This window comes from Aythya ferina (assembly GCF_964211825.1).
Source record: "Aythya ferina genome assembly, chromosome: 1".
In the NCBI taxonomy this organism is placed as follows: Eukaryota; Metazoa; Chordata; class Aves; order Anseriformes; family Anatidae; genus Aythya; species Aythya ferina.
Window position 1 is genome coordinate 71227969 of NC_140296.1, and position 72089 is coordinate 71300057.

At 43.2% G+C, this 72089-nt stretch overlaps 1 protein-coding gene and 1 long non-coding RNA gene across 4 annotated transcripts; both read left to right on the forward strand.

Moving 5' to 3' along the window:
- The first annotated feature begins 12130 nt into the window (after positions 1–12130).
- Positions 12131–17007, forward strand: LOC311429831. 2 transcript variants are annotated; one of them, XR_014688386.1, is made up of 3 exons: positions 12131–12221; positions 12758–12834; positions 15402–17007. It is a non-coding gene; the product is annotated as an uncharacterized lncRNA (long non-coding RNA). The 2 variants fall into 2 exon arrangements; XR_014688387.1 differs by having other exon boundaries at positions 12199–12335.
- A 16930-nt stretch (positions 17008–33937) lies between these two features.
- On the forward strand, positions 33938–43109 carry SHOX (SHOX homeobox). 2 transcript variants are annotated; one of them, XM_084506899.1, is made up of 5 exons: positions 33938–34398; positions 37158–37366; positions 41586–41643; positions 41733–41824; positions 42721–43109. In XM_084506899.1, exons 1-5 carry the CDS (start codon positions 34125–34127, stop codon positions 42964–42966), a joined length of 879 nt encoding a protein of 292 aa, XP_084363025.1. In that variant the 5' UTR covers positions 33938–34124; the 3' UTR covers positions 42967–43109. The 2 variants fall into 2 exon arrangements, with proteins under 2 accessions (XP_084363025.1, XP_084363024.1); XM_084506898.1 differs by having other exon boundaries at positions 41733–41821.
- Positions 43110–72089: the final 28980 nt, after the last annotated feature.

The window sequence follows — 72089 nt, forward strand, 5'->3', positions numbered from 1 at the left end:
TTTATTTTCCTGAAGCCTCCTCTTGTTCCAGTCCTCATTTCCTATTTAAAAAGAGGCAGAGCAGCAGTTTTTAATGTCTAAAGGGACTTGCCCCATGAGTAAGCACGGCTTGTCAGTCTTTGGATTGCAAAATCACCCCTTCTGTCCTTGGGAGCTGGCTATGCTGTGCAGTTTCTGGAAAGAAATGACTAAACAAAACTGGAAAGCTGAAACATTATTATGATCGTCTTATCAAGCACTGAAAAACAAACAAACAAACAAAAACAACAACAACAACAACAACAACAACAAAAACACATCATGTTGAGACAGAGAAGGAGCCACTCTGCAGACCACCCTGCAATTGCCAGACCCAGGAAATTGCTAACCATCCCAAGAATCAAAGAGAGGAGTCTAACCCTAATAAAGAACACAAATCACCAACATCCCAATTGCAGGATAAAACAAGAGATGGACAAGATATGCAGAAACTATTTCTGGACCACATAAAATATACAGATTCAACAAATGATGCATTAAAAATGACAGCACAAATATAAGCTGACTTCCTTCCAATGCTTCCCTTACCACACTGTCTCTCCCTGTAATACTTTCCTTCACTCTACTGATATAATAAATGTATGAAAAAAAAAAAAAAATAACAAAACAGAGAGGGCAAAATGAATCTGGGATTCAACTCTGCTTAGCAGGAAAGTCAGTGGTGACCAGCAAAGCCAAGCAATTCTGAGAGGCACAAAGATGATGGTATGGGAAATGCTTAGCAGATAAGTAGCAGAAAGAAAACAAATATAACTAGAGTGAGCTTAGAGTATAGACTGACTGTTGTGTAGGTGAACAGACAGGGAAGAAAACTTTCTGCACACTAACAAAGGTCTCACTTGAACTTGCTGAGCTCCATATGTGCCTACCAAAGAAAGCGGTTAGTCCCAGTTTGAGCTGTAAGGCTGAAAAGTCAGTGGGAAGGGATGGCCTTGTGGCCACTCTTCTCTCTGAGGGCTGCAATGAGCAGCCTGGTGTCCACCTGTCTCAACTGAGCCCTGGTTGCCCCCAAAACCTTCAATCTCCCCTGGTCCAGCACAATAGATAGAGTTGGTAATCCCAAATGGCATTAGTTCTTAATGGTCAGGCCATTAAGTCTTGTCTTTATACTTTTAGGAAAATGGGGGGTGCAAAACCCAACTTTTTCTTTTTTATTTTTTCCCCCAAAGAACCAGATTTCAAAAAAAAATCTGGGCTGGATGCGTTGGAGGAGAGTGTGCTTGTGGAGGGGTAGCCCTCTCTGATGACTGTGCTGTGCATTAGAGATCCAGGGCTTTGTGGTGTCCTACCAGTTGGCAACAGCTCCAGAGATCATGGATGGACTAAAGATGCACCCAAAAGAGGTACCTGGAGGTGAGCTGCCAGATAGCATTGGGAGAGCTTCAGGGAAATATTTCTCTCTCTTGTGGAGATGGGGGGGAAAGTTGAGTTAACTAGCCTCAGAAGAAGTAATTGCAGTAGGTAGAAACTAGTTTTCTGAGGTACAGGTTGCTTAGACTGCACTGAAAGGTCTTAAACTAAACAAGAACAGTGGTAAAGGAGATAGCAGAAAAATCAAGATACCCAGAACAATATTAACCAAGGTGCCAGGGATGTGAAAAAAGTCTCCACTTGCCTTCAAGGGCCACAGGGAGCCCAGTAATAAGAGAAAGGATATGAATTTGCTAACTGATGAGCACACACACACTTGGTATTATAAGACTCCGGAAGAAAAACTGGCATGACTGGACTGTTAAAGTCAGCAGCTCAAAATTTCTTTTTAAAGACAGATGAAATTAGGATAAAAGGACAGGGCATCCTATGACCAAAATGGCATTTGCTGTCTCAGAATCATTGTCAGGTGATCTTCAGTGCTTATGGGCTTGTGTTCCAACACACAGAGCAGAAGATGGAGGCTTACTGATGTCTATGGCTGTCCCCAAAATCCCTCTAGAGTACAGGATGACTGGCTGCTTAAATGCCAGTCTCACAGGTGTAGAAAAATGAAAAGTCTTTTGTAATGGAGCATTCCAGTCTGAATGGCATGTGCTAGAATTTTCGTGCTGCCAGTACTAAAATATCTTTGGAATTTTACTGAATTACAGATGACAATTTTCTAGCTGAGAAAGGGTGGCAGTTGACATGGGACATTTCTAGACTGGATGTCATCCTGGCAGAGAGATAGAAACTGATCTCAGAACCAGAAATCAGCAGTTGTTTAGACTCAAATCAACTACATTGGTTCATGCAAAGCACATAAAATTCATATCAGTAAAATATATATATATATATATATTTAGAGTTTCTAAGAGTCCAGTTTTACAAAACTGGAGTAATGAAGACATATTTCAGCTTGGAAGACTGGAAGTGGTAAAATATGAAATATTTATTTAATTATTTTATATTAACAATAATAATTAATAATTTATGTTATTTAAAAATACTTTATAAATTATCCAAGATCTAAAAAGCTAAAGTCAAGAAAGAGGGTTTAAAAACAGTCAGGTGCATATGAAAAAAAAAGAAAGCATGCATAACAATTAGAACCCTGTACATAATATATGGAATAAAGAAATATGGATAGCAGTGTGCATAAATTATGAAATGTGAAAAGTTGCTGAGGGAAGAAAAAAGATACAAAGGGAAAGCTATAGCCAGAAGAATTTAAGACAGTGGGAGGAATGTTTGGGCATCTAAAGAGCAAAAGGAATCCCAATAAAAGTGTTGCTTTACTAGTTAGTCATGGCAGAACTGTCAATAAGAAGCTGGAATATCCAATAAACCTTTCTGCACTGGGGCTGGAGGAAGAGAGAAGGAGAAAACAGAAAGTGTATTAAAGTCATGCAATAATGATAAAATATATCCACCTTCCACAGTAACTATATACGGTCTTAAATTACAGATACTAAGTAGGACCCTTTCAAATCATCATGTTGGTGAGTTTCAGTCTGCGATCTGAGAAGCCTGGTGGATCATTAATAATGAGTTTCAGTAAATCCTGGGGAATGAGAAGACTTCTTAAAAAAGCAGATGCACCCATATTTAGGAAAAGCAGAAAAGATACCTCAAGTAACCAAAGCCAACTGATAACATTCCCTGACAAAGTAGCAAAATAGCAGATGTGGGACCAGATTAATAACAATTTAAAGGAAGGAAATACCACTAATAATGATTTGTAGAAAAGAATCTTGTTGAACTAGCTTAGAATAAATTTTAATGTGATTACAACTTTTGTTGATAGAAGTAGTATTTGCAATGCAATAAAATTGTGACATTATTGCATATGGGGCCACACATCTTGAATAACAAAGCAGAATGTTATAAAATCAATGTCACGTTAAAAAGACTGAGAATGTGTTCAATGGTCTGTTCAAATCTGATTATAGACAGGGAGTCTCCATCAAGATAGTCCAACAGTGATTTTTTTCCCTGTTTTCCATTTTAGCAATAACTTAAGGGGTCAGGATGGAGTTCCTCACAGCGGAGACAACAGTTTCTCACTGAAACAGAGAGAAAACATGGGACCTGGTTAAATAAGTATTTTAGGGTGGCTGAATACAAAATGAACCAGTCTGGGAACAACACATGTAGGTTGCATTTCCATGGATTCTCTGCTTGTGGAAGGAGAAAGTTAGGGAAACAAATCTAGTAGTCAAGATGAAAATCACCTGAGCATAACCTTCTAGCATGTCACTATGGCTAGAATTCAGTCTCTGCCTGTATAAAAAAAAAAAAGAAAAAAGAAGAGGCTGTGAGAGTATTTCCATAGCTGTCAGTACTGGCACTGTGGTCTCTGGTGTCACATGTTCAGATCTGGTACCCAAACTTCAGGAAAGATGCAAAAAAAATTGCAGTGAGTTCAGAGAGGAGCTCTGAGAATAATTAAAGTATAACTAAGAGTAAAAGATTTAAGTAATGGCTAAGAAAGAAGGTTAACAGAGACTTGATCATAGCCTGTGAGTATCTCCACAAGGAAAAGATTTAGGTAATACAGAGCTTTTCAGTCTGCCAGACAAAGGTACAGTGACTAATAAGACCAGTGGCTGGAAAGTGCACTCAGGCAAATTCAGACCAAAAAAGAAGGTGCATGTTCTTAACAGCAAGGATAATTAATCATTTGGAATGATTTACACGGGGTTGTGCTGGATTCTCCATTACTGGAATATTTTCAGTCAAAATGAAACACTCTTTTAAAAGAGCTATTCTGCTGAAAGCACAGCTTTTAATCTTAAGGCATGAATTAATATAAGAAAGTTGTAGAGTTGTACGGAAAGCAATGAAACTAGTGAGACAATCACAACAATCTCATTTGGCTTTAAAATTGATCAGTTTAAGAATCTACATCAGTAAGGGGTATATATGTTTCTTTGCATAACACTTGGAGGTTTTTTTTTTTTTTTTTTTTTTTTTTTTTTTTTTTTTTTTGTGATGGAATCTGATTTCTTACATATTCACAGGATTCTAGGTGTCAGAGCTTTAAGAGCCATAGTGCGACAAAGGCAAATGGTTGTATTTTCTTAAGCAGAAAAAGTTGAGATCAGTCACAGGATGAGATTCAGTTTTAAAAACACAGCTATCCAGAGCTGAAGCACTTGTTATAACCTTTCATTATAAGATTTCATTAGTTTAAGCCCCTTAGGAATGAATATTCCTCATTGGCTTGATAAAAATTCATTGCAACAAAGTTAATAAAATATCTCTTCACTTGACAAATACAGCAGGGAGTATTTTTTTTTTTTAATCTGTTACAAAATAATCCCCCCAAACCCTTGTGTGCATTGTAAAAGAGTTAACTTTAAATAGCCAGAAGTGGTGACTCGTCTTTTGGTCATCCTGTGTGCCAAAGGTGACCCATTAGACTTCAGAAGAAGGGAAAAATATAGGAAAAAGGTTGTTGATAAGTGAAATGACAAGAGAAACAGAACTCTGTGCCTCTGATTCTCTGAATCTATGATTTAATTTCCTAAAAATCTTTTTGTTTTCAGCAGCACTTGTTAGTCAAAGTATCTCCTAATTTCAGTGCTGTCAAAAAAGGCCAGATGTCACCACCAAACCCAGAATTTTCCTTAAGTTAAACTTGTCCTCTCTTGTTGCACCCAAGTGCCTTTACCATCAGTTGGATGTAATGCCATGTTCCAGCTCAGGGATTGTTCCCTCTGTGCTCCGACAGACATTTAGGGACCTGTGTGGCTGAGACCTTTGTGGAAGAGACCATTTACCTACACACTCATATTTACATTTTCAGATCCTATAGATTTGCAGGCACACTGGGTCATCCAATGTACCACTAATGCCAGGCTGAATGTGTGGTTGTGCACCCAGGGATGAGTTATGTGTGCACCAAGTCTACCTAAGCACATGTGTTTCCCAACACAAACCCCTTACATCTTGCCTTGCACGTGGGACATTGAGGCACAGTGAACAGAGGATTTATGACACACAGGTCTGCAAAAGACTTTCCCTCAGATGTGCCTGAATTTATTCCATTCTTCGTTGGCAAGCATTCTTTACTGCTGGGGCTGTCCTGACCTTGTAGCTTGCACACAGAGGATGTTCCCAGCAAGTTTCAGACTGAGCTGAAAATTTCTCCCTTGTAAAAAGAAGTGTCTGGCTAAAGAATACTGAAAAATATCATCTGTGGGATTATGTAGAAACTGCCTTTTTCTAAAGATCTGAGAGGGTAATTTTCCTTCATTCTGTACTGCACTGTAGTGCATCATGAGTTCTTTATGCATTTTTTTGTTAATACAAAAATGATTGTGTAATTAACTTTACAACATCTGGGAGTAAAAAAAAAAAAAAAAAGACTATATCAAAAAAAACTTGCAAATGGGAAATAACCAGGAACATGAGATCATGAGATCATCTTTATATCACTGCAGACTTTTATTAATGTTTGACTCAAAGGGATCATTTTCTCTAGATTCTTTGGAATCCAATTCTTCATTTTCATCAACATTCTGGCAATATATTAAGCATTTTCATGCACTTAGTTCTAAAGTTGACTGTTTTCTCCCTCCTCTTTCCCCCCCTTCCCCCCTTTTTTATCTGTGACTTGTTCTTAAATTAAAAGAACAGAGTTCTTCCTTTTACCTCTGTACAGAGAATTTCAGATGTGACCCTTAGATGCATTAACTTGCTTGGCATAACTCTCTGGTGGTGCAGAGCTGGGCAGCTGGTTCCCTCCCATATCTTCTCCTGCTTGGGTGGAAAGGAGAACAGGAAAATGCATTTTGGGATAGGGTGGGGCATACCTGTGCTTGCCTAACACTCAGCTGTCACACAGCTTCTTACAGTTTGAAACCATCTGGTATAAATTAGAGCTGTCCTTCCTTAGATGCAGGGAGGAAATCTATGTCAAAAGGTCCAGATTTTGTGTTATTTAAAATTATATGATCTGATGGTTGATGGAGGTCATCACAAGAAGAGGAGAGGAACAGATCATGTCCCATAGTAACATGAAGTTTTGATTTGTGTCAGTCTGGGATGGCCACTTAACTCTTGAGTGATGAAATCATGGTAAAGGTATGAAGCTCTTCTCAACAAGAGTTTATACCATATGAGGACATGTTTTGCCCATGTCACAATCTCAGAAATGGCATTAATCTATTTCGCTAAGGAGGTGTTGAAACAGTCTTTTTGTACATTCTGTATCTCTGCAGATAGAGCCCTGCAGTCCTGCTCAGCAAGGTTTTTCAATGTATTAAAATCTGCTTTGCCACAGAATCAAATGCATTTGTTAGCCATGAAGTGTTCAGAGCTTTTCAACTGAAACACATAGCACAAGCTTTGGAGGGCAGACGAGGCAGTCATTCAATAGCAAGGGCTACGCTTGTCCAGAAATCCTCTGCTGACTCTTAAAGTCTCCTTGGTTTTGCATTTTTCAGCCCCAGACTCTCAGCAACAAGCCAGCAGCCTCTGTGACCACCTCTGGAAGCTCCTGGACCTCTTGGGCATTGTACATCCTGTTACCATCCTTGCTCCCCTTGACAGGGGCAAGGCCAAGAGAGAGCCATCAGGGAGCTGCAATGGGAATAGGTGCACCTTGGTGTAGCCTCTGACAGAGCCCAATGGAATCCCCACTTCAGGACTCTGCTGCTGTTTTTGCACACTGATATTTATATTTTTTCTTTCTGCAAGATAGAAGGCAACTGTCTATAACAAAAGCCGTGGCTACTGCTCTATCCTGTTGTAGTAACCAAAGGGTGCAGGTTTTTCTGTTTCCTGAGTCCATCCCTGCAGAGACAGCACTAAAGATGAATAGACTCCAAGATACTGCTACAAGACCAAAAACTAGGAGCTTTTTCTACTTAACTGCAATGTTCTTTGAGTGACAAAGGTGTGGTGGGCCAACTTGTACACCTGGAGTGACTGTGATGGACAGGTAGTATCTCTTCAGGAGAAGACAAAGAAGATGAGGGAGCAAGGGCTTGTTTGTGCAAAGCAACAGCTTGGGTATAACTAGCTTCTCAGTGGGGTGGATGATTGGCTGGTGGAGAGCTTGGAGGTCAGAGAAAAGACCTGTAAAGGCAACATCATGGTGGGGGTGTGTTAGAGGCATCCCATCATGGTGAGTAAGTGGAATAAGCCTTCTTCAAAGCCTCTGATTCACAGACCCTGGTTCTCATGGAGGAGTTTAACCTTCCTTGATAGCTGCTGGAAGATCAGCGTGGTGGGACATGAGCAGTCTAGGAGGTTTCTAGAGGGTGTCAGGAATAACATATTGAAACATGTACTGGCTGGGCCAACCAACGGTGACCCACTGCTGCATCTGCTCTTCACTGATATGGAAGAATAGGTTGAAGATGTGGAAATCTGCAACAGCCCTGACTATGGTAACTATGAAATGGTGGGGTGTAAGATCCTGAATGCAGTGAGGAAGGAGAGCAGCAGAGGGCAGACCCAGGTCTTTGGAAGAGTGTATTTGAGCTCATTTAGGAAACTAGTAAGTGGGATGCCAGGGGAGGCAGCTCTGAAGGGCAAAGTTGCTCAGGAAAGCTGGCAGACCTTTAAGGACTTGCATGCCCCAAATGCAAGAACAGCCCATTCCAGTACTCATGAAGGCAAGCAGATGTATCAGGAGAGTGCTTTGGCTGAGCAGAGAGTTCATGATGGAGCTCCAATGCAAAAAGGCATCATGCAGTGATGCAGTGGAAGCAGGGACATGCTGCATCAACATTTAGGAATATTACCCAGGCATGTCAGGATGGTGTCAGGGAAGCTGAAGCATGCCTAGACCTGACACTTCCAGGTGAATAGTAATAGGATAATAGGAAGGGCTTCTACAGCTCCATCCATTTTCCTTGTTGAACAAGGAAAATATTGGTCGTTGTTGAGCGGTGGATTAGTGACAGTGGACACACACAAGACTGAGCTAGGTGTCTTCTTTGCCTCTTTACTAAATGTGACCCTTGTGCTACTCTCTATGCTAATAATCTAGGTTACTATGAAGTAAGCTATCACATTCATGAATTGTGTTATTGTTAAAATATTTATGTTTACCATTTTTAACAGGTCTTGTGTACTCATAAAGGCATTATCTGGAAACAGGAGGAAAAGAAATGGAAAAATAATATTGCTAGTTTTATTTTTACTCCAGTTCTTATTCTCTTAACTTAGATAATAATAGGAGTAGACTGAAGTTTAAGCTGTATTTCTGCATTGGCAGAAAAAAAGAACAAACATGCATGGGCTTCCTGGTGATGGCTGAAACTCTCCCGCTTGTGGAGATCAATTTTCCACTGAAATGTTTTATCGAGGGCAGAACCCTTTACACAACAACACCTCATTGTTTCTCTACCAAGATCCAACCCTGCAGCCATAAGCAACTGCAAGCCCACTGAATTCCTTCCACAGAGTTCAACAGGCTTCGAAGTAGACCCTGGAGCTTTAAATAATTACAGTTGGCTTTCCTGAAAAGTTAGATGCTCCTCTTCCCCTCTCTGAGCCTCCCACTTCTCCTACGCGGATGCTGGAGGGTCCCAGTTCAAGCACTGTGGGCCAGTCCTGAGAGCAGGCGTGCTCTGGGATAATATGAGGCACTCCTGCCCTGGCTGCAGTGAGGCGTCTACCTAGCACTGCACATCTGTGCACACCTTGTGGGCTTTGTGGGGGGACTTCAGTGGGTGACCTTGAGTACACTGTCCCCACTCTGTGCACAGGAGTTTTGCAGGGGGAGAATGGGAGCCCCCCAGGTTCAAGAATTCAGGAGGAAGCACATTAGGGAATTGAAGCAGATTTTACAAAGGAGAAGGGGAAATATTTGACAGATAGGAAAAGGCAAAAGTGCTCCTTCAGGTGCAAGGTATGGGATGAGAGGCAATGCAAAAATGAGTGGGACAAAGTGTGAGAGGCCATGAGCCTTGCAAGCTGCTTGCTCTGATGTCCCAGGGATGCGTCTTGCTTTTAAATCTCCTTCCATTTCCTGAGCTGCGAGGAGTGAGGTCACTTTCTTAGAAAATTTCCTAGGACTAGAGCCCAGCACATGAAAGTCCTGTTAAAATATACAAGCTTGCTGCACTAAGCCCATAATTTTAACAGATCGGTTGGTTTAACAAGACCTATTTCAGAGTGCAGACCTATGTTCTGAAATATGTTTTGGATTAGTGTGGTGGAAATGCGTTGGTTTTATAGGTCAATTCTCTACTGTAAATTGCTTCTCACTTGTAATGGATTTTTATCCTCTACCAGGTTTAGTCTTTTAACAGGAATTCATTGGATGGACACACAAGTCATTCTGTCTCAAAATAAAAGCTGCTTCACGATGCTAACAATAATAGAGGACTTTATGCTAAGGGCTGGATCCTCAGCATCAGTAGAGGGGTTGTTCACACTTGCCCATGCCCCTTTCTTCCCTGTGTAGCTGTATTAGGACCTCATATATCCCCTGGAAGATGTGCATGCTTCCTTGTGCCAAGGGGCTCTCCACCTTGCCGGTCAGAGCAGCTCTGGTTGCAGGAAATGGGTGAAACAAGGTTGAGGGAACTTCATCCTAAATACTTAGCTGTGGGCCAACATGGTCCTTGCTTTTTTTTTTTTTTTTTTTTTTTTCCAGACTGCAGATGGATGGGAATCACATCACCTAGCTCAAGTAGCCTGCATGTGAGATGCTGCCTCGTGGCAGCATCAGGGACCCCAGCAGGTGACTGATCTTCCCCACTTGCCTTATGCTCCTGCCTTGCGGTATGGGGTGGCTTGTTCTCAGGAGAAGCTTTATCTTTCTCTGTGGGCTACAAAATGTAGCTTGATCTGGACCAACCATAAATAGTCTAACGTTAGCTGAAACAAACCCCATCCTCTGCTGTTGGCCTCTCACTCCCTTTTTTTGGTCTGGGACTGTGGCATCTGTCATACAAAGGGTGGAGTTTTTTGACTGTGGTAGAATTGCAACTGGGAATTCATTGAGGAACAATAACGTATGGACAAGTGGTTCACAGACTGTTCCTTTACCTCTTCAAAACTCTAGCAACATGTAGGATTTGATATGGGAGCATTTTATGCAGACACCTTTCAATTATGTCTTTATCTCTTTACACTGTGCTTACTGTATATCACTAATGTTTTCCTGCAGGTACAGCTTCTCCAAGTGAGTGGAATGTTTTTGTGGACTAGTGAAATTGTTCCAAAAGCCCAGATGCAGGGGACTGAAACTATTTACTCAATTAAGACAAAGGAAACAACCTCTCCACCCCCAAAATATAAAGTGCTAGTTTCTACCGCTTTGGAAGCAAAACATTTCAGTTTCTCATTAGGAAATGACATTTGGAATGTTGGCTAGTATTTATTAAGAAAGAAAGAAAAAGAAAAAAAGAAAAAAAAAACAGCTTCAGAATGAGGAAAAAAGTTTTAATTGCAGGTTAGACAGAGCATTCTGCACTGATACAAAATAAGCTTTCTGTTTTGGTTAGAATAATTTTTTTTTTCTTTCTTTCCTATTTTTTTTTTTTCAGATTTGGCCACCACAGAACCAAAAAATAAAAATAAAAATAAATCTGTTGTGCCCTGAGCTCAAGTTTATGTTGTGAATGCTAATGGCCACAGGAAGAATAGCTCAATGTAAATAAGTTACGTTTTCAAAATTAATGAGGTCTGCTAATTGAGTTTATCCAGGTAATAAAACCCATCTAATAAAATGTACCCATCAAATATAATTCTTCCAGTTCTATAAAAAATATATGTTTCTTTGCCTGTATATCATCTGTGTGGAGATAATGAATACCTTGTGACATTGGGGTCATAGGTCAAATCCCAGACCTTATTACAAATCTAGGGAAAATTACCTTTTCGCTGACCTATAGTACGACCTAATAGTCTAGGAGGAGTTAAAGGCCAATTGTTCATTCAGCATTGCCAAATAATATATATATAAGTGTATATATATATTTAATAACACTGATGCAATGAAAACTTACTGCTGTAGATATGGATTTACAGCACGTCCACAGGGATTTCTCATGCAGATCTCAAGATGTCAAAAAACAACATAACAGCAACACTCTGAAGTGCATGTTTGAAATGAATGATGACAGACCTTGGCGTGTGGGGTAGGGTTTTATTGTTCCTCCAGTGATTTGCAATAGACCCGAGAAGTGCATCTTTAACAGCTCAAGACGACAAGCCTCTCTCACACATTTAAGGATGTGGGTTAATTGCAGCTACTTTTGCTGGCTGCAGGGGGAGGAGGCGCTCAGGGGTGCCACTCCATGCAGCAATGCCACAAGCCCTTCCAGTAGATCCCAGCTCTCCCTTGCCGCAGCTTCCAGGTGGTGCTGGAGCTGGGACTGGGCTGAAAGACTGAGCTAAGGAGACAGCCCAGGGTCTTCAAAAACCCTTGGAAAGGGTTTTTGTGTTCTATATGTGTTCTTTACACTGCTTTACAGGAAGGCCCCTCAAACAGCTGTGGTGGAAAGTAGGAAGGAGCATGGTGCCCTGTGTGGTATGCAGGACCAAGCTATGCCCTAAGAGGTTTTTCAGCTCTCTGGCCAAAAAGTTTGGCTTTTACGTGAAGAAGAGCGAGAAAGCTGTCTTTTCTGTGGCTGAAAATACTGTCCAGTATCAATTATTATGAGGCCTTTTGTAACAGCCTCATACAGTCAGGATGGGGGAGTTTTAAATAGTCACAGCTGTTCTCCACATTCATTTGCTCCCTTCTTTAAAGGCTCAGCCCCATTCCCAGCATGTAGGTCATTCACACGTCTTTCTCGGTGAGCTTTTCTCCTGATTCCTTTCCAACCAGCCACACAGTCACTTCTCCCGTACTTCCCTGCATGGTCATGTTGAGCAGCATCCTGCATGCTTGAGCCAGCCTTGATTTGCAGGTCTGCTGCCCGGTAATGACTGACAAACAGGCCACAGATTACTTCCATTTTATGACTTGAGTTTAGGGAAATTGAGCATCCTAATTAAGCACAGATGTAAGGTTAAAGTGTAGAACAATCTGGACTGGTTTTCATTTGAGTCCCTTTCTGATTCATTTGGTTCCATAAGAGAGTCACAATTAGAAAAAAATATTTTGTCAATGTTGAAAGACATGTGATGTAGAACTGATTGGATTAAATCTGAGTTCATGTGAATTTTGGCAAATTCAATTAGGAGAGGCCCTTGCAAGTACTCTGTGGAAAACCTCCAATGGCTTTGCAAACTGTATTTGGATTTTCCAGTCCATAACGCTGCATGTGTTGACAGCGCGCCATCCCGGCATAATGTGCGAGCATTACAAACAAGTTTCTTTGCTTTGCAGGAACTGTAAGGTCAGACATGGAGTGAGACTGCAAACCCAGCCGCCTGTGAGGCTTCCCAGACCATGCAAAATGCCAGGTGAGCATGCTTTGGGGGGCAATGTGAGGACAGATTGTGTTGGGCTGCATTGAATGGGGCTGGTTTCTGGTGCAACAGAAGTCCGAGGCTGAGTGGGAGAATTTTCTGAAGCAGGGAGTCCTTCTTGTGCCATCATTTGTTTCACAGCTAGTGCAGAGGGACCCTAATTTCTGTCTGCAGTCTCTGCTTGCAACCACCATGACCAAGTTTTTGCATGTGGTACTAAAATGTCTCATGAAATGTGTTTCTGTGTCTGAAAACTGTGGGTCTGATCCTGCTGCTTTTTGACAGTTATCTGTTTGCTCCTCACTTTGGTTTGTAGCCCTTGTGTGGGGAAAATACTTGCAGAAGTTCCTGTGTCAAGCCATATCTACTCCAGGGGAGAATTGGCTGAATTTTGTCCAAACCCAACTTTGCTCCCCCCAGCCTCTCCTCCCCATGCAGACACATACGTATCCCTGCTAGAGGTAATGAGCCTGAAACAGTTTTATTTTCTGACTTTGTTCAAGATAAAATACAGCTCCTGGCTTTCCCCACAATAGGTAGAAATGTGCATCAACTTTAATACCAGTAACATATGTCGTAGGCTTATATTATTTTTAATAACCCTTTGTTCTGTCTTTGTTGGCAAAACATGATCACCAGGGCTCCTTTAGCTTGATAACTGCTCTGAACAAACCAACAGGCAAGCAGGCACAGCCTTGTTTGTGAAAAGCAGTTATTTTCCTTTCCTTAGAAATGCAATGTTTTGTTATTGATGCAAAATGGATTTGCTTCTCCCTGCTCTCTCTTCTTGTCATGAGCTGGATAGCATGGCAAAAAACAGAAACAATAATAAAAAAAAACATCAACAAAACAATAAAAACAGCACGTAAAAATGGACCCCTGCAACACAGTCAAAATAGAAAGCAGGGAGAAAGCTTGGTGAGAGAACCATGAATTTTGTTGGCCGTTTCCCATCTCTTCCCATAGTGGGGGATTGTCCCATGTGTCTGACAGGGGTAAAGTCCCTTTTTAATGCAGCTTTCTGAGAAGCCCCTAGCTGTGTCAGCTTTGCCTAAGAGCTTGAAGTGTTTTCAGAAGCTTTAGAAATACTTGCTGCTTTATGATGCAATTTACAGAGCCCCTTCTTCTTTCTTTTTCCTGTGTAAAATATGGAAAGAACAAAGTCACTTCACGAGTGTCCTGAAAACAAAGAAAGCAAAGCACACACACATACACATACCGAAATGAGAACCCCCTGAAACCAGCAGCCAAGGATATCTGAGCCCTGACGTAGCAGCCATGTGGGCTAGAGCAGCTGTGGCTGCAGATCCAGCTTCCCCGCGATGTGCACAAGATTCAGACAAGCCCAAATCCATGGTTGAGGCTCCTGAGCAGGCTGGGTGTATTCACAGTGTTACCTCCCATCTCCTGCAGTTCTAGCAGCTGGCAGTGAGGACAAACTTGTGCCTTGTCCCCACTCAGAGTCCCCCAAATCAAAGCTGATTCTGTTTATGTCTTGTCAAAATGTTAGAGTGTGATTCTGCCAGCAGCAAGAGCTGTTTATGTTGACCCTTTCCAGTACAGGTCTCTTCTTCTGCGTGTATACCGGTGTTGGCTCGTGGCACTGCAGTTCACGAGAAAGTGTGGTAGTTCAGTATACTGATGCATCTCAGACTCCTGCTCTTTAATGGCAGCTCTCCCTCACAGCACAATTTTCCCTCTTGGAGGAAATTCTGGGCTCCACTGAGTCAGTGGGAATTTTGCCTTTTCCTTTCATCCAGCCAAGATTTCCTCCATCATCTTCAGATAGCATCGTGAATTTGCTCCCCCTTTCATCATCTCTGCCTGTTCTGGAACTTGCTTCCTGTGCTCCTTAAGTCCTATTGTCGAGCTGTTCCAATGCCCTTCCCCTTAAATGCCATACTGTGGTCAAAAGTCCTTGTAGGAAAGCCCAGGGAAATTTTCTCTGGATAACCTTAAAATAATACATGCAATCTTCTGCAATCTGGTATACCACAAGGCAGAAGAGGAAATTATACTTGGGCCTTTTGTACCATTAGAAGTGACATAGGGATTAATCCTTCAGACTTAGGTGGAATCTGATCTGTCTCTTCCACCTCTCTACGTTTTGGATGCATAATTATGTCTCTGTGGGGAGACCAGGGATAGATTCTGTATGACACAATTATTCTTCCCCTTGTCTGGCCATCACAAACAATGAGGCCAACTTTCTTGATACTTCTTTGGAAGTGTGCATGCAAATCCCATTAGCAAATTAAACGCTACAAGGAAAATCATCTTGAAGCCTAGCTGTAGTTGTTGAGGAGCCAAGCTGGGTCATATTGCAAACTTGAAAAGAAAATGACTAAGCTAGTGATCTCTGTTTTGGAAATAAAGTTTTGTGAATATGTGAATTATTCAATTATGTCTTACTGAACTGTGGGTCGTTAAGTTATTTTGTTTTGAGGTACTTTTACAAACCCTCTGTAGACAAACCAGTTCATATTGGTATAGTCTTAAAATGTTATTGTTAAAATGATGCGTGAAATGTTACCCATTTTTTTTTTCTTCTTTTCTTATAGTGCTGTTGTGGGATTCTATAGAATTAGCAAATGTGAAGCCACTGCTTACCTCTCCCATAGTTTGAGGAGATAGATTTTGGAGTTACTTGCCCAAAATGACAGCAATGCTATATCTTCCACAAATCAGTTTCTGCATCAGACATCTGAGTTTTATGAACCTAATATTTATTAAGTCAATGGACATTGCTTCTGAAGCAAGGCTGAGACATTCAGGTGTACTGACAACATCCGCTTCTCAAAACCAACTTAAGTACTTGACCTTAAAGCTTAGCACCATCTGTGGACCACTGATGGGCAGGAGGAACCCCTGAAGCACAGCTCGGTTCAGCAGCATGGGGGGAACATACCTAGGTCAACAACCTTCCCTCCCCCTTTCCCTCCACCCCTGTGAGCTGTTACATAGTCCTGTCTAAATATCTTGTATCTGGCTCTGGTGTCCTTCACTGCAGAATGTTGTTTCTAGAAAATGTGCCTCTCAGAGACACCGAGATGGATATCCATCCAACTTGCATGGGTTTTGCATGGCTATGAGGTCTGCAATCAAAATTTGTCCAGGAGGACATGATTTTAATCCTGTTTGGAAATGACAGAGGAAACAAAATAACCACTGTTATTACCATAAACACACAAAACCTCTGCCACAGCTGGCATGCCAACAGACTTCAACACATTCAGTGTTGAATCCTTGTACATTAGGCTTGTTCACTTATTTATGCCCAAAATCAAGCTTCTAGCCATGTATCTCCCTGCTTGTAGTATGTATGACTTGGTGCAATTCTGATATATTAATTTCAGACTCGTTAAGAAAAACTCCAAGCATCGTATTACTCTGTGCATTGCATATGTACATGGTAGCAGCTGATGAAATATTCCAGGAAGGAAGGGGAAATCTGCAGCCTTGTTAACTAACATTTTTGAAATGAGAGGGAGAAAAAATCTCAGCTGGAAGCATGGATCTGTCTATTTACCACCATAAAACGGATCCTTCCCAGCGCCTTTGCAGACATGCAAAGAAGCAGGGCAAAAGCTCTCCTAAAAATAGCTTGGATTAACTAGTTTGGAGATCTACCAACCTTGTTAATTCCAGGGAACTGGTGAGAAATTTTCCATATAAATTGGAAAATATCTGAAAGGAATGAAAACGTTGCCAAAATGTTAGCAAATTCTTCATGCCCAGCCTCTGTTTTCCTGTAGTTCTCCTTGGGCCTGACTCACTTCCTCCTGGAATCACTGGACATCCTTCTCCTGAGTTTGTTGGAAGCTTATCTGGTCATGTACATTTTACTTTGAATTTCTGAGAAATTTATGTACAATGCTGTGAGTTGATGTAGAAGTAAACATTTATTGTATAGAGAATAAATACTGAAAAGCAATGTTATTTTATGGAAAAATCATTCTGCTGGAGACACTATACACACAATCTAATACAACTCTTAGGAACACATGAGAGAAATGTGGGGTTCCTTCACTTTGGGGTGAATTTCACATGTAAGACCTCAGCTACACTGACATCATACTATGAAGCAACCTATTGTAAACATTTTGCATTGAAAACAAAAGGTAGAACTTCATTGAAATAATCATAAAACTACTTTTCCTATACTAACTACAGCTGTGGGGCATGTTTCTATGGAAACAGTTTTCCTTATGTGCTTCTCTATAGCTAAAGGTCTCAAATGGACCTTCTGTCTACTCATTGCCTGTATAAACTGCAGATTCTGTACAATAATCTCTAACACAGATCAGCTGAATCTCCTGATATGTGTCAGAAAACATTATCAGGAGGCAAACACCAGTTATTGCAGGTTCCCATAAATTTATAGATAATCAGGTCCTTAGTGGCAAGCTGGCATCTTCAGTGTAAGGACTGTATTGAGGAGTTCTGATTAGAGGTCATTGTCCTACCCAAAGATGTAACACAGCCAGGAATTCTGTGGCTTCACCTTTGCTGTACAAAGATTTATGTTGCTTTGATTTGAATAATTTATGCTGCATACCGCATTCTAGATACCAGAAGCTGAAAACAATTTGTTCTTTGTTGACATAAGTAAAACACTCACAAAATAGGTGATTAAATGAACCACGCACTTTTAATATTTTTTATTGTAAACCATCCTTGTAGGAAGAGAAGGCGTAAGTAAAGCTGATATTTGTTCGGTGATACCTGACAGCATGAGCTTGTTGGTAGATAAAGCCATGTAGATTGTGAAATAGCTTCTATTTAAAAATACAGGATACATTTTTTTAGGTATGCTCAGGTTATAAACTACTAATCTGTACAGTGTAAGCTATCTCTTTATATTTTTCACATTCAGAGATACTTCAGTGTGAAGGTATATAGATGCAGTTGTTTTTATGTGCATATGTATACATACATGTAGTATTCTCTGTAAGAATAATGCAGATGCAGTTGGGGTGTAGAAACTGTGATACCTACATGACTGGATATTATTGACTTCAGCGGAAGGCAATAAGTACATCCACATTTATTACAACAACCAAAAGAGTTTCTTTTCAAACTGCGGGATGTTATCATTGATAGAACATGGGCCATGGTCATGCATTTGGTTGCCAGAATACAAATGTGATATAACTACTCCTAATCAATTTTGAAGGCAGCAGGGGGTAACTTTAGAGTTCTTTGTATTGCACAGGAGGGTAAGACCCATCTTACCCTGCTTTGGAGTTAAGCCTGATGCCAGAAGAGTTGATTAGGATTACTCTGGAGTCAGCAGAGAAGGACCTCAGAAAGGGAACTCTCTCTCTGAGGCATGCAACATGGGAGGAGATAGGTGGGATAAATGAAACAGGACAAATTCCCTCATAGGGGAGACAGCTTCTGTGTGCAGCATAGAAGAGGCAGCCCACACTACCAGCTTTAACTGGGCACCCGACTCTTAGATAAGTATATTTAGCTGACATGCATACAGTCATGCAGCTACTTCTCATTACCTGATACCTCCAATGTCACATTTTAAGATGTGATTAATTTATGCATTTAATTTTAAATCAACTTCACTTTTCATCAGATACATTCTCAGTTTACACTCCACTCAGTTCAGACAAAATAAACTAGCAAGTCTGATATTTTACTTTAAAATTTCCTCTTTCTGGTTCCATTCTGTGCCACAGTGTTTTTGGACACTGATGGGAGACTTTTACAGTGTTTATTTTACACATAGTAAAAAGCAGACAAGTCTGTATCCTATCCGAGTAAGTGTGGTTGGGTTAACCTGCATGGCTGGGCATGCTGCATTTGGGTAAGGGGTGGCAGAAGGAAGTGAGAAAGAATGAAATCAGGGTGAGCCCCAGCCTACTTCTTGCCACTTTCTGGGAACATTTGGGGATTGAAAACAATGTCCTGTTAATATCTCCTGTGCAGCCCCCACATGTGGTTCCTGTTGCCATCATCCAATATTATCAGCCATGGACTGGGAGGAGAAATTCATGTTATAAAAATGGTTATGGATTTCCTGAACTCACTGCTATTATGACTGTTTATACTAGACCAAAGTGTGCCCAAAATAACCAGGGGTTGCTGTAAGCATTTTGGGATCAGTCTGTGGCCTCTTAAAGGATTTTGAATGTGCTGTAATTCCATTTATTCTCATAGAATTTCACTAGATTTTTACCTGGGTCCTCAAACCATTTTTTTTCCCCACCTTTCTCCTGTAAAATTAATTCCATTGCTTTTGCTATTGTTTGGGTAGGTAGGGTTACCAGATGAACATTCTGAAGTGTGTGGAGATCTGAAAGAGCACATTCAGATCAGGGAAACGCTGCAGAGCATATCAAGGGTGGTGGACCACATCGGACCAAATAAAGGAAAAGCTGTTGAGATAGGGGATCCTGTTCAAGAGGATTTTTGTCAGGAAGACAGAAGAAACTTAAATAGATAGACAATAAAAAAAAATAAAAATCCTCTTGCCTTCTCAGTTTATCTTTTCTGGTTCAGTACCAGATACTTTTCAGCCATTATACACCAGCCATCTAAGAATACCTCAGCCTGTTGAAACATCTCAGAACCGTGTTACAGGTGGGATGTATTGAAACGCTAAGTACTTGTTCATTATTTTTTATTAGGGATTACTGGCTGGTGAGATACAAGTACAGACAGATTACAGACAATCATTACAAATACATGTCACATCAATACACAATACAATCAATACACAGTACACATTGTTAGGTCTCACTTGTTTCACCGTCAGGCTTAAGAGTCCAATACTCTTATCTCCAGACCTGTGCAAGAGGTGTATTAAGGAGATATGGCCTAACACTGAAGCATTTGCTATCCTGCAGGGTGCTTTTTTATTGACTTTTTTTTTCCTCATTATTGTTAACATATCCTTATATAGGCATGCCTATTGAAGCTGTAGCTAAGCTCCATGCACCTGCTTGGGCTTACGTCCCTTCTCCCAGCAGTCAAAGTAAATTTCTGCTAGGGTTAAATGCAAAGAAAATGAATAAGCTAGGAAAACTGCATTAAAAAGAAGGCTCTTTGGAGCTGAGCAGTGAGAGACAGAACCATATCTGTTCCATAGCCCTCTTTGTCCTTGACAGAAGCCGATTTTGCAGGACATACTTCTCAATCTGAGCACTGGCATGTGGGGTCACTGAGCACTGCATGCAAACTCTCTTTCCCTTAACCCACGTGATGGGAAGCCTGTTCACCTCTTGAGCTGTGTCTCCTCTGGTTCCCATTCTCTTTAACATTGGTGTTTTACCAGCATTGCAGATCTGCCTTTTCCACATGAAGAGGCATTTTGCTGATATTGTTTGTTTCCATCATTTATAAGTGCTCCTTTCTGCTATCGCTTTAACACCAACCACGTCAGCATGCATTTAAGCCATCAACACCTGTATCTCAACTCACCCTTTGAATTATGGAAGAGTTGTAAGGGCTGCCTAACAGAATGGCATCTTTATTAATCAGCCTTTTAATTTCACAGTATATTGCTGCTAGAAGTGAAGAGAAGCCTGATTTGGATTTGGCTAAACCTATTCTAACTGCAATGTTTACAAAGGAAAGCACCACACAAAAATATAAGTATTGGGCAAGAAATAATCATATTTACAGTTAAGGACTGTTTTTTCTATTCCAAGCACATCCAGCCCTTTCCTTTCTCTTTGTAGTGACATGCAGTTTTTAGGTGGTTGCTCTCACTGCAGCTGTTTGTTTTCTGTGGGATGGAGGAACCTGAACAAATTTCCTTTTAAAACCTCTGTCCCAGATTTTGGTCTATTTGTTCTCTTCTCTGCCAATTAAGGTAGTCTGTTGTTGCAGCCTTGTAGCACCAACATAGCAGAGCTCAGGGTGAGACCTTATAGAACAGAGAGGTGATTTTACCTCAGAGCAGTTTTGCTGGCTCACGCTTTCACACCTGCATACTCCCATGCTCCACGTCACGCATCCACGTGGCCCAACTAGCAATCCTGTGGCAACAAACAGGGCAAGAAATGCTACCTAGACACTCCTCTTCACATCTCTTGGGGTTTTAGATTGATGATCATGTTCTGGTTTTGGATGTACCCCCTTTTAGGCATTGTCAGTGGTTACCCTCTTTTCTCTTTCCTTCTTTTCCCACCACTGTTGTCATTAGGATTTATTCTCCCACCTTTGTCACTTTCTGGGTGTTTTGAGGCTTTGGTCCCATTCTGGTCCCTGCTGTCTTCATCTGTCTTATGGCTGGAGGGGATGGAGAGGACCTGGTTACCGGGGGTACCTAATTCAGGTACGGACATCAGGCAGCTGATAGCTGTAGGCTTTCTGTATGAAGGTATTCTCCATTAGGGGGAGAATCAGGAAAAGACCATAAATTAGACACAGAATTTACTGCTTGAGGCACCTGTCTCAGCCACTGGGTGAGGTTGTGAGGCAGTGATTCTAGCCTCAGGAGGGAAGGATGGGAGCTTGGTGTTAAACTCATCTGGCATGGATGTCTGTCCAGGCTCTCAGCGTGGACTCCTGAACATAAATGGGGAGAATGGCATATGAACCCACCTGAAAATGTCAAGACTTTGAAAACATCTAGTAAGGCAGGCAGGCAAATACTAAGTATTTCAGATGTGGCAATGCACCTAAATTCACTTTCCATAGACAAGTGTTGGGCAGCTCCACCATGACCATCTCACCCAGGCCTGCTGTATACTCTTGGCTCTGGTCTGGGGGTGGTGGTGGTGCTGGTGGCTTTTACATTTTGCACCAGGGATTTATGGCCCCGTGCATGCATCAGAAGCATGGTATATTCTGAGCTGTGATTTTTAGGATGGTAGGATAATTCAGGTAGGAAAGGACTGTAGGTCACCTAGTCCAACTCTAAGCAGAGTCAGGTCTGCAACTGAGCTATCTACTTTTACAGATGCATATGCTTTCCAAGACTCATTTTGTTTCTTTTGAAGAACATGATTATGGAGACTATATGTATTTTCCTAGTGAATATTGATTCTTCCCTCTGTACAATACACTTGCTTAACACTTAATCGATGTGAATTAAGGAGTCCATATAAGTTATTATTAATAAAATTATAATTTAAGCAAACGGAGAGAGCATTACTGATGTATAAATAGCTTTGTTTGGCAAACGAATTTCAGAGGTTTTGATGATCATTTTGGAAAGTCATTCTTTGTCATTCTTTACATTGAAAAAAGGCTTCCAGTAGCAGAGCTAAGTCTGACATCTTCCTTTCAACTTGGCAAGTAGGGGAACCATTAGGTCACCTGGCTTGCAGCACTCATCTAACTTGGAGGCAGAAAAAACTGGTGACTGTTGAGCCTTGTTACTGATGGATTGTCTAATAAAAAATAAAACTGAAGCAATGTTAAGAAACGTCTGTTCAACCACCACTGCCAAAAGTCTTTCTTAAACTACAGTTTAGGATTAGCAAATATACTAATGCAACTTTTCTCCCAGTGGACCTGTTTTATTTTAAAATCACTTTAGAAGTAATAGAAATTCAAAGTGTGCACAATTTACATTTGACATTTCATCCAATCTATCTATTATATAAGGATGATGTATCTGCCTATGAAGGAACTTGAAGCACAGGAAGGTTGCCTGGTAATGCACAAATAGACCACAAAGGAAGCTTTCTTTTCTCTCTCTCACATTATGATTCTCTGAAGAACAGTATCATTTTTATATCTCCTCCCTCAAGCAGCATGAAGTCTGTGTCCACAGAGCCTGAATATTTGCCACGGGCACGGGAAAACAAAACAACAAACGGAAAGAAACAAACAAACAACAAAAAAAAAAAACACCCAAAGCATAGTTTGAAAAATCTTAGAAAGTAAGAGACAAAAACACAGCCATGCTTAGTGGCTGTTACTAGTAAGTTATTTTTAAAATTAATTGCATCTGTGTGCTTCTGGAAAAACAATCACATGAGCTATTACGTAAAAATTTAAATACGGAAAATTATTCAGAACCCTCCAATGCATTTCACTCGCATATTCGTAAAAAAAATAGGGATTAGTCAGTCCTGAGCATTTACGTGTGCGTGTAACCGTCCAAACCATGACTGCAGCAGTGCTTGGTGCTGCTCCCTGCATGGGGTGCTACGTTTCTGTGCAAGGCAAAGCCAGCCAAGGCACAGCAACCGAGGTGAGGATTTGCTCTTTTTCTGCGAGTGGGAGGAGGAGGTAACCTCTGGCAGAGGCATGGCAATAAACAGCTGGTGATGGTGACTCCTTAAACTGTTCCAGCTAGGTCTGCCAGGTTTAATCTGATCATACCCCTCTTCTGCTGTAATGGAAAAAACCCCAACAATTTGTAATTGCTTAAACCTCCTCTCTCAAGTGCACTCTCCAATTTAGGGTGCCTCACCTCTTGGTGATTTATGAGATATATGGAACATGAGAATGGTGCTTAACTTGCAAGTGTTGAAGACAACAGGACTTGACAACACACACCACAGCTTGAAATCCGGACATGTCTCAAATTAAAGAGGGACCACCGGTGTGTGAAATGACCAGCCACTTCTCAAGCCTGGGCTCTGTTCTCCCCAGCTGCCTGGGGGCAGGATCTATGCATCTCCTTGGTGTAGGTGTGGGGTCCATGTCCCTCTCCTTCCATGTGTCATCCTGCAGAGAATCACAACACTGCTTGGTGCTTCAGCCTGATGAAGAGACATTGTTTGGCTGGTGAGCACAGTGGGTGAGTTGGGTTAGTATGCTGGATTTGCCCCCAGTTGTTTGGTGAGAGGCAGGGAGCTCCCAGAGATGCTGTGAGATAGTGCCCTGCCTGTGGCTCACAGGAACGAGATGTGGTGAGCACTGAGGTCAAAGGAATGAAAAGGAAAGGACCTGTTAAAATTATCATCTGTGTTATGGAAAATGCCTATGGGTCCCAGGGAACATGACACTGCCAAGTGCACAGACACAACAGAAATGAAAGCAATGCCCTAAACAGTAAATAAGGCAAGTAAATGAAGAGAAGCCACAATGCTCTGCTATAACTCCCTTTTTGCAGGTGGGAAACTGAGGCAGGGAAAGATTAAAAAGCAACTTGCTTAACACCACACGGGTAATGCATGGCAAAGCCCCATACCCCCTCATGCTCACTAACCCCAGGTATTCCTGCATCCCAGCAGCACAACCACCCAGATCCCTTTTGTACCCCACTCCTTTACTCCTGCTTTTCCCTGGTGTTTTTCATCCTCACCATGGTCTTTGTGTTACAGCAATACTGGCCTCCTGTTTTCTTTTTTTCTTCACTGATGCTTGTGCATTGCATGATATGTTAGGCTCGATGTCGCACCGTAGATCAAAGCATTTCCTCTCTCAAAGACAAATGGTGGCACTCTGGGTGGGAGAGGCTGACCCCTCTCCTGCCCTGGTGTCCCCTCCTGGGCACCTCACCAAGTCACGGGAAGGATGGACGTAGCTAAGAGAAAGGCCGCGACGACCTCTGCTAATGCTAACAAGTCTCTCTCCCTGTGAACACAGCGAGGATTCATTAGCACAGGGGGGAACCAAAAATATATAGGATGAAGAAAATTAGGCAAATTAAGGATGCACTCAGTTTCGCCTCCTCTCACATGGGTCCCCAGAGGAGCGCAGTCAGTTTAAGCACTTGAAAAAGCCGCAGGGTCTGGAGGCAATGTGTTTAACTGCACCGGGAGCACCTGGCCCCTTGTCTTCTGCTCATTGCCAGGAGGGTTCGTGCAGGGCTTTTCCCCCACAGCCCAACACCAGCTCCCAGCATGTTTTTCCAGGCCTGCAGCCCCCATCCCCAGGCTCACCTCCACGGGTGGGCGGCCAGCCCTCCATGAACCTCAGTGGTGTGGCTGTGGCAGGCTGCTTCCCACCTTCCTGAGCCTGGAAAGGCACTGAGGGACTCCTTGGCCTTTCCTACACCTCCAGTCTTTCTTTACCGTCCCACCACGGCCATCAGCTGGCACCCTCCGTACCTAGGAACCTGCCTGCCACAGCCAGGCTAATGGTGGAGAGCTGATAATCTTCTAATTAATAACATGGAGTTAGTGAATAGCTCATGCTTTACAAATAAGTCAGCAGACAGAGGTCTCAAGACCCCGATGCATCTAAAGGAAGCTCAAGAGAAAATAATTGACATCTGTGGGGGCTACAAGGTCTGTTGGCTAGCCTTGCAGCTCTCCACAGCTGCTCACACGTACTCAGGGGAGCTACGGGGAGGCTGCAGGCGGCCAATTTTTAAACAAAACCAGAAATCTCCACAACGTCACGGGTGGGTGAATGCTTGCACGCGTGGGTGCATGGCGAGGAGTTCAAGTGGGAGTGGATCCACAAGGAACGTGTGGCTTCGTTTGAGTGTACCACAGCATAAGTTCTGCTTATTTAGTGACCTTGAGGACTCGATTTACTTCTTTAAGGAAACATAAATGAATAAGCACTCTTCTCCCTGATAGTGACTCCCACCCCCTGCCCCAAAAGGAGTAGCATGACTGTGCCGTTAAGCCTTTTCCTTCCCACAGCTTTTCCTCGCTCAGCATTAAACAATGAGCTGGTGCAGCAGAGGGACCTGCTGCCAATGTCAGCCCTGGGCCTCCGCTCCCTTGGGCCTGACAGCAGGGAACCCAGCTCTTTCTGAAGGCCTTCTCCTTGATGCCAAGTGGCTGAGCCCTCGCAAGCAAACCCAGGACAAACCACTGGTGGGGCATTTCTTGCTGCAGAGGTGGTGGAGGGGAATGGAAAGGAGAAAAGATGAGCATCAGTTGGGAAAATAAGCCCCAGAGCCCCTCAAAGTAGTATTAGGAGGGAAAATACTACACTTTGTTCCTTCTGGTGCCAGCAGCCCCACCAGTGTCACCCACCCAGCACCCCCATGGGGCTGGAGGGTGGTCTCACTTCTCCCCAGGTGCCCCAGGCATCACAGGTGCCAGCCCCATCACCACCTCCAGGGGCTTCTGGAGGCCAGCACTGGCCCAGGGCCCCCCAGCGCAGTGCAGGGCCTGGCAGCCACCATCAGTGCTTTCAGAGGATGGCCACTCACTTGGCAGGTGCGGGGAACCTTTGAAACAACACTAAAATGCACGACAGAGTTTTGATTATCCCTGCATGTCTGAGTCCAGTGAAGTCTCTTCAAGCATCTCTAAATCCAATTTGTCCCCAGAAAGCCTGTGTGCTTGCAGGTAATTAGCCTCAGAGATGTCCTTGTTGCCACCGCCTGGCTCTGTGCAATATGCTCTGGGGAGTAGGAGACTTCAGTCCTCTTAGAATGGGGTCGTGTAAGAAACAAGCTCACAATCCTCAGAGTGCCTCTGTCACTGAAAAAATAAATCCTGCTCTTTCAGGTGCTACATACGGAGGTGCAGCATGAGCACCCGTGGGTGTGTTGTGACCACCACATGTGCTGGGTGCTCGTGGGGCTGCATCCTTCTGACCACCGGCAGCTGCTGGCAACACGTGAAGCTGAGGGTGAACTGTGGGCACAATCCAGGGGAAAACCACAAGGACAGGATGTTCCCGCAGTAAGGAAATGTTAGGGAAATTAGGAGTGTGCTGCATGTATCAGGGAGAGATTTGGCTGTGTCATTCATAGGCTGAGCATGCTAAATGAAGTTTGTCATATCGCTCATCCCACTGGCCTTCCCCTGATGGGGCATGTCTTCCTGGCTGCTTCCACTCTTCCTTTTCTGTGCTAGGCACTGGGCTGCACTGCAGTGAAGGACGGCACCGAAGGAGAAGTTGAGGGTGTCTGGTCTGGGTAAACACCCCTCCCTATGGTGGGTTTCGCTCCACGGAAATTCGAGGATGTTTGAGGGGGGACGGCACCTCTCGAGACTGGGGGCCTGAAGGGGCTGGGGAGTGAGCCTGCAGTGGGGAATTAGGAGACTTTTCATGCTGCTAACCCCTTCTTCCCCCAAACCCCAAGGAGCAGGAGGAGAGAGCAGGGGAAGGAGGAGCAGACAAGCCTCTTGCCTCGCAGCCTCCATGCTCTGCTCACCACCAACCCCTTAGAGCCTCACTGGTGCTCGGGGCTTGGAAGCCCAGCAGACCGCCCTCGTGTAACTTCATCGCAGTGCTCGTTCGCTTCTACCTAGAGCTACTGTTCCCGGGCTTCCCACCTCCCTGAGTCTCACCTACAGTAATCCCTACCATAAGCACCTCTGCGCAGCCCCCCTCTGCGCGGCGCGGGGAGCCCGGCCTGCTGCCGGCGCTAGAATGTCTCCATTGTGGCCCCGTGCAGGCGCTGTATATAATCCTTCTCTGCCAATATATGTCTTGGTGAGCTGACCCCCTCCCCCCGCCGAAAAGAAAACGACTATTCTTTTCTGTTTTAAGTAGATTTCGTGCAATAAAAAACATTTTATTGCTTCCAGTAATTGGTATTTAATTTGCAGGCCTTTACAACTTGCAAAGAACAGACTGCTTTAGCCGGGGAGCTGGTATGTGTGTGCACTTTGTGGATTTTATTCCACTGGCACTTGCTTAGTTGACTGGTGTAAAATGATACAATTATGGTTTTGCAATCAGAAGGGCTGCAGATAAAGACCCGAAGAGACGTTATAGGGTCCTGGGTCCAATTTGAAGCAGCAGGCAGGACAATATAATTTTAGGGGGCGCTGCCAGCCTCAGACATCAAAACTTGACTCCTGTTAAGTGTTTTCCATTTTACTGTCAGAAAATCAAAGGCTGTTATTTAAACCTGAGTCTCCTAAAGTTGATTTTCTGCCCCCCTCCCTTTTTTTTTTTTTTTAACTGCCCCGTAAAGCCAAGCCAACCTGGCACTCCCTCTCCCTTCGGGGGCCTGGCCAGCCCCCAGAGCCAGCTCTGCCTCTGCCCGCGGGGGCTGCAACCGGCCCCGCTCACCCACCCGCGGCTGTGGGGCTGCTGCAAATCTCCAGCGGGGATGTGCACGCGTGTGCACCGGGTACGGGGGGGGTCACGGAGAGGGGAGGTGCGAGGACAAGCCCCGAAGGGATATTTCGCGGACAGCCGTGGGGCTTCCACGCAGCCCCGTGGCGCCGGGGGGAGCGCGGGTGGGCCGGGTGCCCACGCAGGGATCCAGGCAGCTGCAGGTAAGCGGAGGGGGCAGGCGGCGGCAGCTGCCGCTCTGCAAAAAAAACCTGGGCAAAGCCCCGGGCTTCTGCTCGTAATAAAGTCGCAAATGAATTACTCCGTCCCATGAGGCTCGAGCCGGTTCGTGATTTAAGTTCGCTCGAACGTTTCGCCGGTTTCATCCTGGGAAGGGACGAGAAGGAGGGAAGAGAGAGTTGCGCCCTTGGCAGGGTAAATAAATAAATACCTAAACAGTCTTCTGTAGGAGAGAAGTTAATATACTCAATTATTTTTTCTGAAAAAGATCATAACATCTGGAAATTGATATCAAATGGTGTACAATCCCTGAGAGACGATAAACTTCCAGTGTATAATATTTCCACTAGAAATCTTAATAATCCCATAAATCTTCCCTGTGAATTGGGAAAATGTAACAGTTCATTGAAATACTCATTGGGAAATAATTGAAAAAATGTAATAGTTCACTGAAATATTCGTGGGTTTTTTCCTTTCTTTGGTGCTGTTGCTAACTCTGTGCATGTGTGTAAATATTCCTACTTCGTTTTAAAGACATACACAGAATAGTCCCCTGAGCGCTGCATACCATAAAAGAAAAACATGCCCTTTTGACTTATTAATCATTATTACAGAGTTCAAAATTACAGCGTCCCTAGCACATTACTGGAGGAGGCAAACAATTCTCTCGGCGTGCTTTTTGTGTCCCTACCATCGGTACAAACTTTGTGGCTCAGAACTTTTCCCCTCCTTTCTTGGAGTTATTTATTTGTTTGCTTGTTTGTTTTTTCCTTCTGCCGGACTCTTCCAATTCCGGTCGAGTTATCCAGGGCGAGCGAAATCCAGGGGACGGCTCGCCCATCCTGCTCACCCACTAAATTGTAATTAATTACACACACAAAAGGCTACGGCTTATTGCGATTCACCACGCGAGTGTTTTCTTTTCCAGAAGTAAAAGTAGACGAGGGTCTGAAGGCGTCTGGGCTCCGTGTAATGAATGTATGAGTAATTAACGTGGCTGGAAAGATGGAGCTTCCTCAAAAATAGCTGGAACGAAGAAGGGACGGGGTGCGTGTGTGAGCGTGTGCCTCTGCGCACGAGAGAGGGGAGCGTTTGTGTGTTTTTTGCCTTGAATTAATTTACCCCTTTGGTTACGTTTCGAGAAGTCGGACTAAAGACAATTAAGCCCTTAGCATTTCTGTCACACTCCATTAATTACTGCAGCCCCTCCTGTCCGGAACGCTTCGTAACATATTCATCAGGTACGGCACCCGCACGGCAGCCTCCGCCTGGGAGGCAGCCTATTGTTAGCCTCCACTGCAGCCTTGCCTCTCTTCCTTATTTTACTTTTCGTCCAAGGTTGTTTGCCTCTCCTTCTAAACTGTTTTTCTAAAAATAAAAGTCAACGTAAATATTTTAAGATTAGATTTGCGGGGAAACGGTTTAATTTTCACCATATGTCGCCAAAGCGAATCGCGGATTAAAAAATAAAATAAAATATCTTTCCACTGAAGCTACCAAAAAAAAAAAAAAAAAAAAAAAAAAAAAAGATCTAATATAAAAATGTATTCTTCCCAATGCGTTTCCCTCCTGTGGGCCATTTTACGGCCCCCAAATAAATCTTTAAGGTTTCAGGGAGGAAAAAAAAAAAGTCCACTGATGACGGAAAAACAAGTCCTGCCATGGTAATGTCCTTTATTAATATTATAGATGTGTAGTGTGCTGGAAGGATCAATCATATCCATTCACAATCAGGATTAAGAGAGCCTATTTTAATGAAAATCTATTAGTCTCTCATTTGAGACACGGATGTTGCTTAAATCAATAAACAGCATAAAAGAGAATACGACGCAGGTTTCTAAATTAAAAAAAAATCCCATCTATGAAATGTGTTAAGACGTCTGTAAAATCCTGAAACCCCTCGATCGATACTTATAAATATTTAATGTTTTTTTTTTTTTTTTTTTTTTTAAATACACAAATTGAAAACCATTAACACTGCATCCATTCTTATTATTAAAACAAATTGTCCTTGGAATTATGTGCTGTGGAAATGGAGCCAGATTGAAAGGGCATCCTCTGAAATATGTTTACTCGCTTTCATGTAAACCAATAAAAATCTGCAGGAGTCTGTAGCATGAGCAGAAAGGTTTGATGTACAATGTCCATGATTACAGTCTCTGAATTAATCACGGGAGAGGGGGAGAGGGGGGGAGCGAGAGGGCTGGCGATGGAGAGAGAGGACTCCGTTATCTACTCAAATCTTGCTCCTCGGGTCAGCGCTTATTAAAGCGTGAATTAAGACGATGATTTTTCTGTTTGCTTATTTGCCCCATTTCGCCCAAAATAAGCTGAAGCGGGGGGAGGGAGGGGGGGAGGAAATTGGTCTCGCTCTACGTCATCCCGTGAGTCAATGTACAAATGTAAATTCCTCTTATAAATATGAAATCCAATCCTTCGCCTTGGAAATGCTTAAAGCCTATGCAACGCTCCAACTCATTCACAATTATTCCTCTCGTTTAATTCGGAGAAAGCCCCCGATGGTCAAGAGGTCCCTCTGCGAGCGGAACGGAGAATAACAAAACTATTGATATTACGATAATAATAATTAAAAAAACGCTCTTCTGTGGTACCTGGTCCGGAGCTGTTCCCCGGCAGGGCGAGGTTTCCCTGCTCACACTGCCAGCTTTATGGCCCCTCGGGCTCCTGCCCCGTGCGCTCCTGGCGCCGCTTTTCCCGCATCTCGCACCCAGGGGGGAGCCGCACGCCCGGCGCCGTGCGGCGCTCCGGGACGGCCACCGGGGGGGTGACTTTGCGGGGGGGGGAGGGCGGCTTAGAGGGGGTCCTCAACCCCCTGGGGAAGGCACGGGGGTAGTTGAGGAGAGGGAGGAGAAGGGGTGGAGAGGTGCTTCGCCCTGCGGGAGGAGATGGGGGGGGTCCCGCATCATGTCCCGGGGAGGGATGGGGAGAGAGGGGGCTTTAGGGGCGCGGCCCCCCCGCAGGTGACCCGGGAGCCGGGCAGCCCGTGGAGATGCTGCCTGGTCCTGCAGGGGATGGGGGACGGGGAGAGGAGGGGGAGCTTGTGCCAAGCCGGGGGGGCGGGGTGCAGAGCGGGCCGGGGGCGCCGGGGAGTTGTCAGTTTTGCGACAGGGTCCCGGGAGCCCCGTGCCTGCGAGGGAACGGGGTTTGGACGGGAGCTCCCTCCCTCCCTGCTTCCCCCCTCCCTCCCTCTCTCCCTCCCTCCTCCCTCTGCCCATCCCTCCTCCCCAGCCCGTTATCAGGCGCAGCAATGAGCGCAACTCCCCGCCGGATGCGCGGCCAAAGTTTGCAGCGGGGACGGGCAGAAGCGCCCCCCACCTTTGCCCGCACCCTCACCCCCTGCCCTCTCTGGCCGCCCGGCTGCTGGCTACGAGGGGGGCCGGGGGCGCTCCCCGCATCCCCCCACTCCCCGCAGCCCACCGGGCCGGGCCGAGCCCCTCATCCCCGCGACCCCCTCGGGGCGGCGGCCGGATCCCCGGGGAGGGTTACGATTTGCACCGCTATTTTTTTTTAATTCACCCCCCCCTCTTTTTTTTTTTTTTTTTTTTCCCTTTCCCTTTCCGGTGCTTTGTTTCGCTTTTTTTTTTTGCTTTCGGAGCCATCTGAGGCAAGTTCCCCCCGACCCCAGGCTCCTTGCCCGGCCGGGGGCTTTGCCTTTCCCGGTGGCTGCCCCGGGGTCCAGCAGCCCCTCGAGGGCACCGGGACCCGGGGGCCTTTGGGGGGTGGGGGGGCAACCGGCTCTCCCCACCGGGCGGGGAAGGAAAGTGGAACGGGGAGGGGGGTTGTGTTGTTTTTTTTTTTTGGGGGGGGGGGGGTCTTGGGTTCGCCCCAGTCCCCGGGGGCAGCAGCCCCGGGGGCGGCGGGAGGAATCGGGGGGGAGCACGGGGAGGGGGTGGGGGGCCGGGGGGTGCGAGCCCCAGTGGCTCCGAGAGGGGGGGAAGAGGGGCCGGGACTGTCTGTCTGTCCTTCCCCCGCTGGCTGGAGGAGCTGCGAAGGGGCTGGGAGAGGAGGGGGGAGCGGATCCCGGCCGGGAAAGTTTCCCCGGCGGCGGGGTCAGTGCGTCTGGGTGTCAGTCCGTCTGTCCGTGCGTGCCCCTGTCCCCGGCAGCCCGGCCTTACACACGCTCGCACGCAGGCAGGCACATGATGATAACACGATAGAGGCAGAAGCATCTTGTCTTTTTTTTTTTTTTTTTTTTTTTTTTTAAGATATACATCGCTTCCACGTCTATCGCTTGCCTTTATTATTTATGTGGTGCCGTGTGATATACATTAGAGCCTCGGATTTGATTGGCGTTTGCGATGACAAGACCTGTTTGTTAAGTTGTAAGGCTTCCTCGGCTCCCTCACTTGTTAAATGAACTCCGGAGGAAGGATGCCACCGAGACACAACAATATAATAAATGTCAGGGATATCCGCAGGGCCGAGATCAAATGATCAATCCTTGTCCCCTAGATAATCATTTTAAATTCGCACAGGGGGAGATTGATTTTTTAAAGCCCTTTATTAATTGCTTCCTCGATTATTATTTTTCCCCCTCCTCCTGTGGAGGTGTTAACTCTGGTGCTGGGGGCACCTCTGGCTTAATTAAACGTATTTTTAGGGTTTTGGCGTTCGGCTAATTTTCAGAGCAGTCGCACGCTCCCCTAAAAAAAAAAGAAACAATGGCCCCTCGCTCGGGCAAGAAGCCTCCTTTGGTTGCAATTGAGAGCAGAGGGCGGCGTGATTACGGGCTCCGATTATCGCAAAGTCGAGGCGAGGAACTGCCACGGGAATGAGGAGGAAGTCAAAAGCTAAACGAATAGAGGACCAAATTCCGCCAAACGCCGAAACCCGCCGCCTTACAACCCCGGGAGAAGAGGGGGAAATAAAATAGCCAGAAAGTCAGCTCCGCATGCGGCTCGAGCACGGGCGGAGAGGTGCTAGGAATGCCATCGCCGTTATCTGGAGATTAATTTCAAGCAGCTATTCAGGCGCACAAAGTAATAATTCTTAATCCGGGGCTACACCAAAGCTAACGGCAGCCTAGCAAGACCAAGGCGGGGAAATTAGTGCCGAGTCCTATCTTAAATCCAGCAGGCTGTGTTTCGTTAGAAAGAAAAGGAAAAAAAAAAAAAAAAAAAGGAAAAGAAAAGACAGACGATGTAATGCTCTATCTGTCGAGTACAAACTCCCGTGCTAACAAATTACTCCTGCGCTGCACGCAGCAGGGCAGCTCTCCAGCCAAAGACGCGTTTCAGACCGTGATTTCCCCCATCGGTATCTCCAGCCAACGTACGAGCAGCAAGCACGAAAACGGACCCCGCGGTGCTCCCCCGCAGCTGGCGAGCCCCCCGCCCCACGCCCCCTCCGAGCCCCCCGAGCCCCCCGAGCAGGACCCCGGGGGCTCCTCGCCTCTCCCTTCCCCGCAGCCCCCGGCCCCCTCCGCGCACCCAGCCCGGGCCGCCACAGGCAGCGCTTTGCAAAGAGCAATTTTTTTGGGGGGGGTCGCCGATCATTCCGACCGCTCGGTTAAGCCAAATTAGCTGAGCAGCGAAGCCGGTCGGATTTGGAGGGATCGCAACAAAACGCACGTCTGCAGCTTTTTGTTCGTTACCTTTTTATTGAACAATCATTTTCCTTTCCTCTCGGTAGCGACACACTTAATGGCAGGAGCACAGTTATTTGGTTAGCTGGGTCCGCTTTTACTCACAGTGTTGCCGCGCACAGGATGTCCTTACAGTCAATTAAGTCTTCCTCGACTTTCATTTCTGCAGCCCCTTTACGGAATGCAGACCCCGATTTTTATGTTTTGCTCCTTTTCCCCTCCCTTTTATTCCTCTCTCTCCCTCTCCCCCTCTTTTTTCGCTCTCGCCTCTTTGCCTCCCCAAACCGAGGTGCGGAGATGCCAAACAGTGATGAAATGAAAAGAAAGCCAATTGCTGGACTGAGGTGGGGGAGATAGCTGCTAGGAGTCCGCCTGCGACTATGGAGCAGGCAGTAATTGCTGGAGACAGGGAGAGCTGGGGGTTGGGCTGAGGTAGCCATGTATAAATAGTGTGATCTCAAATTGAAAGGCATAAATAACAGCAGGAGTGATCTAACCCTATACAGCCCATCTTCTACGTGCAAAAACAGCGTGCGGAGAGGACGGCCACATCTCCTACTGAAAACAAGTGGATCTCTGTGGATAAGATCACCGGGCAGCCATGGAAGAACTTACAGCTTTTGTATCCAAATCTTTTGACCAGAAAAGCAAAGAGAGCAGCAGCGGCAGTGGCAGCAGCAACAAGAAGGAGACGATCACGTACAGGGAAGTTTTGGAGAGTGGGTTGGCTCGCTCCAGGGAGCTTGGAAACTCTGACTCTAACCTGCAGGACATGACCGAGAGCAGCAACCACTGCCCGGTGCACCTTTTCAAAGACCACGTAGAGAGCGACAAGGACAAACTGAAAGAGTTCGCCGCGGGCAGGACGGCCGAAGGTAAGAGCGGGGCCGGCCGCCCTCCGCCCCGGCCCCCTCCCCGGCCGCCCCCGGCGCTGCGCAGCGGGTCCGAGCCCCGAGCCCGGCATTGCGGGGCTTTGCAGGGCTTTGCGGGCAGCCCCCCGGCCCCTGCCCTCCGTATGGGGTTAGCAGCACCCGGCCGTGCGTGTGCAAGGCGCACCCCGGCGTGCAAAAGGAGACGCAGCCTCGGGCCTCCCACCCCTCCCGCTCCCCACCGCCCCCCGGCCCGCAGCCGGCGCGGTGCTCTGGGCGATCTCTCGCACGGGGGAAGGGGGCAGACGTTTTTAGGTTTTCTTTATTTTTATTATTATTATTTTTTTTTTTGCCGGTCCGAGCCTGTCGGGACGAGGTCTGCCTCCGCAGACCTGCTCTTCCTGCTTCCGGGAGGCTGCCTCTCCTCCTGGGGGGGAGGCCGATGTGCGGGGGGCTCCCCGCGACCCCCGTGCTCCGAGCCCCGGGCAGCAACCCGGGCCGGGCCGAGCCGAGCCGGGCCGGGCCGGGACGAGGCGGAGCCTCCCCAAAAAGGGGCCCAGGGGGCCCTGCCCGCCCCTCTCACCTGGGCCGGGGGGCGGCCCGGAGGGGCTCGGAGCGGCGGCCCCGCTGCTGGCAGGAGGGAGGTGAAATAAAAGGCGATTTTCCATCAGGCTGGCTCAGCACCGTGCCCAGGCTCTCGGGGAAAGGGGAGCACCAAAGGGCAGGGGGGATGAGAAAGTTGAGAAAGTGTCTCCAGGCGAGTTGGACAGGTGGACCTGCCTGGGGAGCTACTGGCCAGCTCGGGGTAATAAAAAGCGGTTAATAGGTTGGGGAACAACAGCCAGCCTTTCAGCTGTTTCCTCCCGTTTGATCTTGTTTAATAATAACGTTGGGTGAACGGCGATTTAATTTACAGCCCCGACGCTTGTGCAATATCCTTCTCCCTTCCACCCCCTCCCCAAATGGAAGGACCGGGTGCGATAGCACGGTCCGGTACCCGCATTTCTGCGCAAGCCGCTTCCACGCAGCCCTGCTGCTTGCGCTGCCTTGGGTCGCGGGCTTGCAGAGCGAGAGGGATCAGCGGGGAGGAATTATCCACACGGAAGATATTAAAAAAAAAAAAAAAGAAAAAAAAAAAAAAGAAACCAGGGTAAGGTCCAGGAAAAAAAAATCTTAAAAAAAAAAAAAAAAAAGCAAACGAACGAAAAAATCTCTCTGCTACTCCCCTTTTTCCCCGTGTATCGAAATTCTGGCTTGTATGTTTAGCTAATCTAATCTATGGAGAGGGGCTGGGGGTGGGGATGGAAGGGAGGAGTTGGAAAGAACTGAGATGCTTGTGACAGTTTAAATTCATGCCAGGTTTCAGTCTAATTTCAACTGATTCCAGCGTGTGATTTCAGTCCCACCGATATGCTAGTTAATATTTTATACCTATCACGGACATGCTGTAGCCCCGTATCTCCGAAAGGAGACAGAGCTTTTGAACGCGGCCAATTTTCCCTAGGCATTTGCTGGGTTAGTCCCCTCGTCTTTTAATAGGGGTTCCCCTTACGGGAGAAGCGCGAACAAAATGCCATTAAAAACAACCAGCCAGCACCCCTCGGGAGGCCGGACCCGTCCCAAAGTTTTAGGCAGGCGATCGCTAGCCCGCAGCCGGGGAGCCCGGAGGAGTGGTTACTGTCGGGGACAGTTTGCATTTCAGAAGTCAACACGAGCTTAGTCATATGAATTTCGGAATGCCTCCGATTATATAGGCTTAGATATACGTGCATGCGCAGAGATGCGTGTAGATAAAACACGTATGCATGTGGTGAGGAGGGAGAACGAGACTGAAATCGGTACCGTCTGCGGATGCGGCTGTCCCGGCCCGCGGAGGGGAAGCGGGACAAAATGCCGGGACCCCGCCGGTGCCCTGCTCCCGTTCCGCTAACCGGGCTGAACGGGGGACAGTGCTTTAGGCCGCTGGGCAAAGTAGGGAGGAAGGAAACGAAAGCAAGACACCCCCAAAAGCACACGCTTAGGCAAGAAAGGGCAATCGCTTTCCCTCACTGGCACCCCAGTCCTGCTCCCCTCTGTCCCGGACATTCATGCCCAGGCGGCTGTCCTCATCTCCAGCCCTCCCCGAGCCCCCCATTGGGGCTGGGGGTGTTTGGAGGAGTTGGAGGCACCCTCGGTCCTTGAGCCCGCTGCCCCCCGACGGGCCGTGCGGCTGCTGGGTGCTTGGACCCGGGGGAAAGGGGTGATAACGGGAAGGGGGACGGGAGAGGACGCTCTCGGTCCCAGGCCCACGGAAAGTTTATTGTACGAGGCAAACATTTCCAGCCTAGCGTTTCTATGACCCCGGCGGGGAGCTTCTTACACAACCTTGTTTATTTCGAGAGAAAACAGCAGCGGAGAAACCCCTTTCCCCCGCCACGGGGTACCGGCGGTTCTCCTGACAGCCCCTTCCCCAGCCTGTCCCTGCAAGCAACATAAAGTGAAAATAATAATAATAATAATAATAATATCTACATTTTTATTATTATTTTTTTTTCTGCCGGGGAACCGGCCGTGCTCAACCCGACCCGGTGCTCCCCGGCCCTGCCCCGACGGCGCGGCCCGGCTCCGGGCTGCCCGGGCCCCCGGTGCCCAGCGGTGCCCCCACGGGCTGAGCTGAATTTGGGGAAGCGGTGGTGGGGGGGGGAGCGGCCGTGTGCTGCGAGAGAAACTTGGGAGCGGTGCTGCGGGGAGGCTCAGTGTCGTTTTCCCCTTCCCCCTCCCGGCAGGGATCTACGAGTGCAAAGAGAAGAGGGAAGACGTGAAGTCAGAAGATGAAGATGGACAGACCAAGCTGAAACAAAGGAGAAGCAGAACCAATTTCACACTAGAGCAGCTGAATGAGCTGGAAAGACTTTTTGATGAGACTCACTATCCGGATGCCTTCATGAGGGAGGAACTAAGCCAGAGGCTGGGACTGTCTGAAGCTAGGGTTCAGGTAAGAGAAAGGCTCTGTTCCTGGAAACGTCCTCACCTCACCTCCTCCCTGCCAGCGGATCCTAGCGCAGTGCCCCGTTTCATCCCAAGCGGGGAGGTGAAGGCAGAGACGACACGTGTGATGGGGAAGCTGTTTGCGATGCCAGTGTACCTGTCCTGCCACACAATAAGGCTGCTCCGAGGGCGTCTGCCCGGTCCTTGCAATGCCTAGGAAGGTGGTTTGATTTTTATTTTCGGGGTGGTGGTGATGACGAGTCTCTAACAACTGTGCGATTTGCCTTTTTAAATTTTATTTTATTTATTATCGTATTTTTCCTTGCAAACGTGTCATTAACTCTCCCTTAATCCTCATTTCTTCTCGCCTTTCCTTTTATGGAGCCGTTTGTATAAAAAAAGAGGGGGGGGGGGTGCAGAAAACAATCGCCGTGCATAAGGCTAGACGGTTCGGGTGCTCGGGGACGGGATTAGCCAGAGCCGGGGGAAAGGTGCCCCCTCTGCTTCGCACAGCAAGCGTATGAATGCATGGCACCCCATCTGCCGGAGTCTCCCCCCGGCCCTCCCATCCCGCTTCAGATGCAGCTAAATACCAATTAGCCTTCTAAACCCTGAAAATAGGTCCGGCTTGCTGTATTTCTGGGGCCATCGGAGCCGTCTGCTTCGGTGGCTTCGCATCGATTGTTTTTAAACTCGATTTGCGGTTTGCTGCAGGGGGAAAATACACCCCCTCCCCAAACCTGAAGCCAACTAGGGAACACATCCCCAAAACAGATGTCTCATAAAACAAACAAACAAACAAACAAAATAACCCAACACCCTAGAAATAATTATTATAATCAACCTGTGGCTCTCTGAGCAGGCCCGCAGAGCAGGAGAAACCTGCAGGAACCCCCTTGCTGGGTTAGGACTCGATGCTTGGCCTCAGAGACCCCAAAGCAAACCAAAATCCAGCCAGAAAAAAAAAAGTCACCAAAGACCAAAGCAGCCTGGAGGCGATGGATGCGTGTGCACATGTACAGCTGCTGCCCGGGCGCCTGCGTGCCCATAGGTGCCCATAGGTGCCCGTGGGGGCATCGGCGGCCGCACCCCGCCTCCCGTAGGGTCCCCGCGGTACTTTTGGAAGGCGGCCGGTGCTCCCCGATCCTGGCGGGCAGAGGAGGGGGGCGAGGGGCTGCTTCTTCCCGTGAGAGCCACGGGGGGAAGCCGAGGGGCAGGGGCCGACTCCTCCGGACCCCTCAGCACGCCTCCGTCTGAGCGAGTGAGCGAGCGAGCAGCTCGCTCCAAACAGCTGCCTCCCGGAGGCATTTCCCGAAATAAATAACGTAGCCGGGCTGTTTTCTTCCTTCTTCGTCTTCTTTTTTATTATTTTACTTTTTAAAGGCTATTTTCAGCTCCTGCCTCTCTCGGTATAAGCGAGCAGGGTAGGGGATGGCGCCGGGCGCTCGCCTTAGAGAGGGATGCTGGCAGGGGATATTGCAGGGGTTCAGAGTGCTGCTGGCCTGCACTCTCCCGGAAGATTGATCTAAGCACACCATATAAATTAATGAAAAGATTAAACTTTTGCTGAAGGGGACATCAACTCTTATGTCATCTTCCCAGATCTTCTTACTTGGGCTCTGTAATATCTTTCCAAGGCCTTGATGTACTGTTTCTATAAAAATAAATTACTTGTAATTGAATTCTGCACTCTTTCTTTCAAGTACTTTATTACTGAGCAGCACCTTAACAGGATGTTCATAGTTGCAGGAAAATTGGTGCTTCAAGTGCTTACAGATCTCAAAACAGCACACCAAAAAAAGAGAGAGAGAGAAAAGCGCTACTGATTCCAGTGGAGGCTATGAGCGAGACAAATATGTATATATAATCATCTTACAAAAGAGGTTTGCACAAATGAAAATACTAGAAATAAAAGAAACATCAAGAGGGAAAAGAGGAGAAATAGATAATTAATTAGGAAATAAACTGAGAGCTTGAGATCCATGAAGAAATGGAAATGGAAAAAAAAGCAGAAGGGGAGGGAAAAAAGAGGAAGATTTTTTTTTTAATACTTTCAGAATTGTTCCCTAATTCCTATCTGAAGCGCTTGTCCCTTGCTGTTAAAGGATATAGTTTCAATTTAGTGTGGAAATTTGCTGTAAATAAATTGAAGCTCCTATGGTAGCTAGTCCTTATTAACCTTTTATTTTTAGTGTTGTACTGGAAACTCATATCACCCAGCTGTCAGGGTTATAATTGAAAGTTATGAGACCATAGTGAGGAGCAGGCAGTAATTCAATTACAACAAATATCTTTGGGTTTATGGTGCAGGGCTAAATTAAATGTCATTATTCACTGTCTCTAATGGAAATCAAAAGGAAATCAGATTAGAGCATTTGTGAAAGAAATCACTGAGTGATCCTTAATGAAGAAATAACTGTCTAAAACAGTGTACTGTGCTTTACTTAGCATATTCATGACTAATTGGAATTGATCGTGAATCACACCAAGCCTGATTTATTATCGCTTAACGCAGTGGCTAATTCATCACTTTTATTCCTCATAACCTTATTTTTTCATAGCTAAAGGGAAAGGGCACTTCGTTTTCCAGATTTAAATATAATTTCTGTTTGAAAGATGTTCTGATTTGCAAGAGAAGTTGTTTAAACGCTGCTTAAATTCCTCCTGACAATTTATACTCCTTTGGAGAGGGAGAGAGAGAGCAAGGGGGGCTGGAGGGGGTGGCGTGCGGGGGGAAACACACACGAGGAGATTTCCTGCAAGGATTTACAACTGTAAAAAAAAAAAAAAAAAAAGCATTATTGTCGCAACCGCCAGATGATATTTTGCGTGCTTATCTAAAAATCCCCAGCAGCCCGACTTAAAGGCAGCGACGCTGCCGGTGCGCTGCGGCACGAGACGCAGCCGGTGCGGTGCGTGTCAGGAGGCGGAGGGGGCAGCCAGGGCTGCGGCGGCAGATGCAGGCTTGTCGCGGGGGGGGGCTGTGTCGGCGACAGGCGACAGCGGACAGTCCGCAGCGCCCCGCAGCGCTCCGCAGCCGCCCGATCTCCCCGGGCCACCCCGGGCAGGAAAAATGGTGCTGGAAATCAGAGAAGGCCAATTCCTACTTAAGAAAATCACTGAGGTACCCGAGGTAATTAATGCCTTTGGAAGCCTTTCTTTGCACTAATTACTCCGTTGTAAATGACCATCATTAAGGCAATTGAAGAAAGCTTGAAGGGAAAATTTGATGTAGGAAGTGCAGTTAGTATTAATTAACCGTATGATCTCTTGGCAAGTGCGAGAACATCAAAGGTGGAAGGTGTTTACTTAGCTCCAAGATTTTATCAGCCGTGAAAGTCAATGTTTGTCCACAAGCGGTGTCTTTGGTGTGCGGATCAGGGGCCGCGCAACATTTCGGTCCGTGCCTCTGACGGTCCCCCTGGGGAGAGTCGCTAAACCGAGCACCTCGGGAAAGTGACCAACATCAGAAATGCCCTCGGAAAAGTCGCGGTGGCGACTGGAGGTCCTGCGCTTTTTCGAGTCAGGGAGCCCAGAATTAGGGCAGGGTTACTGGTTTGCAGGCGTTTCTCGGGCAGGGGCATATGTACTTCTCTGAATCCCTGTCCGGGAGGAAGTTGCTCTTCTTTGCTACAGAAGCGAGGTTTCTTTCACTCTAACGTTTTGGGGAACGGGAGTGACTCAGCCCCTTTGTTCAGCTCGGTGTCTCGCATCTACTCTGAGGTCTCCGGCATTCCCACGCCCGGCCCCGTCTTTTAGGGGCCAGACCCCACGCTGGCTGTTGCCTGGACGCTGAGGTGCAATGGGATCGGATACCGGGTCGCCCCTGGGCTTGGAGTGGGCAGATTTAGGGATCTGCCAGCGCTGCCCCCTGCTCCGGGCAGGGGGCGCAGGGACAGCCGCAGCTCTCCCCGGCTCCTGTCAGCCCGGCCCGGGGAGGGCTCAGTGCGAAGCCCCTGGGTCCCCAAGCTGCGAGGCAGCTTCTCTCCTCCTGGATTCTCCCCCCAAAAGCGGGACCCCCCCCGCAGGCAGAGAGGCTGCCCCCCGGGCTGCACTGTGCCCCCGGGGACGGAGCTGAGCGGAGCTGCGCGGAGCCTCCCGGCCCGGCTCCCCCCTCCGGCCCCGGAGCTAATCCGCTTTCTTAGCAGCTGCCCCAGTCTACCTCCAATTTCTTTTCTTTTTTTTTTTTTTTTTTTTTTGGTTTTGTTTTCCTTTTCTTTTTACAGGTGTGGTTCCAGAACAGGAGAGCAAAGTGCCGAAAGCAGGAAAACCAGATGCACAAAGGTGGGCAGGGGGCGCGGGCCGGCCGGGGGGCGGCGGGCGCGGACCCCGGGGCACCCTCATTGCTCACCCGGCCCCGTCTCTCTCCGCAGGTGTGATCCTGGGGACCGCCAGCCATTTAGACGCCTGCAGAGTGGCCCCGTACGTGAATATGGGAGCCCTGAGGATGCCTTTCCAACAGGTAGTTAGCTCCGCTTCTCTTTCCCTCTCCCCTCCACCCCCCCTCCCGGCGAGCTCCGACCCCCTTTTCGTTTGCACGGGAGGAAGCCGGACACGTTTACAAGTGCCGTTTATACACAAGTTGGCACGTTTTAAAAACAGACCGTAAAAAAACTTGGCGAAGGAGCCCCTGCCCGGCTGCCGGCGGCTCAGCGCCCCTCGGGCCCCGGGGAGGGGGCTCCGAGACGCCCCGTGGGGGCACAGGGGGGGCGAGGGGGGCCTGCGTGTGGGGGAAACCCGGCCCCTGGCAGCCGGTTCTTGTCGCTGCTCCCCCCTCTTCTTCTTCTTCTTTTTTTTTTTTTTTTTTTTTTTTTTTTTTTTTTTTTCGGTCAATTAATCGGGGAATCGATTTTCCCGGCCCGAAGGGACCCTCCGCCACCTACTCCTTCTCGGAGACACGTGGAGCTGACAGATTAATTGTATTGATTTTTAAAAGACATATTTGGACCAAAATAATTAAATACATAAATAAACTTCCCCCCACACACACCCCTCCACACCCCCCAAACTCCCCGGAGCTGAAATTTCTCAGTCAACCCAGCGTGTTTGCGCAGGTCGAGGGCTCTCCAAAGCAAACACCGCCCTGGCAGAAAGGCGGCGAGTTTTTTAAGCTGGGTTTAAAACAAACAGAAGGAAAAAGGACAGAAAAAAAGAGAAAGAAAAGAAGAAAAGGGAAGGAGGAGGGGGGGGGAGCAAGAAGTTGGGTAGCAGTTGCAGCGCGGGTTTGTCCTTCGATCTGCGGTGCCGTGGCGGGGTTGTGGGGTGGGTTTATCCTTTGACTTGCGGTGTCCGGGCGGGGCGTGGGGTGGGTTTGTCCCTGGATGTGCCGTGCCGTGACGCCGTGTCTCTCCTGCTGCCCAGGTCCAGGCGCAGCTGCAGCTGGAGGGGGTGGCCCACGCGCACCCGCACCTGCACCCGCACCTGGCGGCCCACGCGCCCTACCTGATGTTCCCGCCGCCGCCCTTCGGGCTGCCCATCGCCTCCCTGGCCGAGTCCGCCTCCGCCGCCGCCGTGGTGGCCGCCGCCGCCAAGAGCAACAGCAAGAACTCCAGCATCGCCGACCTGCGGCTCAAGGCCCGCAAGCACGCCGAGGCCCTGGGGCTCTGACACGCTTCGGCCCCGGCCCCCCCCCGCACACACACACACACACACACACAGCCCCTTACTCGACCCCCTGTCGCCCACCCCACCCATCGCCCCCGGGCCGCCTCGCCTCCACCTCTCAGTGTTTTTTAATTTTTATTTTTATTTTTTTGTCCTCTTTGATTTGATTTGTTTCTTTTTGGTTTATTTCCCCTCGCTTTTTTTTTTTTTTTTTTTTTTCCCCAGAACTTTCCGGCAGCCTTCTCCCGCTGCTCTCCCCTCGCCTCATCCCGCCTAGCAGAGACTTCGTGGCCGGGGCGAAGACGGCGACCGTTGGAGGCCGTTGGTTGCCGTTGGGAGGCGTTGGCGGCCGTTGGCGGCCGTTGGGAGCCGTTGGTGGCCGTTGGCACGTGGGGAAACTCTCCCGGCCCCGGGTCCCCGGGCACACTCACACACACGCACGCACACACACACACACACACACACACAAACCAGAGACTTTGAAGAGGAGAAAGTAGGTGGGAGGACAGACAGACAGACAGAGAGGAGGGAAAGAGGAGAGAGAAAAACAGAACACCGCCACCACCACAACAGAGAAGGAAACGATCTCTAAATTATGTTAATCTGTGAACATTGGGGACCTTTGGATATTTTTTTTTTTTTTGACCCTGGCAAAAGTGATCGCTCCAGCGTAACGTCATCCGCTGCTGTCAGTTTTGCTACCTTGTGCATGTGTCTAACTAAACACGTTTTGAGGATCAAAAGTATATTAGAACAAAACTAAACAAAACAAATAATAATAATAATAAATAATAAATCCTTGGGGCTGGTCTCCATTAAAGATGACATTTCTTTGTTGCCAACAGTATTATTTCACTGCCATGAATCTCTTCCATCACTGAGGAGCTGCTGCTGCAGAACTGGTTTGAATTTAAATGTGGAATTTCAGATCTGAGGCAAGGCAGTTTTTTCCTTTCTTTCCTATAAAAAAGCAGCAATAACAGAAAAATATGCGTCTCAAATGGCTATGTCCTTTGAAAAGAAAAAAAAAAAAAAGAGAGAGAGACTAGAATTTACTAATCTTTAATAATAACTTGAAAGATGGGAACACTAAGAAATGCACCTGTTTTGCCAGAATCACCTGAACTCAAAGAGATGTGTTGTGCCATAGAAACAGGTCAATTTTTCTATTTTTCTTTTTTCCAAATGTCTGGATCATTGAATTGAAATCTTGCTGTTTTACAGGATGTAGAAAGAATGACTTATACAACAAAGATGGACATATGGTTTTAAGGCATAATACTGATGCAGTGTTAATTTTAGTGAAATGCAATTAAGTGCAGTAAAGTGCAATACTGTAAATATTATAGATTAAAAAGAAATAGCCGTACTTATTCTGTTAATAACTGATTCTGCAAGAACCATAACTTAAGTCCTTTATGCTCAGACTGGTGCATTGCAGTTCTTTGCCAAAATGACGGTCTGAGTCCTCTATGAATGGATAAAGTTATATGTATCACGTATGGGAAAAAGTAGATGCCATGATTTCTAGTTGAGTCAACGTGCCATATTTCTGGGAACTAAGCTGAAAAGTCTGTATGACATTTTTTTTGCAATCATTTTAAGTAAAGAGAAAAAACACACAAACAACAACCCACAGAAGTGTTTTGTAGAGGTGGACAAGTTTGATATTTGGCCATTTTAAATTTTGCCTGTGATTTAGTTACCAAGTCTAAAGGTAATGCTTAAACAAACTATTATAAATGCAGAAATGATGGGGACGATGAAAATCCTTTAAATTTTGTTACCAAAGTGTCTGTTTTTTTTGGCCCTCTCCCTTTCCTCCATATTTCTACTTTTTATGCTATTCACCTCTAATGAGTCTATTATAATTTTTTTTTTTTTTTTGGGGGGGGGGGGGGGAGTAGTGAGGGGAAAGAGGAAGGTGCAAATGTTGGTCTTTTCTACATCTAACAAGACAGCTATTTGTTGCCTTTGCTATCAAGGCCTGCATTCATGGAAGGTTATCCTCTCAACAGTACTATTAAGCATGCTTTTTATGTCTCTTTTAACAAATCACTACTAGTTTTGGCTTTTGCTGATGTTTATCGAATCCAAATATTACTGTAGGACAAAAAATCAAACTGTAGAAAAATTTTAGACACTTGTCTCTTTTTTTTTTTTTTTTTTCTCCTTCAAGTTTTGATATTTTCTAGCAAGCAAAATTTCTGAAATGTCAAGGTTGTGCCATTTCCCTTCTATTTATGATGTGAGAAGTAGTTATATTTTGGATTAACAAGAGCTGAGAATTGTTACCTGCCTTTTCTACCTCTCTGTGAAAGCCCTGTACCTTTTTAAAATAAGGCTAATATATTAAGATAGTATTACTTGTTGCTGAGAACTATGGACAAAAATCTCAAGCAATTAACATTTTCTTATTGAAAGAAAACATTACCTAGAAAGGAAAACATTATTCATGATGATGTATGATTTTGTGGCTAAAGTAAGAAATATTCAGAATGGTTCCAGCACTTCTAACGTGCACATATTAAAAATGATAAACATTACCATAGAGATGTTTTAGGCTACCAGAAGTAATTTGTTATGCTTGATACCTACAGCCACTGAAGGAGAATTTGATACAAATTGTTGAATACTGAAGGCAAGGGAGTTTTTGATTCGGTGATATGCTAGTTATCTCTGCCTGTGATCCAACTATTCCCCTTTCAAGTCCTCTTTTGATAGTTTATGAGGGGCTTGTGTTATTCTTCAGTCCTGTGCAGGAATTTCACAAACCAGTGAGTTTCAACCCTAAATAATTCTACAGGATGAACTCATTTGACATGATAGGTTTGGGGTCTGAATTTTCTTGGATGTTTTCAAATGAGGCTGCCCAGCACTCCTGATCTCACAGCGTTGCAGGATGCATGTGCTGTATGGATCCCTCTCAAATTGGAAGGTATAACTGCTCCACTATTGCTATTTTACTAGGTACCGACACAGCAAAAGTGGTTTTAGGTTTCTCTCAGAAATTTTAATGCATATTTTCTTTCTTGTATTCAAAAAACATTGGTAATACAAATGCAGTTCCCTGCTAGCTTAAAATAAAAGGATGATAGTGTAGCATACTTATTTACAGAAAGAAAATTTTTTACAGAATGAAACATTTTTACAGTTTCTCTCGATTACTAGGACCTTTTAATGGCTGTCCCAAGGGCAGTCTTGCTCTCCATCACAGAAGGGAGGAAGATGGCAAGAGTTATCAGTTTATCCTGTTTTGAAGGAGGTACCATAGATCGTCCTGGGGAAAGGGTCTGGACATCGCTGAGAATCTGCCAAGGTACTTTGTGCTGCTCTTGCATTTCATTTAACATGAAAGGAAATGGAAAGGTGCACTGAGCAAGGGCTGTAGCCAAAACCGGTTCTGCTTTGTTTATTTCTAGAATGGGTCAGTTGCATCAGTGGTGGTATAAAAACTTTGCCTTGCTTTGGATGGCTTCTTCTTGCCATCCTCATGTTACTGGAAAGAAATGAGGAGTCCTACTTGGGCTACAGTGTTATGGGCTGTACTTTTCACTGAGTGCAAGTCACTGTGGCTCTGTTTGCCCTGTGGAACTCCAGTGACCCATACAAACTGAGAATCTGGACTGAAGTGTCTACTCTGTCACAGTTATCATGTGTTCTTACCTTTGCCCTTTTTTTTTTTTTATTATTATTATTTTTTCTTTAGGAGATTGAAGATAAGATAGCCAGGGTCCCAAGGTGCTTATTAAAGTTTATAAGTATTGTAACTGCGTTAGGTTTTTAGGCATGCCAAACCTCATTTATGGTCCGTCATCATCCAACAAGATCTTTGCATTATCTTTCATGGAGAAACATGAGTTTTCCAAGACCATGAAAACAGCAGGCACTGGGCAGAATTCCTTTGGAGCAGGCCTTTGTTTAATGTGTTTGGATTGCTAAAGAATCTTCCTCGAATGTTCGGTCCGGTATTTTGAAAAAATAACTTGAATGATTGCCAAATGAATTGTTTACAAACAAGCCTATAGAAAAAGCTTTGTGCATTACATGGGTCCTTTTGTAATGAAAAAAACCCACCATCCTATGATCTTTTTTTTGAACTGTCAAATAAGCTTAAGTATTTCATCCATTTGTATCAAAAGAGAAAGCAGACTCCATGGTTCATTTTTATTGACTTGGAAATGTGTGAAAAAAATTATACTGGATTTTTTTTTTTTTTTTTTGCTTAGTAGGGTCATATAGATGTAGTGACATTTTGGTTAATATCATAATACTTAGCACTTATATAATGTTTATTTGCAAAGCACTGTATAAATGTTTATTATTTAATCTCACCCATTATGAAGTAGGTAAGAATTATTATCCCCATTTTTGTAGAAATTAAGGTATATAAATCAAAGACCAGTTTCCATCACCCATAGACAGCACCAAGTATTTTTACTTGTGATTTTGTAATGTAGCAGCATCCCCCAGATCATAATCTGACAAAAAGTTCATGGTGCCAGTCACCTTTCAAAACCGTGAGTAGCAGAGGCGCAGCTCCAAGGCATTTGAACACCATACCTGACTTTATCAGAAGTCTGAAAGGGAACATTGAGCATGATTCAGAGTGGCAGTGTGTTCTCCACAGAACAAGAAGTTACTGCCCAATCCTCTGACCTTGGACATCAGTGGGAGTTTTGTTTGTGACTCAGCGGGGCCAAGTTGTGACAGTGCTAAAGCTAGAGCTGAAAATCAGAATTCCCAGTAGCATGCACAAATTGCTAGAAAACGCCAAATTTCCAGCTTCCCCTACTATAAATTTTTCACAAAGACCAACTGTACTGATGTCAATTCTTTGCATGCTTTACCTGCTATATCTTTTAGTCCTGTGTTTGCCTATAAAATAATAATAAGACATGATTTGGATTGACATAACATTGACATGTTGGGACTGTTGACTCAAATACAGTAGACATGTAGTCCTACAGAAATTCAGATCTCTAAGGCAAGAGCAGGTTATGATTTTTTTTTTTTTTTTTTTAGTGACAAAAATATGCATGCTTACTGCTCTTTTAAACGTGCTAGGCAAAATAAATTGTTTATTTGTTTTTAGACAGATATTTTTTTTTGAGACATTCTTTGGAGATGGCAGATGGCAGGCTTTTTACCCCTTCAGTTTGAGAACAAATTTTGAAGTATGGAAAAGATAGATTACAAGTCTTTCTTAGAAATGTGTTTATTTTTGTAATGTCTAATATCTAATGATTCAGGTGACATCCTTGGAATTGCTAATGGTACTCAACTCTATAAAGTGCACACAACCAATATGGTTGGAAATTTTGTTGTGTTTAAGAAGGATTATCAAAGAGTCCCACTTCTCATCTGTGAGCAGCCTACTGACCCCACTATGGTGTTTTTTCCCCCTGATATGTCAGAGTTCCCATGGTTAGCAAGTTTCAAAAGAGCTGTGGCTAACATGGTCACTTGAAAACTTCTACTGGTTGCAGTAAGATTTGGTAGACCTGGAGAAGGCCTGGTATTGGAAACAGTAAAAAGAAATGCGGTGTGCTGCAGAGTGTGATCTCTCCTTAAGAGAATAATTGAGCCTTTTGCTTTATGACTCATGCTGTTTGTAAAATTACATCTCTAAGCTGCATCTTCTTTAAAAGGTGCACCATGGGTCTTATTGATGTAACCCAGTGGCTGTTATTATATTGGTTATTTTTGTTAATTGGCCTTTCTAGCTAGATCAGTGAAAGGCCATAGGCTTTGGCATTTGAGGCATTCTTCAAAAGAGGTATGATACCAGGTATACCTCAAATTTTGTTTGTCTGTTAGACAGATTTGATGCTAACAGTTGGTGCCTAATTTTAGTAAATCAGACTAGAAATTTGCTGATTTCCAATAAACAATTGAAACTTGATGCAGTTCATACACCTTATACTGAAAATTGATATTTAACTAAAATCAGTTGAAGAATGTAGAAAATATCAGATTTTGAAGCTGAAGATATTTATTGAAAGGCAATACTTTCATGAATCTAGGCTTATGGTATGTATTAATTACATCAAAGACAGGCAAATATCTCTGTTCCTTTGTATTAATGTATGTGGATGTTTTATTTATTGTTTTGTTTGAAAAATTCTAAATGTGTATTATTTTAATTATGTTGAGTGTAAATTTGACAATGTTTTGCATTTATTTTTATATTTTTTAAACCTGTTGCTTTTGCAAAACTATGAGCAGCCAGTGCGATTTACAGTACCATTGCGTTGTTTTGGTTATGTACACATAGTGTGTCTGAGTTTACAGACATTTCAGGGATTACTAAAATGAAAAAAAGTATTCCAAAACCAACTCGTCTTAAAAATTTGTACCCCTTTGCTATTGTGGAAGAGAAAAACAAATGAACAAACAACTTTTTAAGGTTTCAGTTATGCCAGCATGCTCCTACATGAATTCACCAGACATGTTGAGTTCCAGTTTCAGAGTGTATTATGTTGAATCACATGATATGAATGTACATCTTGTAAAAGTGAGATATGAATAAACTTATAAATATTTGTAATCATGTGTTAAAGAATACCCCAAAAATATTACCAAATGGTCTATAAATACTAAGGTATTTTCCCCTGTTAAAGCAGAACTTTTCTGTATTTAACACTTTATTTATTTATTTATTTATTTATTTATTTTTTTTAACATCATACTCCCTTTCTTCTTGCAAGGAATGAATGCAGTGCATTTTAATCTGTAGTTGTAGTTCTTACAGATCTATCACTGGCTCCAAAGTTAGTATTACAGAACAAGGTATAGCTTAGTGAAGACTAATGAGAACCTAGCCTCTTGCATCCCATCTATGAATAATTATTTTATTTTATTTTATTTTATTTTATTTTATTTTATTGATTGCTAAATTGTCCTTAGCATCAACTGAAATAAAGGACTCCACATACTGGACTATTCTACAGATTGAAATTGATGGGTATGATCTATTGTCTGCTCAAATGAATAGGAGAGGCATCAGATCATGCCCTTATATGTAAAGCAATTAAGGAATTTTTCCATGTCGCTGATTATCAGCACATTAGATATAATTTTCTCCTATAGTTTTAATCTTTACAGTAGTGAACTGTTTTTTTTTTTTTTTTTTTTTTTTTTTTTTTTTTTTTTCTGGTGTTGAAAAGGATACCTAAGAAATTCTCCTGTTCCCATGCATAGTGTTTTTTCATCAACGGCAAAAGCAAACTGGGTTTGTGGAAATTTGTTAGGGTCTGTGGGTCATGTTCCAACCTTGAGATCTAGTCACGAACATTAGTGTAGACTTGTCTTGTTTGAAGGCCATCTTGTCTGACACATATGTTGCATTTAAACTTCATCAGCCTTGCATGAGGGGCAGCTCCCTGTCTCAGACATTCCCACAGATCCTCCCAGCAAGTCCTTTTCTTGTCTGCAGCTGGCTGTATGAACTGAAGTAAGAATTTGTACCCAGCTTTTCTATCCCCACATTTTCTGCAAGTATTTACACCAGTTGGAGGATCTGAACTGGCACCTAACTGGAAAGCAATTGGTACAATATTCCCACATCATGATTACTGTTTCTCTCTAATCCAACACCACAAACTGACATCCTGTTTTTCCTGTCATTAACTATGTAAGAGACAGGCTATTATAAGAAAGTTAATCCTTCCTTTCTGTCTCTTAAAGGTACGTGGGCAGTGAATGCTTGTCAGTAGCATGTACTGTAAGAGCAATCAGAAAAAATATAAAGTGATAACAGCATGTGCTGAAAGATTAGCTTCACCAGAAGACCAATAGCAATATAAAATAAATGTTTAAGCACTTTTTTTTTTTTTGTATACTCATTTTTAGTTCAGATTTTGAAGAGAGAGAAATTATTTTAGCAATTAGTTTTTATGGAGATTTTTTTTCCTTCTTAATTTTTGTTAATAAGTGTGCTTTTCAATGGCTACTAGTTCAATTCATTTCTGAATTCACTGAAATTTCTGGGGGAGGTTTCTTCTCTCCTGTCTTTGGGTATATGTATTTTTTTCTTTGCATGAGAATTTATTTTTAATTAAAAAAACCCCAAACTTTATTACCATCAGCATTTTTGGCTACTGTCTCTAGTTCTCTCTGTAGGATCAAAATTGAATTGGATAAGAATAAACACAGTAAGAAAATAAATGCCTTATGAATTGTCACTAAATTTTCCTCTCTTTCTTGAGTAGCTTCTCATTTAGACTGTTACTTTTTGTGTTGCATACATCTGAAAATAAAATTATGAGGAGCTGCACAGGAAACTGGACTGAGTATCTGTAGGCATGAATACCCATGAACTGTGGAAAATTTACCAGTATTTGTGGTTCAGTCCTATGCTGCCTGCATATCTAAAACTCCAGTTAAAGTTAAAAAGAAACCTATATACTCAAGTCTGCAGAGGCAGCTACAGAAAGACAGATCTAAATTCATGGGCCACATGTAAATGACTAGCAATTGCATAACAAAACAAAAGGAAGCATATGTAATTTCATTTCCCCAAATCGAATACTCAGACTTTGTTAACAATATGATTAAGAGTAATGACACTAGTCTTACATTTAATTGCTGGTTTATAATTGCTACCAATAGGATGTAAAAATACAAGGTCAGAAAGCTGGATCCAAAGAAGGGTCTTTATGTCTCACTCTAAAGTTAGATTTCAGAGGAATTTAAGCCCTTAGTTCCAAAACCTTAACACAGGACTCTTGGCTGCTTCTCAAACTCTATTGAAGCCTGGGGGTTGCAGGTCCTCTAGTTTCACACATTAAATTTCTCCATGAGGCTAATGTTCTGCTTTTGTGCGTGCCTGGCACCTGTCAGATCTCTGCGGCTGGGAGGCTTTCTCCTCTGTTAGACTGACTGAATTACAGAAGCTGGGCATCTCTTTCATCTTGCTTAACTTCAGATATTTCCAGTGCAGTTATCCACAGCAGAACTTGTCAGTGGAAACAGACACTTTTAGCAAATAGGTGAGTGTATTAAGGATGAACTTTAGAAGCAGCCTGGCTCAGATGTAGCCATCTACCCTGTAGACACCTCTCTTTGGACAGAAAAATTCCATGACAGGTGTCTTCCACATGCTTCCTTTGTGTGTCTTCCACTGTGGAAATGATGTTCCACCACTTGGGTTTCTTCAGAGGAGGAGATTTCCTTTTACACAACAACTCAGTAGCTATTAGATTCACCTAGGAATCTACAATTTGGGTTTTCCTGGTTTCTTTTGTCTGAATAGATGGGGTAAATGAAAAGATAGAGCTCTTGATACTGGAGAAATACTTTACAAGACAAACTAGACAGGGATCTGTTGGGAAAATGTTGACTGTAGCTATGCCATTTAGATAGCATAACAAGCAAATGCTATGATTTCAGCTCTAGCTGGTTTTGCTAGCATTTTTTTTTTTTTTTCTTTTCCATGATATAATAGTCAACCAAAGCACAAATTGATTTTCTACAGGTACTTGGGAAAAAGAACTTTCATAGTTTTCCCTAGGTGTGGCTCAATATGATAAGGTTTGAATATTTCTTAAATATATCAGCTTTACACAGCAAAGTTCCTAGATTTCATGAAGTTTTCAATTTTCCTCTCTTTCTGGTTGTAAAAAGACCTCTTGAGGGGAGTAATATAGATGTACATATACATATAAACATTGATAAACAAATCCATCAAAGCCTGACAGAATTTCAAATACCACGTATACAGACTTAGGATCTTTAGTGAAGCAATCTCATATGGTTCCATCTTATGTTATCATATGATTTTTTACCACAAGACCATTGTCTTAGTTGGTACATGAAGTAAGCTGTGCTCAAGGACTGAGTCAAGACTGTGAAGAGAATGAACCTTTTTTGTAGGATTGCGCCTCACTTGCTTGATGTACCTGTAGGTGTCCATATGTACAAGGGGGCAACACACTGCAAAAAAACGTAAGTTTGGCTTTGTCACTAACACAGTTAATGATCATGCAGGAGAAGCAGATCTATCCAGCTACAGGCTGATACTACTAGATACTTCTAAGGTAGTAAGGCATTTTCAGGATATCCTTTAAGGTGTGCTTTTTGTGTTTTGGCGGTTAAAGTCACAAGACCGGGAGTCTTATGTACTGAAATGCTCAGTTTTGTCTGTCACAACTTTAATTATCAGAGGCTTGGGACTCTGAGGAAGAGAGAAGCATTATGTAGCAGTGTAGATTTGTTCAGTCAATGTACCGTTGACTTATTAGGTAGGTCATTATGTCTTTCTGCTTCATTCTATGAAATGGGTTTAATGACAGTTTCCTAGCGTGTGCATAGGAGTGACACTCTCCTAGTGTGTACATAGAGGGATTGTGACCATAAATTCATTAATCTTTATAGTACATTGATATACTAGATTTGCAAGCATCAGCACAAAACCCATGAGGCAAGAAGAAACTCTGTATTCAATGCAATGTTCAGAGGATGTGCAGTAAATAAAGCATGAGGATAAAGAGAAATATTGAGCAGCTGCTGTATTCACTGAACACTTTGCACAGAATAAAGCTGGGGTCCTGTGGAAAAAAAAAAAAAAAGAAAAAAAGAAAAGACATCATATAATTAAAGTACGTATCATAATGTGTATACACATGGGAGTAGAATTCAATTGCACAGTAAACGCCAGTAATGTCTGTTCCTGACTTTTGGGTGTTTAATGAATTAAACGCTTATTTTTTCAGCCTTAAGTATCATTTCCTTCAACATTTACATATCTGATTGCCTAGTTATTCTTTTTCAAATTAAAAATTTAAAAAGCCAGACTGTATTCACTGTAGAACCATTAAGTCTGGGGTGCTGGACTATCTGGTGGAGTCTAAAGGTGACTTGATCCACAAAAGAGCCTGTTAATAGAAGAAAAGATAGTCATAAGACTTGGTCAAATCAGCTACCTGAAGAATTGAACTTATTGACACAAAATGTATGGAAGGCTTCATTTTATGGACATTGGAGCCCTCTGATTTGAGGGATGGTTACGAGTTTGGGGCCTCTTGTGATTAGAGATCAGAAAGACGAAGGTTCTCAGTTTACATAAGCTTTCAGCACAGTGAGTCTCTGCTTAACAGTAAAGGATATGAAAGGCTCACAGAAATTAATTGTAGTGAGCAATCTGTACATTTACTTTAGGCCAAATGATACTTCGACTTGGGAAAAAGATTCCCAGTCCCCTTTTGTTCTCATCCCATCCAGATGAGAACATCCTAGTCCATCCCATGCAAAGTGTGCTCCATCGTCACTTGTGATGTGGTGCTGGTGCTGCTGGATATATAACTGTTCAGAATGTAGAAAATTACAGCTGTGAACTGAAGGTATGCTAGATTAAAGCAAGGGGAACAGCTGGGAAATACAGAAGCTAGCCAAGTCCGTAGTGGTTTCATTAGGAGATGCACAAGCTTTAACCCGGTGTAGGGGGTGAGATGAATGACTGTGTTATCACTGGTTGACAAATGAGGTCTTTCTTCAAGGGCTAATTCAATTTAGTGTATGCCATGTTTGCCAAAGACTATGAACATGTATATGGATATTTGCAGTTGAACAGAATTTTTTGTGTGTCTGAGCCCTAGAAGTATTGATCAAGACAAAAAGTTTGCCGGAGATGCCAGCCATCATTAATATAGGAGGATTGCTACTGCTCCTCCTATAATTACTAACTTTGCTATAAAGGAAAAGCTGTAGTATTGGTAAAATGTTGAACCACTTTTCAGTGTGGTAGAATTAGAATAGTCTGATTTCCTGGAAATGTTTATTTCTGGACCTCATGTATTTTTTTTCTAGTGTTCGAGACTTGAACTGTTGCAGGGACACATAACTTTTTTTGGCCAGTGATGGGCAGAAATATGTTTGCTGCTATAAATAGATTTCAGTGGCTTTGGAAAGTCCAGTTTAAGATTGACACAGATTGGGAGGCAGGGCTTGGACTAGTGTTGTGCACAAAGGAACCTTTTTTCTTAACAGAGAGGTACTTAATTCATTTATCAGTACCTTGGAATTGCTTCCCACTTTATCCTTGTCACTAAATAATTGGGTAGTTCAGTTTGGAAATGGAGCATATCTAAGCCTTGAGTGGTGTTTAATATCTTTTCTTTGAGGAGGGTTCAGCGTTTTATTCATGGAGAAGCATAAGGAGATTTTTTTTTTTTAATTATTTTTTATTTTTCATAATGAACGCTCTCCTGAGCTAATGATAAAATAGATCATACCATGATCTGGAGTCATTTTGATGACCAAGAATCTAATAGGGAAACATAAAGCAGGACAAGGAGCTGGTGAGTTCAAATCACTTGTCTCTTAAATGTTCAGATTCTGTTTCCTTATCTGCTAAACCCCAACAAAACTACATGCATGTCAAGAACCTGGAAAAACATGTTTTGACACACATTACTGTAGAGGTCTCTTTCTGGGCTTCATTCACGTTATATTGGACCCTATGACTTTTGCTTTTACAGACAGGCATAGATTTCATTGGTGACTGGTGGTTTCTCTCAGATTGTTTTAATTATTTTAATTTATCTTCTGTCTTAGTTACTCAGTGTTCCTTTATTCCTTTTATCTGAATGCTTGCTACATCCAATCTTCCTCTTTAGTCCACAGTGATCTTTCTATAAATGGGCTAAAATCAAGTTGCAAGTTTTCACACTTTTCTGAAAAAACTGTGGTGGAGGTCCCTTACTGCCAGACCAATGCCAAATTTTGAAAGAGTAACAGCACAGTGTTATCATGCAACACAGCACAGCCAGCTCACAACTTAGTCTAGTCACAGCCTTTCACTTGGGTTGTAATCTGTGAAGTTTACAGGGTCTTGCAAATTATATCTTCTTGAGCTAAGTGACTTTATGCTGACATAAGGAAGCGTAATGCTAGCTATGATCTGTAAACCACTGTAAAATATAATATATTGCAAGTAGAGCTACATCTTATATTGACTCAGATGTTGGAGTATCTTTCTGGGAACCATACTTCTGAGCTAAGCAGTGGCTGATTGCTTGTTTTCTGGTGATACTGAATATGTTGCTTTCAATATCTGAAGACATGGGTGGCTTAGGTCTTATCTACCTAAAAGGCCGTGTCTCTCTTCATTTTTCCATTGGTCAGTAAAGAACATTTACTTTGAAGACCTTCCAGCATATGAAGGAGGCTGCTGTCAAGGTATTCCCTTTGGAATCTACTTCCTCAGCAGTCCAAAATAGCTTTAATCCCCTGTCCCTTAAGGTATGCTGCAAGGCATATCTGTCTACTTGGGCTCTGGGGGGTTGGTATGGCCTACTTTTCTCTGTGTTGATTATACTTTGAGGAAGCGTTCTTAAAAAAAGACGTTTACAATATCCACATATCTTTTACAACACTATGAGGGCTGAATACTGCTTGCATACTTAAGCATAGTTCTGCTGAGGGTACAGGACAACTGCGGATTTATATCCTCTACACTTCTGGTCCCTGCTTCAGGTCTGAGTTACGAGAATCTGTTTGTATCTTTGTCTGTCTCCTTGACGTTAGTTGGGTGTGGGCCTGGATGAAACTTGCATATGCATTTGTAGTTTCTCTGCTGGGATGTCATTTTATTGTGGCTTTATTTTTATTGCAAAGTCACCTGCTTTACACCCATAATAGGTGACAGAAAAGCAATCTCTGAAAATTTAGTTTCTTCCCCACTTCCAGAAGTTTGATATATTTTTTCGGATTGTGTTTCCTTCAGGTCTGTTGCATGAGGCAACCTTAGCATGGACATGACATGATTAAACCTCGTGGGCAGCTTCCCAAGTTTTTTGAACAGAGTGTTTTTTCTGGAAATTTTAAGTGAGACATTTGAAGAATACACAAACTCTCTGTGCTGCAGGAGGACAAGGTTAAAAGGGACTGTCTAACTGATCAAACAGAATTGCCCCAAACTCCACTCAGCCATGGAACAGTGTTTCTCTTCCAAGGCTCAAGAGACCACAAGGCTAGAACCGAAGAGTTAGAAAAAGCACACATTGGGGAACTTTTTTATTTAAACCTTTTCCCCTTCTCCAAGATCTTGTTAGTTAAACTAATGTTAGTTAAACTAATGTTACTCCTCATGTTTTATATGTTTACAGGAGTCCCAGAAAGGTTACTCCTTTAAAGGTTGTAAATATATATGCCATGTTGTGTTTATAAACTTTGAGAATTACCGTCTTTCATGCCACTTAAATGTCTGCATTTTGACACAATACATTTTTTCATCTTTAATAAGATTGCTATTCAAATTGATTGTTGTACCTACCTACAATGAATGAAGAAGATGACAGAGTTTAGCTTTTTGCATGTGGACATAGGAACGAGAAAGAAACAATGTTTATTTCAGAAACAAACTGTAGCTATGGCAACAGATAGATGCTGTATTTCATCTGGGAAACATAAGCAGCCATGTTAGAAAAGAAGAGGTTATTTCAATAATGGCTTTTCAATAATTCATTGCACGAATTTTACAAGCCAAGTTAAGATGTACTGTCATAGTCCAACTAATGAGTACTAAGTTCATTTTGATACTCAACAGTTATTATTGCTGCAAATAAACGCTCTTCTCAGGTTATGATTAAAAAGCTGCCCAAGAAATATTTCCCAGAGAGTCAGTAACAATAAAAAAAAGAAAGTTTGACTTTTTTCAAGTGGAAATAGGATGCAAACTTTTAATAGCTATCCTTGTTACTGTTTGATAACCATGGTGTCTACAGCAGGGTAACAAAGATTTCTAACTACATGTCCACAGGCAGAAAGGGTTATAGCTGAATACTTATTTAACTAGTACTTAAATGCTTACCTAATTCGTAAACATTTGTGTTAGGGTATGTGGTTCCTACAGGCACATTAGCAGAATTTCTAATTTAGGTTGTTTCTTTTTAATAATTCAAACTAGTGCCATCTTTCCAAAGCCGTAGGTGTTGTCCCTGGCTGCTGTTTTGCTTGTATTCTATCTGTATGAAGCTGTAAGTCTCTTACCCTCTTGCAATATTGCTGTCTCTGAAATTGCAGTAAGAAATATGAGAAAGCACTTTATGTCTTTGTTTATAGCAGTTCCTTAGAGCCCAGGCTGTGTGCTAATGATCTCAATAACGACTAATGAGTATAGAAGTTTTAGAAGCAAGAAAGAGAAAGAGACATGTTGAAAGAGAGTAAATGGCAAAAGCCAGAGAAAAAAAAAAGTCTTTGAACACTAACTCAGACCACCAACATTAAAAACTGACCACGGCAACCTGGAATTTTCAGGTGCAACTCACACCCATCCAGTGGATAAATATAGGACATATTTATATTTTTTTATCATTATTTTAATAGCTGTTAATTTTCAAATTATCAGGGGGAATTAATCATGAATTAAAAGGAGGTATAGCTTTTGTACCAATTACTTGTAAAGGAGTTAATTTTAGCATTAAGGGAACATGCAAAGAAAATCACGTGCAAAGTGAACACAGATCTGGCTCAGACACATACTTTGGCAGTAATTCCAAAACTAAATCCTTGACTGGCTACTTTCTTTGCACATGCACATTTTATGATGTTTAACTTAAAATTTATGTACAAAAATGGTTTGCACGGACCTGGGAAGATTGCACTCATATTCCTGAGTAGCTACTCTAGTGATCCTTCCTCTTTGTTATCCCCTCTGGAAAATGGAAGTCCATTTTATATGCTGGACATGCTTCATGGAGAGCATGGTGAAATGAAGCTTTTATTTTTTTGTGTGAGTGCCCAGACAGTCTGTAAAGGCCTGAAGTCACTAGGAATGTAATTTCTCACCTTATGAAGGATTACACAAAACTGATCCTTCAAGCATCTGTCCCCAGTGAGTCTGTTATAACAAAGAGCATTTTCATTCTGAAGGTAATTTATTTTTTTATTTACTTATTTATTTTTTTTTCTCCTGAAGACATAATTTTACCTCCACTTTTCCTCCAATAACCCAGAGCTAAATGTTTGTTTACATTTGTGAACACAGTATTTTTTTTTTCTGTGATTTTTGGTAGGCCACATTTAGATTTTTTTTCAAATGTTTTGTTATGACAGGAAATTACATTTTATGTTTTAAATTTGCTATTTCAGAAATAAACACTAAAGATAAAATTTTCCATCCTGACCTACACAGCAGCACTCAACTCCAATAGTCTGTTCTTCCTACATGAGGGAACTCCCATTGATGTGTAGATCTGAGAGGAGAATTCTGCCCTAAGGGCTCAATTTTGCTCTGAGATTGACATATGCATATCATCAAAAATAGAATAATCTATGCATTTGAGGAGCTATCAGCAGCTCCTGTGCAATGCTGTTGCTCTTGGAGATTTCTGACATTCCACTAAGATGTGTGATAGACTGAGAAGTATCTTGGGTCTAATGTTTGTTTTAACAACCCCTCCCCCAAATAGATGAGGTTTAAACAAAAGGGAGATCTTTCTTTGTTACTGTAATTGTTCATATTATGCCATCTCAGGCAAATTTAACAAATGCTTTTTGTCTGATATCACTTTCTTGAGTAGTTCTCATTCTAGGACCTCCTCTGACAGGTACTCTGTCAGGAGCTGTATGACTGCATGGAGTTTTTCACATCTTTTGACATTCTCTGAGAGTCATCGGCAAAATATGGCATATGTGACCCTTAAAGTAAGAGTGGGCTAGGCTGGTTGTAAGAATTATAGTTTCGCTGGGGGCAGAAGAGTACTACAGTGCCTTCCTGCTCCTTGTTGTTTTTAAATCTAGAAAACATCTGAAGAGCAGAAATCATCTCCACTTTTCCTTCTTGTACAACAATCCTCACAAGCCTCTGTTTTTTATTTTTTATGTTTTATTTTTATTTTTTATTTTTATTTTTTAATTTATTATTATTATTATTATTATTATTATTATTATTATTACTATTTCTTATTTATTTTATTTTACTTTTCTCCTCCAGGTTTTTCTGGTGGCCTGAAAAACATTGCCACTTACCTCCATTGAGCACAAGTTTGGATAGAAATAATTAGCAATTCCAGACTATTTCCCTTACCACAGCTTATCCCACCCTTCCTTTCCCATTTGTGCTGGTGGTGAAGTTTAGCTACAGTTTGGTTTGGGTAACGTTAGCCATCTAACAAGCAAATTCTTAGTCTAAACAGTGACATAGTACTATGATAGCAACAACTCTCGAACCACTTGATAGCTGAGTGATGCTCAAGATTCAGACTTACCACCCCTTAGCTACAGCAGGTCTTTATTACAAAAGAATTTTTTAGAGACTGTCCAGAACAGAAAGGCATGAATTAATGATGTTTGCATTGTACTAACAAATATAAGTGTCAGGAGACAGTGTCATATCAAAATAAGCTTTCATCCTGCTTTATAATTCTACCTATGCTATGACCTGGGCCCCTATTTGAAGTTGCAGTAGGAAAGGGGTTCCTCCTCTTGCCATATAATAAGAAGAATGGCAGGAGCCCTCTGCCCCCGGCCTCTTTTTTTTTTTTTTTTTTTCCTTTGCTGTAGTACAGAAAGAACCCTTTCTTCTTGAAAATAGCAGGAACAGCACAAGTCTTTTTCTCTGCAGTTTTTCTCTGGAGGAAAACTTGATCGTCTAAAGGAAGACATTGAAAAGCAGCTCTAAGGGTTGTTTGGAGCAATTGGTTAAAACACTTTACTATAAATGGGATGGCTTGTAACTCTTGGGAACGGGGCTCATATGCTTATTCCACTAGTTTTTTAACAGAAGTCAAATGTCCGTAGTTTGGAACAAACTGGTTTATGTAAACAATAATGTTCTTCAGCCTCAGGGACAGGTTACAGCTTGGAGTGGAATAGAGCTTAACTTCCATACAGCTGTTGACAATGTAGGTTTCTGTTAGCTCAGTGTCCGAGACTCTCACTGAAGTGGTTGGAGGTCTAGTTAATTCTGTCAATGGAGTTTCAAGAAGATACTTAGGGACTTACTCATCTACGTATGGGAGATAGTCTATGGTATCTGAGACCTCCAATTAAGGCTGTCAATTTTGGTGTAATACATATGAGGGACCTTCTGGAGATCTAGCTGGTACCTCACAGGATACACTAGAGCACCTGAAATGGCTGCTGACTGAATCATGGATCTTCCCTCTGAGTAGGTTGACACTTTGTTCTTTTTTAGCCATCGACATTGTTAACACTCAAGTTTAGGTATCTGAATCTTGAACAAAATCCCCACTCCACAGTCAGTGTGCCATGACTAATTCCTAGAATTTGGTCATGTTTGCTTTAGTGTATGATATGGGATTATTAAACAAAAAAACAAACAAACAAAAAACCCTACAAAAAAACAGTGGTGTTCTTTCTGACTTAGTAACTGATTGTCAAAGGCATAGGGAGCTAAATAAATACAAGAAAAATTACCTTGTGAATAAGGGTAATGTATTATACTTAAGAATAATAAATTATACTTATTTAGAATTTTATAATACTTTGTGTTTCAAGACAATTTCTCTTTTAAAAAGTATGAATATTTGCATACAATGCACTAAAGTGATTCCAAATATCATGAAAATATATTTCCAGCTGTTATTTGAATTTATGTTCTCTCTCTCACTATATCACCTCTCTCTCCTCATGACTATTTTAAGTGCTTCCTTGCTGCTCCTTGGAGCTACAACATACCTTCTCTACAATCTCACTTTTGCTTAAGGTAAACTTTAGCCAGAAACTACTGCTCCAAACCTTTCAACTTCAGAATGTTTCACAAACATTTAAAACTAAGCACAACTCCTTTCAATAGGAGATATAACACATTTTACAGGTGGGGAAACCGAGACAGAGAGAGAAAATAGCATCCCAGGAGAACACAAGAAATTCTCAATCTGCTTCAGGCCACTCAGCTTGCTGCCAGGCAAAATGGAAATGTGGAAGAGCAACAAAGCAATTTGTAGGGTTCTCATAATCCATGACTATCAGAAGTAGCTCTTACAGTATGCTCACTCTGGATGTGGTTGGTGACCCAGCTACAGAAACCTCCTGTGTTGTACAGGTGGACAGGTGTGATGGTAGGGCTCTGATAAAACACTGACAGATTGTCACACTTTTCGTATGAGCCTACTACAATGAAAAGTGTGTGTCTGAAGGTCATACACAAACCATTACTTTTTGGAAATAATGTCTCAAGATCATCAGATCAGCATATGTACAGCTGAAATATGATGTGGTTCCTGGAAATGACATAAAAGCCAGACTGCACTTGTTTCTGTAGCAGAGACACCTTAAATCTTTCACACTAATAGACATAACCCTCTGAAGGTGGAAATCCCACCTCCTCAAGCTGGTGAGGCCAGTAATGAAGCATCTGTCATACTTTTGATAGACACAAGAAAATATTGGTATTAAAAAAATAAAAATATTTTTCTGCATTTATAAGAATTAACTTCATATAAAAGAAAGAAAAGAACACATTAAGGAACAAATTCAGAATCTCTGAAACAGCAGAAACCTGCACTAAGAAAATCTAACAGGCTGAGAAAAAACCCTAAAGCAAAATAAAACACAAAAATCCAGAGTCTTTCCCTACAATTTATGTGATGCAGCTGAGTGCATCTGTAGCGGGCACTCCAGAAATCACTTTTCATTAAATCATACTTTTCCTGCCTTTAGTTTTTTCCATATGTCATAGAACATGATTGCCTTGCTCTACCAGTCAGATGAGCCAAATAGCTTCTCCTAGTGGCAGAGGAGACTGCAGGCTGCATCCTGTCTCCCATCATAATGGGATCCACTGTACAGGAGCACTGGAGCTGGCATTGCTTGGTAAAATTGGATTTACTGCATATGGGTAATAGACTGATGCTTCCCAGAACTGTTGTGCCGTTTGAGTCCATGCTAACCTCCATATCTGCCTCACACTTACATGCTTCAGAAGGGTCCAGGAAAGAAGGTGGGGGAGGGCAGACAACCACAACCAGAAAAATGCCAGATGCTTATAAGCACCTTCTTAGGACCATTCCCTGTTTGCTTGTAAGGAATTAGGGGCAAGCAAGGCTGAATATATTGTCTAGCAAGGCTATTGAGCTGGGTGTCCCATAAACGCAGGACACTTTTTTTTTTTTATTATTATTTATTTATTTATTTTTTTCAGGTCGAATTGTCAGCTGCAGACCATCAACATGTTTACTAAGAAAACATGTTACTTTACATCCTGTTTTAGGGCTGGATTGTGGTTCTGCTGATGGTGATATGAATGTGACGTGATTCAAGAGGAGACAATTTAGCCAATGGAAGTAAAATTCTGTCTGTGGGCCTCAGGTCTAACCATATGCTTATGCTGGTGCACACTGCAATGGGGTGGCCTATATCCCAAGCCTCATTAGGAATAACTTGACTTCCTGGAGATAACACTTCTGATCATGATATTCAGGAAAAAAATAACTAGAGGGCAGAATAGAGACCTAAGACTAATTTTTCAGGCATTGTTTCAGTACTGGAAGGCTGATTATCTTCCCTCATAATGTCATATATTTTTAATTTTAGCATATCTTGATCTGAGGACAAGAGAGGCAGCTTTACTCTCTTGACAGAAAATATGCTTTCCAAACCTTAAAGATAATAAAACTTGCAATGCTCATATTCATTTATCTTATTTGCCAACATTAGAAAGCATAATTCTATTTCTTCTTTCAGATGTCTTTTCAGTAAGCTTTTTTTCCACCCTCCCCTCTCTTTCTCTATCTCCTTTTTCTTCCCTCTTGGGGCTCAACCTTGTCAGTGTTCTAGTTCATTCACATTTCACATTACTGGTCAAGGTAATGTGCTTAGGGTTATGAAATGTTGATGGATGGCCAAATTAAGCTGTAATGCCATAGACCTCCTAATCTATTGTATTTAATTAGAAATTTCTCAGGAACTCTCAATCCTCTAAATCCTTTCTTGAGTGAAAGCTAAACACAGTATTTTGTTTTCTGTAAGAATGCTAGCAAGTATAGGAAAAATACTTGGTGTTGAATTTGGTCTCATCTGAAGGAGGATTTTTCAATGAGCTAAGGCCTGTGCTGCATGGGAAGTTATCTCTATATGTGAGTGTGATCACAGGACTTTAGGATAGTAAGTGTTTTCTACATACTATAGTTACCAACATTGATGGTCAATAATAATTTCTAGCTTTTAAGTATTTGTAGAAGAAATGACTCTACAACAGTATTGTTGATGATACTGCATTGTGTGATGAGAGGGATCAGATGATATGGTATCATTATTTCTAAAATTGCTGAACTGTCATTCTCTAAAGCTAGTAATAAGAATGGTAGTAGCATGACTGATGAGATCCCCTCTTCCCTCCGCACATCAGACTCTATATAGGGTTTTCCATAGCATGTAGCTTAATATTTAAACAGTTAAAAATTCTTTTAAAGCCAAACTCAGAGAATTTTTCCAGAGTGAAAGTAAATGACAAACCATTAAGCTTCCTTTTTGATCTCCCTAGCCTTTAGCTCCAAACTTTTGAGAAGCTTTTCTGATAACCAAGAAGGGAACATATTATCCTTACAATTGACTGCTTACAGTAGATTAAAAAATCTCCATAATAATTCCATTTTCACTCAGATTTTCTTTCATATGGTCCATTGGCAATAACAATGATCATGTGTCATCCCAGTTTAATGACAAATCTGTTATGAAACTAAAACTGATATCAGGAAGATTTGTTTAGTTATTTTGCAATCATGCATGTATGACCAGAAAGTGCAATTTTCAAACTGAAAAATAAAAAATAGTTGCAAACAAATTTTTATTACTTCAAAAAGTGCTAAATATATGTCTATATCTTCAGCTGGTGAAACCACGATATACCTTCAATGATGTAAACAAAACCACTCTTTTGATTTTGTTCGGGATGCAATGACCTATGAAGGTTCAACTTGAAACAATCATCTTTCTCACTGCTTCAGGAGAATCTTGCCAAATTCAAAAAGGAAAAACAATTAATATTTAAAGTTGTGAGAGTTTAAAGTGATGGATTTACTTGGGGTCAGGAGGAAAAATTTAATCTGACTTCTTGTTTTGGGTTAAGAAAAGTGCTTCCAAAGGCCTGAATCTGAATAAATCTGAGTTGGCCTTGTGCTGGTCCTTAGTAGCAGCACTCCTCTTGGAATCTGAAGCTCTGCAGGGATTATGAGAACATGGAATTTGGAGGAGGATAGTTTGGCTATGTCAAATAGCTTATTCCCCTGAATGTGTTGAATATTCCATAAACAGATGATAGACCAGACTTTATGTGAAAATCCTACTGAATTTACACAGTGGGAAGACCAAACCTGTAGTAACAGTTATTTAAAAAACATATGAAGTGTTAAAGCAGAAGATGAAAACTTTTCTGTAAATTCTTGCACTTTTCTACAGCACTTTGCTGCTGGATTGTAAGGATTTCAGTCAAACCTATGTGTCTTGAGAATGTGGAAAACATGTGTTATAGTGTTATTAATACATTGGGTCTTTCCATAGAGGTGATATTATCATCATTTAATTTCAGATTCAGCTTTGCTTGTAAAGTGCTTTATACTCCTATTTAATTTAACAAAATCCAAGAGTACATCCTACCTCTTGACAGGAGCTCACGGGCTGCTGATGCATCTTTTTCAGTTATGCTGATATTGTTATTGTAAAGATAAAGACTTGTTTATGTGGTTGGGAGAGAAACAGACAATAATTTGAAGCATTACTCACTGGATCAGTTTTTACAGCAGCAGACCTCTTACAAGTTTACAGGTATGCGTACATGTGATATTTATATAGAAGATGTTTCATTATCACATGGCATATTATCGAAGTGTACAACACATTCAAACTCTGCCTTTCATCAGAAAAAAAGGTATTTTTAACTTTTTTTTTCCTGTCTCTGCTTCAAACCTATCCTGTGTTGAGGTATTTCCAGACAACGTCCTTTTGTATTTTGGCAATTCCAACCACATGGGATCTGAAAGACTGTCCTTATTTACAAGGGATTTCCATATGTTTGACCACCTGCTTGGGCCTAGCATGTAGATTGATCCTTTCTCACCATGTTCAGAGATGAGCATGAGTAAGCTAGTCTATGAAGTAGCAAGCTTTGTGTTTTCATGGTGTTTCCATGAAGTACCTGATAAAGATGTAGTCAAGGACAAACAGAAGGAAATGATACTTTCCCACTTCACTTTATCTGTTGTAGCATTTGCCACTACATCTTATATACCCAAGGTGTGAGTTTATTTGCTTTTATTTATTTATTTATTTATTTATTACTGTACCACTGATTCTGGACCAGATGTGCTGTCCTGTGCATTTTGAGGGCAGCAGATTCACTGGCTGTGTGCAGACCTTCTGCATCCTGAATGTGTAACAGGTCCAGTTCTTCCAAGAACTGCTAGATTTAAAGAACATGTGCTACATGACCTGCAAACCTAAGAAATGATGAGAAGAATTGTGCCAGTCCTAGTTCTTCGGAGAGCTTATAAAGAAGAGGAGAAACATCTTCCTCTGTAGGAAAACTGACTTTAGGGAAGAAGCTCTTTCCCATTCAGGAAACTTTTTCTGTGAGCTTTGGACAGAAGATAAATTCAGTGTCTGTGAGAAACCTTAGTATCTGAGAGAGAAGTCTGTTCAACACTTAATATGGCTTCAGGCTCTGTAATCCCCTGAGGCAGCAAAGCAACCTCAGTGCCTTAGAAGCTCCTTCAGGGTGTCAGCCTTGTCAATGTGGTGCTTGTGAACCACTATTACAGGCAAGCCACAGGGTGAGGATTGGATCTCTGTCCTGTAAAGATAAGGGATCCCTGATGGCTGATGTGGTTAAGAACCATGGATCTGGGATAGGTATGTACAGCCATGGAAAATGGGTGGGCTACCAGGTCAAATTTTTGTCCATTAATTGAGCACCAGGATGTACCTGATGGTGCTAGGAATAAAAAAGAAGGCAGAAAGTATCCTGAGCAGAAGTATGAAACTATAGAAAATTTCACTGCAGAGAAAACTCTGGATGTATAGAGGATAACAGTAAAAGATCTGAATGACCCCATACTCTTTTTCTGTTTATGAAAGTGAAGACAGATAGAAAATAAATTCTTTCTTGGACCAGTGGTCCTGAAGTTCTAAGCAGAAAAGTGGATGATACACCAGAAGGCTATGCCTGGCACCTGGACAGGCTAGAGAGCTGAGTGGAGAGGAACCTCATGAAGTGAACCTAGGGTGGAATAACCCCATGTACTGGTAGAAGTTGGGAGATGATCTGCTGGAAAGCAGCTTTGTGGAGAAGAACCGGGGAGTCCTGGTGGACAGCAGGCTGACCACGTGCCAGCAATGTGCCCTTGTGACCAAGAAGGCCAAAGGTGTCCTGGGGTGCATTTGTAAGAGTGCTGCCAGCAGGTTGAGGGAGGTGATCTTCCCCCTCTACTCAGCCCTGGGGAAGCCATACCTGGAGTATTGTGTCCAGTTCTGGGCTCCCCAGTACAAGAGGGACATAGAACTGTTGGAGCGAGTCTACGGGAGGGCTATGAAGATGACTGTGGCACTGGAGCATCTGTGATATGAGGAGAGGCTGAGAGAGCTGGGTCTGTTTATCTTGGAGGACAGAAGACTGAGAGGGGCTCTTTTCAACGTGAAGGCCCTCTGAAAGGAGGGTGTCAAGAGGATGGGCACAGGCAGTTTTCAGTGGTGCTAGTGGCAGGATGAGAAGCAACAATCATAAACAGAAACACAGGAAGTTGTATTTGAATACAAGAAAACACTTTACTGTGAGGATGACAGAGCACTGGAACAGGCTGCCCAGAGAAGCTGTGGAGTCTCTGTGTCTGGAGATATTCAAAACCTGTCCGCATGCCATCCTGCAAAATGCGCTCCAGGTGACCCTGCTCAGCAGGGGAGTTGGACTAGATGATCTTCAGAGGTCCTCTCTAACCTCTGTTGCTTTGTGATTCTGAGTTAGACTTTGTAAAAATAGCAAATTCCCTTGTTCAGAATGAAAGGGAGAACATAATGGAGAAACCAAAATAGTGCAAAGAAAGATGTTTGAGGAATTTATAATTGGAATCCTACAAGAGCAGCATCTGGGACTGCAGATGGTGTGGAAAACAACACAAGCCATAAGCTGGAAAAAGGTATGTGCTGGATTACATCACTGTGAAATAGTTTGTAAGAAGCAGCATAGAGGAGATCAATGACAGCACCATTTGCTCTGGGGGATTCCTCATAAGAGCAATTCATCAGAAGATGAATGGACTATCACCCTGAAAGCAAGTAAGACATTTATTCATTTTAAATTGGATACTGGTGCACATGATGGTGTGTTGATTGAAATAATGTTATCCTCCTGACAAGAAGCAGATAATAGAGAGTAAGGGAAACTTACAGGGGTAAGCTAATAGCAACTAAAGTTAACATGAGGGTAAATAAAATGGACAGATACAGTCTGTATTAACTTTCTGGAGAAGAGTACCCATTATGGAATGAAAATGTGTCAAGTTTTTGTTCTCATCAGGATGATGTGCTCTCCTGAGAGGAAAGGAGTACAATATACCCAAGGAAGAGTTAGTGGACACCAACCAGGGAACAAGCTGTCTCTCAGCAGAATGCACATCTGAAGAGTGAGTCAGCCTCCTTCCAGTCCTTATTCCTATTCAAACTCTGTTTCTCTTAAGAAAGAAGCTAAAAGAGGAGCTGTGTGAGCTTATTACCCCAAGAATCACAAAATGCATAGGAGAACAAACTGTGGGTGCATTCCTTGTTCATCTTCAGGGAACAAAAGAGAAACAGTTTGTTTTGCATCTGGATAGACCAGAGGAATTGAACAAATATGAAAAAAAATCACACAAAAAAATCACACAAAAAATCACAGTAGCTGTTAGGGGATCACTTTCAGTTGAAGTTGTCTATATAAGGTATTTTTATATACTGGATGTCACAGTAGGATTTTGGGGAATACCTTTAGAAAAACACAGCGTATATTTAGTGAAATGGCCATGACTTATGGACAAAATCTTGTTTCCTTATACTTCCATTTAGGTTGTGTTCAGCACTTCATATTTCTCATCAGGAAATACAACAAAGTCTTTATAGTACAGAAGGAATTGAAGCACCACAGATGACATTTTAATCGGGGAAAGATGGTAAAAGAAGAGAATGACTGGAATCTCTGAGCATCCTGGAACAGAAGCAGAGCTGCTGGGTTAGTGTGACATGAGCAAAATGTAAATTTTCTGTAACAAAAATAACACACCTGAGAGAGAAGGTTATTCAGCAAGACATATAGGTAACAGGGAAAACACTGCTGTTGACAAAGAAATAGTAGATTTATTGGAATGATGGATTACTTCAGGACAATTGTGCCTTACACTTCTGACTATATAAATAAATGGAGAATGCTCCTACACAATGACATTCCCTGACCTTAATAAAAAATATAGGATGTAAAGGGAACTAATTTAAGGGTGTAATATGCACAAAACTATGTAGTCCACATGTGTCTCTATGAAGATTTTGGTGCAATCTTCTTGCAGTAGAGTGGTCACAGCTAGAGACCAGTGGTTTATGCATAGTAGATGCTAACAGGAAATGAGAGTTAATAAGCTCAGATAGAGAAGGAGGCTTTGGCATGGTTGTAAAAGTCTTCATGTCTTAGTTGTGGGAGGCCTTAGCTATTACTATTTTATTAGCTGAAATCGACTGCAAACCACTTATTGCTGTTACTGAAAATGGCCTTGCAAACACTCTAGAGAATTCACAGCCTACTTTTTTTTTCAACTACGAATGGATGATTTGTAAATTGAGCCTGAACCTGGAAGGAATTTGGTGATGTAGACACACTCTTTAAAGTGTTTGACAGAAGTGATGAAGTCCAACATTAGCGTGTTATGCTAATAAAAATAAACTTTGTGTTCTGCAATGGACTAAGGGCTGTGAGTTTCAAATTGATTACATAGAATGAAACACTACAAAGAGTAATTAAAATTAAAATCATATTGGCAAGAACAGCATATTCTTCACCACTGTTATCAATTTAAAGGGGACTACTACCATGTCATGAAATCCTATTTCAAGGATCATGACTCCAAAGTTGCTGTTAAAAAGTATGTGAAAAGTAGTCATGGAGGTCGATAGGAGTTCTTTGAGGGAAAAAAAATCTAAAGGAATAAAGAGATTTATTCTGACCTTATATGAACAGTAGTATCGAAGGGTTTCTTAAGTTTTGCTGCATATGCCAGAAATAAAGATCAAGGTGTAGGAAAAAGTTGTATTGATAGTACAGAGAAAAAAATGACTGGAGCAAAGTAGACATAGATTATTTTTATTGATTAGGGAAAAAAAAGTCCAAAACAGAACTGTAAGAACGATGTACTTACTATTATTCTGACTCCTGTGAGACAATTTTGTTGGGAGATATAGCTAAACAACTGATGATAGACATCAAAGATCTGTTTTACCTAATATGCTTTACTTGACAGCAGTGGGTCAGAAGTAGTGCGTAAGCAGTTTGCAGTGAAATATTGCCTTAACCAGCCACATATCAGTATCAGTGAGCTTCGGTCTGGTGAAATGTGGGGTGTGACAGAGGAAACAAACCCAGCATATTTAGACAATAGGTCTCCAAGTTGCAAGCCAGCCAGAATGAGAAACTTCCCTGCCTATTGGCAGCAACAGGTCTGCTGTGCCAGAGGAAGCAAGGCACCACCTCAGAGTCCACTGGACAGCTTAGTTATTATTGTGATTTCATGTATTTACATTAATAACGGTTTTAATTATAGCTGTCGTTACTTTCTGACTCAGAATGGAACGTGTGGTATTTGGGACTGTGCCTTCAAAGGCTGAGCAGCTTGGCAGGGCACTGTGAGACTCTTGTTACAGTTCACAGACAGCTGGAAGCAGACAGGGGATTATTCCCAGCACCTCCGCTGCTGAGTAGGTCTGGAGACCACAGAGGGAAGAGCTACTGAGGGCCAGAAGACAGCCTGGAGGCAACTTGCCCATGGCTGATGATTGATCGGTTAAGACCCTGTGGGAGATAGGTCATTTGCTTCAGCTGGGAGAGGAGATGCCAACCCACCCAGAAAGAGGGATTCTGAGAAGTCTCTGAAAAGGGAACCTCAAGGAATGTCCCTCCTCCTGTCGGCAGTCATTCCTGCGGGAAACACTGCCTGCCTCCTAAGGAGGTGGAGAGTCCCAGCAACGCTGAGACAGGGTGGGAAAGATAATTTTTCTCATTTTCAGGGCTATGTTAGGCCTTCAGGATTTGGTCCACGGATAGTAGAAATTGTAGTGCTTACGTTAGTGTGAAATAGGCTGACAGGTACTGCAGGTGAGACATTTTTCTGGTGTGTACAACTTAACTCTGGCAGGTTGAGATGGTGTTACTTGGTTCCAAGCCTAATAAACCAACTGAACTTGTGTTTCCTATGAATGGGCTCATTCATTTCAATGGAAATGTGTGTACATACGTGTTTGTGTGTGTGCGTGCATGTAGAGAAGAGAATCACTCTTCTCCCTTCTCCTTATGGCCTATACCATATGGCACGCCTAGGTATCCAGTGTATCAACTCTTTTATAAGGAACCTGAAATAAAGAGTCTGAGGAAAGTTTAACAGCCCCATAGTTTATAATTCTCTTTAGGCCACGTTTTGTTTGTCAGGGAGAGCACAAGAATGAGGCCACACATAATTTAACACCTTCCCCTATTTAGAGCTTGTTAGTTTAACTTTTTCTGAGATTGTTTTTTTTAAGAATGTTTGTCTGAATTTAGTGGTTGTGAAGGAAGGTGATGGACCTAAAGACTGTAGTTTGCCTTGCAGAACGGGCACTGGAGGAGCTCCAGCAGAGCCAGTTTCCCCATATTGCCACCCTGATTTGACCTTGAATGACCTTTTGTAAGGCCCAGTAGATTCAGTCTCCAGTCTTTTCAGTTTGTGGGCTTTTTTTTTTTTTTTTTTTTTGACAGCAGAGTTGTGCCAAATGTGGTGGTGCTTCTGGGAGGCTGATATATGTCCAAATCAGAGCCTGACTTCTTTCACATAGGCTCAGTGTTATAATAACCTTTCCAATAATAAGGGGGCTGGCAAGTGGAGCTAATGAGGCTGAGATCTCGGGGTGAGTATTTCAACACCTGCAGCCATGGAAGTGCCACCTTTCCCAAGGGCTCTATT

Bases quoted from the DNA above. Each gene is read 5' to 3' on its own strand.
- SHOX (XM_084506899.1), top strand. From the start codon at position 34,125: ATGGAAGAACTTACAGCTTTTGTATCCAAATCTTTTGACCAGAAAAGC. The intron at 34,399-37,157 runs GTAAGAGCGGGG...CCCTCCCGGCAG, and splicing joins CGCGGGCAGGACGGCCGAAG to GGATCTACGAGTGCAAAGAG. The intron at 41,825-42,720 runs GTTAGCTCCGCT...CCTGCTGCCCAG, and splicing joins GGATGCCTTTCCAACAGGTA to GTCCAGGCGCAGCTGCAGCT.